Source organism: Schistocerca nitens, chromosome 3 (assembly GCF_023898315.1).
Source record: "Schistocerca nitens isolate TAMUIC-IGC-003100 chromosome 3, iqSchNite1.1, whole genome shotgun sequence".
Lineage (NCBI taxonomy): Eukaryota > Metazoa > Arthropoda > Insecta > Orthoptera > Acrididae > Schistocerca > Schistocerca nitens.
Window position 1 is genome coordinate 678,225,315 of NC_064616.1, and position 72,089 is coordinate 678,297,403.

The following is a 72,089-nucleotide window of genomic DNA, read 5'->3' on the forward strand; positions in this document are numbered from 1 at the left end:
ACCTGCACGGCGCCAAACACGCATACGACCATCATTGGCACCAAGGCAGAAGCGACTCTCATCGCTGAAGACGACACGTCTCCATTCGTCCCTCCATTCACGCCTGTCGCGACACCACTGGAGGCGGGCTGCACGATGTTGGGGCGTGAGCGGAAGACGGCCTAACGGTGTGCGGGACCGTAGCCCAGCTTCATGGAGACGGTTGCGAATGGTCCTCGCCGATACCCCAGGAGCAACAGTGTCCCTAATTTGCTGGGAAGTGGCGGTGCGGTCCCCTACGGCACTGCGTAGGATCCTACGGTCTTGGCGTGCATCCGTGCGTCGCTGCGGTCCGGTCCCAGGTCGACGGGCACGTGCACCTTCCGCCGACCACTGGCGACAACATCGATGTACTGTGGAGACCTCACGCCCCACGTGTTGAGCAATTCGGCGGTACGTCCACCCGGCCTCCCGCATGCCCACTATACGCCCTCGCTCAAAGTCCGTCAACTGCACATACGGTTCACGTCCACGCTGTCGAGGCATGCTACCAGTGTTAAAGACTGCGATGGAGCTCCGTATGCCACGGCAAACTGGCTGACACTGACGGCGGCGGTGCACAAATGCTGCGCAGCTAGCGCCATTCGACGGCCAACACCGCGTTTCCTGGTGTGTCCGCTGTGCCGTGCGTGTGATCATTGCTTGTACAGCCCTCTCGCAGTGTCCGGAGCAAGTATGGTGGGTCTGACACACCGGTGTCAATGTGTTCTTTTTTCCATTTCCGGGAGTGTATTTGTGTTTTGCTTGCTTCTGTGATAGGTTTCACCCCATTGAATGCGCACAAGCTCACGAATAGACTATTAATAATTGTAATTACGCAATAAAACACTTAAAAGGTGTATTTTTGCATTATATAACCCGATGAAAATAACTGGAAATAGATTATATGCCTACTTGCTTATTACTCGCGCTTCTCGATGCTTTCCTCAAAAAATAAAAAGGGAGAGAGAGAGACAGAGAGAGAAAACAGGAATTTATTTCAAATATGAGCTCGGAGACGCCATGTTCGTCTCGTGGTGTAAAGCGAGGGTAGTTGATAGGTAATATCTCGTTGTACTAGCGATATGTATGGCAGGGTTCTTTCTTTTCCCTCTGCAAACAACGAGAACACCTATGGAGTGAGCAGATTAAACACTCAGCCTTCCTTGGTTATTCTGTTAATCGTTACCAATTGTCTGTAATTCAGTAAACATCCTTGATTACTGGTTTGTTATTACTACCTTTGTTATTGTCATTCGTCAGCTCACAACAGCTCTCCTATCACTCATTACTGCCGATGCACGTAACGAATGGATCAGGATGAATGAAATGTGGCATGTTTCGTCACGGAGAATATGCACATTTATGTCGGCATCTTGTGTTCAGGGTAATATGAAAACCTCAGTAACAGAAGACAAAAATGGGATGCCGGTGATGCAGGCAATAATACCCAACTATTTCTGTCCATTTAACACCATGATGACAGACAAATTGGCGTCTCAATGTATTTTGATTATACTTCGATAGACTTGTTGCGACCTCGTTCAAACACCTCGTGGGAGCAGGCTTTTTGAACATCGAGCAATAGCACACAAGGGTATTAGATGGAAGGACACAAAGAAACAATCAGACTCGTGGGTGTGGATCCAGTTCATCATTAGAAAACTAAACAAGAGGGAAACATAACGAAAGCAATGAACACGCTGGTTGGTATACATTATTTGTATACATCTGAAGATGAAAAAGCGCAGATCTGCACTTTAATTTCTGTCTTAATGGGCATAATGTTTAGTTTCTTCTCTTCTGAATTTTCAAATGAATTGCTTATTACGTGGCACAGAATACTTAGTTAACTGTGTTTCTTATAGCTTCCATTCCCACCAACATTTTTCTACATTCTCGTGCAATTCATGAAGTTCTACTTGTATGATCACAAGACAGCACATCAATTTCGAGGTGCAAAGTGTTTATTATCTTACTTTTCGTGACAGGTGGGAAAAGTTGATTTACAAAGACTTTTTATTGTACTGAAATAATATTTTGTCACAAAGTAACAGGGTAAGTATTTTATTTGTACATATTTTGTGGGAAACTGTAATCGTGATGGAAGTTTATACACCTGAATGTTGGACGCAACTGGTAGGAGAAAATGCTGCATGTTAACCAAACCCCGCGCCTCCTCTCCGTATCCTCCTATGACACGAGCACGGGATTCTTCTCACATACCGCTACAGAGCTGTTCCTAGCACAACTGAGAATTGGCAACATCGTCACAAAAATTTGGCAGCACTGTGACAGTGCAGTCACTTCCACGTATGATACTGAATTGACTCGCTAAATTCATTTGATATTCCCTTTCCATTTGAATGACTCGTGCTATATAACCCATAGACACTGATTACAAAATCAGGTAAAACGAACAGTGAGGTCGTCAGTAAAAGCAAATTACTGTTGTCAGTATGATGCCCGTTTAGATCAGGTATATTGTATACAGAAATGGAAGAGAGAGCACCACTAAATTTTACAATCCGTATGCATTGCATACATTCAGAAATTACTGTTACTTATGGAGCCCAATGGGTTAGTTGCGTATTTTCCTGTGAGAAACAGCACTGGCAAACAGTCTTCGCTACATTAGGTTACTTAAACTGGTGTCACTCTGAGCTAGAATTTATGGTCAGCGACTAAGTGTAAGGTCAATGGATTGGATGCGGGTTTTGCAACTATGAAATACTTTCGCACATTACAGAAGCGAATACTAAATTTGAACTAATATTCCGAAAATTTTGAACTTGGATAGCTTAGAATGAAAATCTTTCTGTTTATTGCAAAGGAAAACAATTGATATTCTAAAACATTATATGTCATACACAACTTGAAACAGGTCACGTCGTCCAAATCATATGGAAGAACTGACAGCGACGTATATCGGAAGGCAGTAAGATCCCTTGGCTTTTGGTTTGGATGTCTTCGACAGCCATTTCTAGCCGCAAGTAAATGAAGAAAGACAGCACATTTTTGTTATCAAGTGACGTCTTCATCAATTACTTTAGTTTTAATGTAATCTACGAGTAATTGCTGATGTTTGATATTAACATGAAATGAATTCCGTAGTCAGGAAATGAACCTGTTCTTCGGCAACTACTTCTATAATGACCAAAAGGCATTAAACGACGTTCAAGCACATGTGTTCCAGCGGCGGTATGAAGAAAGTGATAGCAACAATGACGGTAATAATCGAATTATCCGGTAACTTCACACTTCACAGTGATTTTTCTCGAACTAAGAAATTTGCTGAATTAATGAAAATTTCAAAATAGCCTCACATCGAAGCTATGATGCCTATAAAAGTCTTTATATCCTGCTGACATGAGAACACCATAATCTCCACGTCAGAATCTTGCTTCTACTTAACTATTTAATAGACTCGCATTTTTCCACCTTGACTAATTTTGTAAGCTAAGCATGTGATCCGTTACAGCACACTCCTGGGGCTGGGAAATGTGGCCACAGTGGTCTGGTGGAACGAACAATTACAGGTGCAATGCGTGGGTTCAGGCATTTACTCTTAGCGGCACAAACAGATTTACTTTACCTCTGATAACCTCAAGAGAAAGATATTATAATTCAGAATCCGCATTAAACGTCACGTTCCTTCATTACCAACTAGGCAGAGCCGGTTTACGTTGGGAAATGACATAGCAGAAGCAATGGTAAACGGGAATACTGTCGCCAGCGTAGACTTACTTACATTAGAAAGTTTTATTTTATTTGATGAACCGATAGCCATTTAAAGGAACAGGGCTATTATTTTACTTGTACTTGATTCAACTACTAACGTTGAATAATTTGGTACTGGACTGTGATTAGAATTCGTATGTCCTCCCTCGAGGACCTGAATCTCTCGGAACAGTATAGTACAATCATTTCGTTCCTTTTCCCAAGACTGCAATCTTCTCTAGGCCGTCTGGAAAGGCAAGTATGTGGGTCCGAATACTGATCCAGTACAAAAATATTCATAATTTCATTTCAAGTGCTATCACGTGCACACCGCCCTGGTAGTGAAAATTAACATGCATATTTAATGTCTATTCAGGTGTTGCCAACATTCGCAATAGGTGTCGTTATTTCTGGTTAAACACACACTCATCTTACTGTTGATGAGTAACCAATTGATACTTAAGCTATATTCGTGGATGATAAAGAAGGACGGTAGGTGTGCGGTTCGATTGTTGCTCAGGCACAAATATTTGTATCCTTATTTTAGATTCAAACGCCTAGCAGCTGATAAGAAAAACCGATACATAACATTTCATTTTACTTAGTTAACAATCCGATTACGTGTTGGCTTCGTATCTCCGTCACAGAACTTCACATCACGCGCTCCATCTTAAAATGCATGCACACTTTGTTACTTCTGAATGGAGGTATATCAGACATCTTTCGTGCTTAGTTAACAGGTACGAAAGGGTCTTGATAAGAGTCCCGGTTTATTACAAAAACTGTAGTCCTTTATTTTCAAGTTTAGATTTGGTTACTGATATTGACGAAAATTTAGTTAATTCATGACTCTTCACGGCGAGTCAGCAATATGATTAGATTAGATTAGATGTGATTCGATTAACATTTGTTCGATAGATCCTGACAATGACATTGCGTAATGCTGTGGAAAGTGTCATTTTAATGAAACATTTCTTTACATACCATGATGCAATTTCTTTACAACATTTATTTACTCTCTTTCTCATTCTTTTCTATATTTATCTCTCTCTCTCTCTCTCTCTCTCTCTCACACACACACACACACACACACAGACACACACACACTCACACTCACACACCAACATTGTTTTCTTATTTTATTTTATTTTATTTATTTATTTATTTATTTTTGTGCTCGACTATCGGCCGGGCACGAAAACGTCCATGAACGAGTTTCTTAGTTTTTAGTATACTTACGAAAGAAATATAAAAACAAATATGAGAGTTACTGATTTATGATGCTTAGTTCACAGTCAGTTCTGAGTATCATTAGTATCTACTCTCCAGTCCCTAAACCTAGTTACAGAAATGCGAATCAGACGCATTACGTATTCCAGGCCGTGAAAGCCGCGTCTTTCAGATGCCTGCTATGGTCACTTCCAAAGCCTCTGTGGGAAACACGTCGGTCGTCTTCTTCCTGCTGGTACTGTAATTGAGATTTGGCAACAAGGCACAGTATGTTTGGCAACACTGTGATCGACGAGTTACTTCTTGGTGTGTACGGAATTGAGCCTCAAAGTTCACTTGATTTTTCCTCTCATTTCCATTGAATAATCTGAGTTATTATCGCTTGAGGTGAAACAAAAGATTGTAAATTTACAGTTTTCATCCTAGGAAAGTCGTTCCACGTGGAAATCGCAACTAATCTTGTCATTTAAATAGCGATTTACTAGTTCTAACCCCTATTAGCCTTGTAATAGGAGTCACAAACCCATACCTCTGTGCTATCTTTGTGGTAACGTGCTGTCCTGTAGGAAAAGCGTCGGTTCTGGTTCGTGATTCCAGTCTCCCTGACTGAAACGTTTTTATCCCTTCTGTGAAAGAGCTACAAGCAGTCACATCAAACATCGATAAGAAAAACGCAAGAAAATACTTTCGGCTCATAGTGCAATAGTGAAAAACTTACAATTCCGCACAACAGGTAATGCCTCTTTCCATTGCTGACAAGCAAATTTTGGGTTTCTAGAAATACAAAACTTTATTTATGAAATGCTACGTTTGCATACCTCTTGAATATGACACAGCATACCAATTACACATAGACCCAATCGAAATCTAAGTGAGTAGTGTTTTACTAATTCGGTCCGATAGAGGTACTCTTTTGTACAGATACTCAGCTTTATTAAAACAGACTTTCGTCGTAAGGTTATCATAGTTAGTTTTATTTCATTTCTTATAATACAGTGCACAATTTTCGTAAGGTTTCTTTTAGTGTTGTTTAAACAGTAGTAGACATGAGAGAGAAATTAATCATCAACGATATATGCGAATTCTCTGATGTTATCTATAACAGTCTGACAACGCACATGCAGTTTATTGATTACATGCATGTAGAAAACTTGTTCTGAGTTAAAGCTGTTGGTTGGTTGGTTGGTTTTGGGGAAGGAGACCAGACAGCGTGGTCATCGGTCTCATCGGATTAGGGAAGGATGGGGAAGGAAGTCGGCCGTGCCCTTTCAGTGGAACCATCCCGGCATTTGCCTGGAGTGATTTAGGGAAATCACGGAAAACCTAAATCAGGATGGCCGGACGCGGGATTGAATCGTCGTCCTCCCGAATGCGAAGTTAAACCTGTCAAACAAGGTTTGAAGAAGAATAAATGTCGCTACCACATGACAGCTAATGTAGAAAATATTTTTCTGATGTATTTTGGAACGATGCGCTCTCCCCATGCATAATACAAAAGTTTCGAGATGCATCTGCTGCTTGGCCGTCTATTAAACCTGGAAAGAACAAAATGACGCAGTAGTTGGCCCTTTTTCCCACATGCGACTATTTCGGGTTGAGAAGTGAAGGGAATTATGTTCAATGTTCCATTAGGTTGATATCTTCAGTAGACAGCAGAATTGCGTTTTAAACAACGTAGCAGTGAATGTATTTAAACTCGCGACGTTTTGTCTACGGTGCACTACACTTACCGTTACACTACTAGCTGAATCATAGCTACATCAGCTCCAGAAGTCAACAACAATTCCTCCAGATCTTCCGCATTCCACAATGTTGTGAGATACTGCGTAAGGCCGGATGTAGACTTCTGAGAGACAGACAGTTACAGCTATTCTGTACCACTGCACGACGTTTTCAACAGACAGATAGCACGATAGCGTAGCTCAAGTGGAAAGGAACACTTCCTATTTAAATTTCTGCATACTACACTGTTGGCAGTTTTGTGTAGGTGGCAGTTACGTGATTTTATTTCGGTGATTACAAAATAGAGTCGAATGTATGCACTGGGTAGCCGAGGCAGCTAGTTCACGGCGATTCGGACAACCAAGTAAATGAATGTACTGAACATGCTGCAAACCACTACAGGGAGCCTGTGTGTCAAAATTATCGTCCAGTATTGCGCAGCGGCATTACAGTAGAAAAAGGAGCCGCAGAGAAAAGTATTTGGAGGTCTGTTGGATTGCTGATAGATACATATACTCATGGCCTGGGTTCGACTGCAGCTTCTGCCGATGATTTTTGATAGGGTAAGACAGATTCTATTCACATTAAACATGATATTCCTTCTCTACCAAGTAGACGTTCGGTTGAACCACAATAAAGTCAGGAGTGGCGACATGTAGAAACTCTATCCCCAGTAACCTTTCTTAAACTAGTTATTTATTTCTAGTGAGGAAACAAACGCTATTCGGGTCACAGGACACTTATTCCATCTTTTATTTGATTTTCTGTATGTAGATAAAATTTCTTCTGAACTGGGAATGCAACTCAGACCGCCCTTAACGCGGAATTTGATCCCTTCGTGACAATACAGCTCAACTACAATTTGTTGTTTGTTCAAAACTGCAGATTCCTCAACATCTCCACATATTGCGCGTGAATGGGTTCGAATCCTGGCCTGGCACTAAAGTTTTCATTATGTATATCAAGCACTAGCATGAGAACACCTATCTGCTGGTGGATAATAATTTTGATTTTTAATGTATTTTCATTCGCTGTCAACAATAACGATATCTGTCGTCTTTGACTTCCAGTGAGACACTGAACTATTTGCGAGATCACTGTAAGTTCAAGGATGTTATTCCGAACTAATGATGGAGAAAAATTCCTTAGCTGACGTCCCTTTGTGTGTAGTTAAGAACGATATGTGTTGGGGTTCGATTACCAGTCAGCACTGAACTCTTCGTCATATTATTTCTAGTTCAAACATGCTCACATGTCACTGCTGGTGTAGCAAACCGATATTTAACGTTCGTTTTCTCCAGAATATAACAACGATAGGCGCCGGGTTGGAGTACTGGGAAGGAAAAAATTAATGTTTCGTCTCGTCATTTCAGTTAAAACATCTTGCTACCGCCGAGAAAATCCGATATGTCACAGTTGATTGTGCTTCGATAACAATCCGATTAGGTTCTGGGTTCGAATCCCTGTCCAACAATAAGCTTTACCTCACTGCATTTCAAGTAAGTTACATGTGAAGACCAATATTTAACATTTCTGGTGGTTCGTTAACAGGGACTATAGATGCTGGGTAGGAATTCGCGTCCGTTAAAAATGTTTACGTTATGTAATTTAAAGTTGATATTTCCTAACTGACACTGTCTAAATTAGGGGTATATCACTCTCTGTATGCCTAGTTAGAAATGACTGTTAGTTTCCGACAGTCACGAAATCTTTGCTTAGTCTGCATGAGCTGGATTTGAATCCGTATGCAGAAAGAGACGCTTCGTCGTGTCATTTGAAGTTCATACGTATTCTCAACTAGCAGCTCGTGAATAACTTAAAATTTTAATGTAATATTGTTTTAAATAATAAGTACGGTATGTTACTTTGAAGAGGAAATCATGAATACTACGAACTTACTACGTGCATTACCTATTTGACGTAATAATGGGAGTGGTAACATTTCAGGTATGCCATTTATTGTGATAAATGTGTGCTTACAAGCCTTAAGGACAGTCTTATCTGTGATAAGGTGTTCCCTGATATTTGTAGTATCGTGGTATTACTGTACATCTTGAGTTATTGCGATACAGAGCAGTGTTTTGTAGTGATGATTTGTTGGAACCGCCCGCATCTCGTTGTCGTGCGGTAGCGTTCTCGCTTCCCACGCCCGGGTTCCCGGGTTCGATTCCCGGCGGGGTCAGGGATTTTCTCTGCCTCGTGATGGCTGGGTGTTGTGTGCTGTCCTTAGGTTAGTTAGGCTTAAGCAGTCCTATGTTCTAGGGGACTTATGACCACAGCAGTTGAGTCCCAAAGTGCTCAGAGCCATTTGAACCATTTTTTTTTGAATTTTTTGGAACCATTTTCAATAGTCAAACGACTGTACAGAGGAGCGATTAGAGGACCTGCTGGACAGCTGCGTTGTGAGGGTTGTATGCGAATGAGGCGAAATGCAATTCAGGTAGTTCGGATACTTTTGAGCACGACTGTACCTCCATACCTGAATATCGGTGGTTGCCTTGCCATGGTCTTCTACGATGGGCAACCGATGACCTGCTCTGGTTGTGGGAAGGGGGGACAACTCAGATCCGAATGTATCCAACGCCGAAACACTCAACTACCGCCGGTCCGCGGACCCGCTATCGCAGCCGACGCTGCTTCCTTTGACTTATGTAGCAGCCCTCACGACCGCTACCACTTCACCACGACAGCCGATATCCACAGTTGAGTCACCGCTCCATCCTCCAGGGCGATGACGACGCATCCGTTCTACAAGTTACCGATTCGCCTCCGATTGCGCCACCCCCGTCGACGGATGACGCGATACATGACGATAGCATGGCAGTAGACTCGCTTATTGTGCCAACGGCACCTTTGTGCCGGAACGTCTTGAGTCGTTGCCATCGTCTGACACAGAAGGACACACCAAGAAGCAACGCTCTCCGAAGCGACAGAAGAGGAGGCGTAGAGCAACTTCCCAAAGGGATGCTACACAGCCTCCAGAGGACGACGACTCAACCTTCAATGACGACGTTACCACAGAGGCAGCCGCCATTTGCTGCAGTGTGGCACCACCGAACGGAACTGAGGACAGATCACACATATCCACAGTGGCGGAGTCGGATGCCGATATGCAGGACAGATGCTGCCCACTACATTCTGGAGTGCAGGCACCCATGCCGTGTCCTGAGAAAGCTAGGGAAGCCCATCTTGCTCTGAGTTTCCTGGCGTGGGCGGATGACCACGACGACGACGGCACCATGCACGATACGCCAACGGGGCCCACGCAATTGGCGCCGGCTCTCTAGAAACAACTGCAGGTGAGGTTTGAGGGGATGCAGAGGTCCCGATACAACCGGAAGCTCCATAGACAATTCCAATCTCAATGGATAACTTAGCACCTGCGGTTCGACAACAAGCGTATTGTATCGCCACGATTAACCTCAATACGATAAGAACGGCAGTGAAGATACAGCTGATCCGTGAGATGCTTCGTTCTTCGGATGCTGACATTGCTCTGTTGCAAGAAGTGCATATAGCGGCCCTTCCCGTCCTCTACGGTTATGTGACGTATACGTCACCGGCAGACAGAAATGGAAACGGTACGGCGATACTAGTGCGCGAGGGAATTGCCATCGAAGAAGTGACTTACCTTCCGTCAGGCAGGGGGCTAGCGATCACAGCGCTGGGCACGCGCATAATTAACATTTAAGCTCCATCAGGAACTGACCAACAACTCGAGTGATCGCAGTTCTACTCGGAGGATATCGCCCCCCTCTTTATTAGTCGCTTCGATCAATATATCTTCGGCGGCGACTTTAACTGTATGCTCCACCCCAAAGACCAAGTCCCACATTTCTCGACTTGTCAAGAACTTCGGCCGATGGTTCGAGATCTGCTTCTCACCGACACTTGGGAGAAAATGCATGGTGACCGTCCTGGACCCACATACCTTACAAGTCGCTCAGCCAGTCGCCTAGACCGCATTTATGTCTCACGAGCTCTAGCGCCTGGAGTGTTTGACGCCGAACGTTGGCCGCTTGCCTTCTCCGATCATAGTGATTTCATATGCACGGTCACTCTACAGCAGCAGCGAATATGGCGGAGCCGTGGACCCTGGAAGCTGAATGTGGCACACCTTCAAAACCCGGAATTACGTCAGATTATCGCCAGCACATGGATGGATTGCAAACGTTGTCTTCCCCGATATCCTTCGGTTCTAGCACGGTGGATGGAACGTGCAAAACCAGCGTTTCCACGTGTGATAACACAATATGGAAAAAGACATCGCAGTGTGGCATCGTCACACATTGGACTTTTATTAGACAATGCTCCGCGAACTTGCCACCCAACCAACGTCACCAGACAGACAAATGGAAAGCCGCCGAATTAAAGGTAAAATATTGTCTCTTACGAGACAACGATTGGAGGGGTCGTCGTGCGACGTCAAGACCGAGTCGGAGGAGAAAACCTGTCTGTGCATCACATCGTGCTCGACAGCCGCCGACGCCGACAGCAGCTGATCACGGACCTCGTTTTGCCCGGTGGTATGATCGTAATGACTCAGGCGGCGGTTGCAGAAGCCTTTGCAGATCACTATCGCCGGTTTTACGAAGAGGTGACTACGGAGGAAGCGGACGATCACGACATACTGCAGCACGTGTCGCACACCCTCGACAACGCAGCGGCGGCGTCGCTTTTAGCTGGACTTACACGAGACGACATCGAGGACGCGCTTAACAAGGGAGCGCTCAACAAGTCGCCCGGGCCAGACGGACTGCCGCTCGAGTTCTGTCGGACTTTCCGCGATCTATTGATGCCCCGATGGATCACCATGTACCAAGAACTGATGACCCCGGTTCCCACGTGCCACCTGGATTCGTGGATGATTTCCTCATACCGATACACAAGCCTTCCAAAGGTCGGACGGTCGAGGACTACCGGCCAATTACAATGCTCAACTCTGACTATGAAATCTTCGCCCGACTACTCGCTGGTCGCATAAAAAAAGGTTCTGCCACTACTCCTATCCATGGAGCAAAAGACACAGGGTGGAGTGACCAGCATGCAAACGGCAACCAGCGAATGCAGGGATTTAATAGCCATCGCCACATCCTGTCGCCTTCGAGCTACCCTGATCTCCACTGATTTCGACCACGCGTTTTGCAGAGTTTACCACAAGTTCCTTCTGTCAGTTATGACCCGCATGGGCTTCTCGCCTGACTTTCTTGACGTCTTTCAGCGCCTTTTCCGCGGAGCTGCATCCCGTGTACTGGTGAATGGACGGATTGCGGGTCCTTTGCCGATCCGGCAGTCAGTTCGCCAAGGATGCCCACTCTCCATGATACTTTACGCGATCGCAAATGGCTCTGAGCACTATGGGACTTAACATCTATGGTCATCAGTCCCCCAGAACTTAGAACTACTTAAACCTAACTAACCTAAGGACAGCACACAACACCCAGTCATCACGAGGCAGAGAAAATCCCTGACCCCGCCGGGAATCGAACCTGGGAACCCGGGCGTGGGAAGCGAGAACGCTACCGCACGACCACGAGCTGCGGACACGCGATCGCACTAGAGCCACTTGTCGGAGGGTTGAAAAACAGGCTATCGGGCATGTCATTGAGGGATCACACCTTTCACTGCGGGATATATGCTGATGACCTTTTATTACTTGTCCGATCTGGTGAGGAGGTACGCTCGGTGATTCAATGGATCAATCGATACGGATTGGCAGCGGGCAGCCTCATGAATGTGGCCAAGTCGGCAGCAATGCCTATTGGGAGAGGTCTACAGGAGGGCGCTTTAGCCCCACTCCCACTAGTCAACAAGAGCCGGTTCTTGGGCATAACATTTACACAGGACGTGCGCCGCAAAGCTGCCATGAACTACAAACGATTACTAACAGGCAATACGCACAGAAGTTCGCCGGAACCTACTTCGACGGATGGTCCTCCTACAGCGTGTGGAATACATCAACCTTCACGTGGCGGCTAAGATGATCCATATGGCTCAGGTTCTACCAATATCGACAGCGATGGCACACAGACTGCAAGCACCTTTTGGATATTACCTTACAGCTGGACTCATATTCAAAGTCCGCTACGAAACACTCACAATCCCTCCGCTTAAAGGTGGACTGGGACTTATAAATATACGAGTGAGAGCTACAGTGTTATACTTGTGCACGATGATGAAATTGTGGACCTATCAAGATGCTTCCCTTACGGGACGTCTGTTAGAGGAATCGCTGCCGGCGTCTCTACTGCCACCTGTCACGATTGCACACATTACTCCCTCACTCTCGCACCTCTCGGCATTTATTCTTGACTATAGTTACGTGCACCCAGACCTTCCCAACACCCGCACTCCCAAGGCGAGAGACATTTACAGGTTGCTACTAAGGTCCATCCCTCGCAATGTGGTTGAGAGGAAAAGCCCGACCACCCTACGGCCTGCAGTGTGGAGAGCGGTCCAGAAGCTGGTCTTCCCCACGCGGGTACGAGCATCGTAGTACCAAGTTGTGAACGGGAAAGTTGTAAGACGACACAGGCTGCATGCTACTGGGATGACGGATTCCCCCCTTTGCCCACGTTCCCACCTCGTGGATACTGGCGAACACCGTTTCACGCGTGGATCGGCGTTAGAGATATGGCTGCTGGTGCAGAAGATCCTTGCCTGCTATCTACGTATAGCACATCGCACAACTGAGCCACGGCTCCTCCGTTGCCCGGAGGATACTTGTTTCCCGCGTGCGAAGACTCACGCTCTCACATGGTTTAAAGGAATGTCCATATACTACCTCCATTCACCCGCAAGTCGCCGTAGTGACGTTTAAGAACTTATGGAGCGGCAGCCGAACCGCCTCGCGAGGTGTCTCCCGGCCACCAATGCCATACGATCATTATTATTATTATTACCCCGATATCAACAGCTATTTGCGAACTATTTGCGCAGTGTCTTCGATAACCCACTCACAGTTGGGGAGTACTACGCAGAGGATGACCGTCGTTGTGGAGCTCCACACGCTGTGAAATGTTTATCAACTTGGAATATGGAATCTGTATGCAGATGGGCCATGCACATGGATTGGCGTGCAAGACTTGCTTACATTTTTCTTTCTCTATTATCTATCATCATACCATTAGTTTCAAATTCCACCTCATAGTTTCGAAGATACTCTTGTTCTGTTATTGCTATGGGTGTAAAACATAATATTGCTTGTCGTAACTGACAGAGAACGTTTTCCTAAATAAATAAAAAAAAATCGGATAGGCAGACGCCATATAAGCGGGAGATCCCGGGTTCGAGTCCCGGTCGTGTTAAAAAAAAAAGGATACATCGTTTCATCCCCATCGACACCCAAGGCGCCGATGTGGCGTCAACTCGAAAGACCTGCGCCAGGCGAACGGTCTACCCGACGGGGGCCCTAGCCGCACGGAATTTCCATTTTCCACATTCATCTCATTGTCAGCTAAAATAGAGGACAGATCGATTGGCAGACGAATCTCTGCCCTCTTGTTTGAATATAAAATACGTTTATTTAAAATGAGGTGTGCTGTAATCGATACATCCAAGCATCACACATCGAAGGGTCCTTCCGCCGGAGCAGGAAACCATATGTCATCGGACTCTGCCCTGATCCTTGGGAATCATGTCCACCCTTACACGCAGTTTGTTTTCCATCAGCATGATTGCATCTACCAACAGGACAATACAAAATCCCACACAGCTTGCAATGTAAGTTGAAATGGTTCAAATGGCTCTGAGCATTATGGGGATTAACATCTGAGGTCATCAGTCCCCTAGAACTTAGAACTACTTAAACCTAACTAACCTAAGGACATCACAGACATCCATGCCCGCGGGAGGATTCGAACCTGCGACCGTAGCGGTCGCACGGTTCCAGACTGAAGCGCCTAGAACCGCTCGGTCACACCGGCCGGCTGCAATGTAAGTGTGAGGTTACAAGAGCACCAGATGAGTTAATCATACATTCCTGCCCACCAGACTCTATGAATTTATACCCAATAGAGAATCGGTGGGACCATCTCGAACTGGCTGTTGGCCCCACGGGTTCTCAGCCGAGAAATCTAGCGCAGCTGAACACGGCACTGGAGTCGGCATGGCTCCATACCCCTGTCGGTACCTTCCAGAACCTAATTGACTGTCTTTCTGCACGTCTTGCAGCGGTCCGCGTTGGAAAGTTTGGTCATTAAGACTTCTGACGGATGATTGTATTAATGTGACTGAATAATGTAATTGTTCTGAAGAATGAGGTTATACAAGTGGTAGGAAATCCCCACAGCCCATTATGTGCATTAAAGTCACTACAGAGAAGGAATGGATGAGGAAGATGAAGGAATGGATGAGGAAGATGTTCAATACGATATCAGAGAGCCCCAATAATTACTCGTACATCACGGTTAGGGGGCAGGTATAAGGAGCATAAAGGGCATCATGTGTGGCGCATACACTATTGTAGCAACTGCTTGCAAGCCGTTATCAAGGAGGAGCAGCGGAGAGTCGTGTTCGCCATTGAAGAATGTGGCCACAACACCGTGACCCTCAGCCTACTGAGGTCATACTTTCTGATGGAAGCTGCAGCCCCATAACACCAAGATACAAGAGTCTTTAAAGTGGATTTCCTAAAGATATAGGAAAATGGGTCTGCCGTGTATCAAGAGTCTTAATTCCACCACATGAACTCTAACCGTTTGAGGTTGCATTGGAGTATGGGAGCCATTCTATCGGTTTGGTTTTTCGACGTGTGTCTTTTTTTCTTGCTGCCTTGATTGCAGAGGAACAGCAGTAGAGTACAGTGATGAGGGACTTGTAGGTTTCCTCCGACACACTTCATAATTCTACACATAAATTGATGAGTCGACTTTGGGTCATCAGTCATTACTAGTGCTGGATGATCTGATGGTTTAGCACTTTACATTTTGTTTCTGTTTAGTCGTCTGTCGTTTCTCTCTTAACCGTGAAGCTGGCGGTGATGGCGGTTTTAGCATGCTGCTTGTTATATTGTGTGATACATTTGGTTGAATTTTGGCTGCCATTTTGGCAGCTTTTTGCAACTGGTTTGCTTTTTATTGGAGCGAAAGTAATGGGTGCTTTATAACTACTCTTGAAGGAGCATGTATTCGTGCTAACACTGCTCGTCGGCATGGATATGACGACCTTGACAACAGGTGTCTTAACCACTAAGGCCAGTGAACGTTAGCCGTTGCATCGCCTTGTACAGCTTTTTGCCTCAGCTTATGATAGCCTTGTGGTTACTTTAATTTCTTGCACCTGCCTTTCATCCACAAATATTCGCCAACTTCGGTACCATGCTGCATGGTAACGCCGAAGTCGATACATAATTTAGGAAAGGAACAGGCAACACGTAACACGTGCTTCATGGACTACTTTGCAATATTTACCACAGCTTGCCTGCCCGGAGTTGTGTGCTCATATCACTGACATTTATAACAGCACATGGGGTCCGACGTTAAGTCCGCACTTTCAACCGGAGGAAACCTGCTTTAGGATACTTCGGCAGCTGCGGCGACTCAAGGTTTATAATACATGACTCAGTCTTTCGAATTTCACCTCTGACACGATTCATCAATTGTTAAAAGTCATCTTGTTGTACACCATGTACAGCACATAAATTATTTATTGCCAGACCGATATTCTGACATAGAGCACATTTTTAGTGACACATGCTACGCACGTCCGTATCAAAGAACGTCTGCATCAATAATAAAATCTCTATGATGTCAAAATTGATGTGGATCTTTGTAGTAGGCTACACAAATCGTCGTGTGTACATGTTGCAACTGTCATATGCCAACCGGCTACACTTCCTGCTCACATTTGACTCTACTGTCACGTACGGTATACACAGATAATGGTAATGTTAGCGAAAAATTATCACTTTAGACAAAAAAATCGAAATAGTTGCGCCTGACGAAGACGTTGGCATGTATCTTTTTGTAAAGGAAGGACAGCAAATTGCACGTGGTAGATATGTGGCAACAGAATGGCTGGAAAAGGGCGAAAGTGATTTCGATACTGTAGACTGGAGGTATAATGCGAATCTTCGAAAGGTTTTACTGCCACACCTGTTCCGAATGACCGAATGGTTAGAAGGGATTATGGATAGCTCAAATGTCGCGTTAGTGTTTAATGAATTATTTTCAGGTGATCCGTAAGTGGACGGAATTATGATATGTGATATGAGTGTGATGGAAACAGGTAGCGGGCGTAGGAAAATTAAGGAGGGTTATTAGAAGAGAGAGAGCTGGAGAGAAAAGTCGTCGAATGTATACAGGTCATCACTGAAGTAAGTGCTGCTCTGATGGAACGTCGAAATACTAAGGGGGTAGAATCATTTTTGAGACAGATAGAAAACAATAATTAGGTGGAGTGTTCTGTGAGTAGTGTTAACATATAGATGAGAATGGAGTAATTATAGTCCGCAAGAAACGGCGGCCACTAAGGTATAAGGAAACTGCCTTGTGGTGGAGCACTCCAGCAAGTGCCATTTCCTATTTGCAACTGGAGAACTGATGGTGATAATTGGCAGCCTCTCTGCAGTGATGTTGTATCAAGAGTTTCCACCTAAGAAATCACAATATTGGCAAACGTAAATCCTCAAATTTTACTGGGATAACAATTTCAACTATCGTAAATTAAATTTCAGTAACTGTGCTAATAAGCAGTATATTTGTTTTCAGTGTCGAATATTTCGTTAGTTTGTATGAATGTTCCAAAATATCGGTTGCTACAGGGGTAATAACGGTAATTTGACTCGGGATGATACCAACCGACACTACTTCAACTTGGCAGATGTGTTCTGTCTTTGTACCAGATGCTTAGAAGAAGCATTAGAACAAATGATGTAGCTAGATGGAAGTCAGAACAGATACAGCAGCCGTGAAAGCTTTTAGTGGGATAACTCATATCAGGACATATTCAAAAAACTAGGTTTCTCATATCTAGAAAATATTATCTTTCCTCAAAATCTAAAATACTGATAAAAATAGTTTCCCGTGATGTAAGTACGATGTTTTACAAGAACTATTCATAAATCACCACAATTTCTAAGTGTGCCATATGAAAGGTTTTAAAATAATTGGGATCCAATCCGTCAGGCCATAAGAATTCACAAGTGAAGAGTCGGTAGTGGAGGCGATGTTCGAAAAGTCTGCTTACATTCCAGTTATCATTGATTATTCTGGCAACACATAATAAAGGCTTAATAATGCAACAATGGTAACTCAGCCCCAGATCAGTTCACGTAGTCTGGAGTTTGAACAAAATAGCCCAGTCACTAGTAGCTGCAAAAAATGGTTCAAATGGCTCTGACCACTGTGGGACTTAACTTCTAAGGTCATCAGTTCCCTAGAACTTAGAACTAATTAAATCTAACTAACCTAAGGGCATAACACACATCCATGCCCGAGGCAGGATTCGAACCTGCGACCGTAGCGGTCGCGCGGTTCCAGACTGTAGCGCCTAGAACCACTCGGCCACTTCGGCAGGCTAGTAGCTGCATTGCAGTACCAATAGAGCTATTCTCACCATGACGTCGTTCCAGCACATTGGCAGGTAAAATGACTCCAAAAAAGTCACGATTTGTGCAGTATTCAGAAGTGTTCATATCGACACTATAAATAAATATAAATGTCGTGTGACTAGGGTTTCCTGGCGGGTAGACCGTTCGGCGGGTGCCAGTCTTTCGATTTGACGCCACTTCGGCGACTTGTGCGTCGATTGGGATGAAATGATGATGATTAGGACAACACAACACCCAGTTCCTGAGCGGAGACAATCCCCAGCCCAGCCGGGAATCGAACCCGGGCCTTTAGGATTGACATTCTGTCGCGCTGACCACTCAGCTACCGGGGGCGGACATCGACACTATGAGGGCATAATTTGAAATTAAAGACAAACCAAAGAATATAATGAAGAAACGAGAAACTGAGTCAATGAAGCCAAACAACCATTAAATGGTTGAAACCAACACAAAAACTAAACACAGACGACAAGAAATCAGCCTCAAAGAAATAGTTTGCCTCAATATTTGATGATTCCTATGAAGGAGAATTACAATGTCAAGTTGAATTTATGACAATGATTTAGGCGAAAAGAAAGAAGTTAAATTTTACTGTGAAGAGTCTGGAATAGATGCAGAATTCTGGTTTCGATGTACATTTTGTGTAATGTGGGCTAGAGCTGATGGATATGGCACGTATTCGTTACTGAGGATATACCACGACAAACGAAGTACCATTTCATTACTGTCTGAAGCATTTCATTGTCACATGTTTTCTTCCCCGGACGAGACTCGTGTCCGACACAGAAGTTTTCGCGTTCCTCCAACTCGTCATCTCAGCAGACTCAGAGTAACGAAAGCGCTTCTTTGCTCACATGTCTTGCACCCGCATACATTTCGTGCCAACTCGGAAGATTTCACATTGCTCTTGTTTCTTATCTCAGCGGACCAAGATGGTAGTGACACAGAGTACGCAATACATTGTGTCGGTGTCCATGTTTACTTCCCCGTAGGCAATTTGTGCTCAGCTCGGGAAGAGTCGGCAGTGCTCGCAAGCTTCCAATTCCTTTCCCCCTGATACGTTTCACGCGCTGCGCTGTTTCTCTCTCTGAGGTTTCCGCCGTACGGCACATCGCCGGCGTTTCGATTGCCCACGGCGTTAACTGGGGGTTTTCACACACTACGGGCGGAACACTGCAGCTGGCGTCCGGCGATCGTTTGTCGCCGTTCTTCGCCACTGCAGAGGCCGGCCGCCGTAAGGCAAAACTTCCAGTCTGCCTGCAGTGGACGACGCGAGGCGCTGGAGGAGGGCTTCAAACAATGCGGCGGCGGCGAAAGTCGGAATGCGGGCACTAACTTGAGCACTTTATTGTATACTAACTGCACTGCCTGGGATGTTTAATATCCGCCGCACAAAGTTAATGGCCCTGTGGCCGCTTTAAATCGTAGGGCACATTTAAATCACTGGGTATCAACGGAATGTGAGGAATGAATACGTCTTCGTGTACGGCATGCAACGTGATGATGGTGGCCTCTGTTACCGTACGTTCGGCAATAGGTTCTTCATGGCCAGCCTTGTTCCGTTGCGTATGTAACAACAGCAACTAATCAATAAATAAGAGTTTGCAATCACGTTTCTGTCGGGTTCTCGATCTTTCGCTCGTCCCGCAATCTAGTAACTGATGGTTCTATCTCCAGAGAGAGCGAGAGAGAGAGAGAGAGAGAGAGAGAGAGAGAGAGAGAGAGAGATAGAGGTGCAAATATAGAATGCCATTTTGTTTTTCGTTCATAAATTTCTCAGTTTTTCACATTGAGCAAATATAACATCTGTAGCAAATACTTTGCGATGTATTTTAACACTTCCTACATTTTCGAATACATACTAAGCTAGGAACATTTATAATTAGGTTTAACACCAAATTTCACATTTTTGATTCTTCAGATTTTGGGGTACAAATATGGAATAGTCCATTCTCTTCAAGTTTGTTGAAGTTAAAACAAATAATGCAAAATCTAGTAATTCATTGTCAAAGAAGACACTATATTACATAATAACATTATAGAAAAACACACGAAATGTATCATTTTCAGTTATTAAATTCCGTACTCTAAATAATTTCTCTTGCAGAAGTCACACACATATCGTCCTTTATTGTAACCTGCACATTCAGTGTGAACCCATATTTCGCACCTTAGACGCATTACTCATTTTCCCCTTGCCTTTTCCTGCGAAAATTTTCCTGAGAAAATGATACAAAAATGGTTCAAATGGCTCTGAGCACTATGGAACTTCACATCTGAGGTCATTAGTCCCCTCGAACTTAGAACTACTTAAACCTAACTAACCTAAGAACATCACACACTTCCATGCCCGAGGCTGGATTCGAACCTGCGACCGTAGCAGTCGCGCGGTTCCAGACTGAAGCACGTGAACCGCTCTGCCACCGCGGTCGGCGCAAATGACACATTCGGCATCATTAGTGAGTACACTGTTGTCCGAACGCTACTGAGGGTGGTCGAATTATCTCTCATACTAAAAGCAACATCCTCAGAATCAGATGATTCTTGGTTCCTAAGCTTTGGTGGCCTCTGCTTCTTTGTCTCCGGTTTATTTGTTGCTGTCGTTGATACTTCAAGAGATTTCTTGTATTGAGACGAAGTCAGGAGTAATCTCAGATATGGTGGAAGATAAACCTGCCTCGACTTCAACATTAATCTTTTCATTTTTAGAAGCCACAGTTCCTGCAGATGATATGTTGAATGGATCTGTGGGCAAATCCTCAATTCTTCCCCTTCATTGCTGACAATGAAATCAGCATCCGTGAAAACATGAGAATTAACGGATGTATTCCTGTCACCCTAAACCCATTTATTGTTATCTTCCCCCTCTGGCACTTGGGTAGGCCTTCCCAAACAGTTCGACGATGTCCATGTTTGTGACTGGACGTACATCTTCCCTCAACCATACGTGTACCTGCTCAGGGCTATAGGCTTTCAAAGGATTCTTGAAAGTTATATTCAGCGGTTGCATCTTGTCGGGACGCATGAAGAGGAAGACGGAAGATGCTAACATCGTTTTCGTATGCGAGTTTTATAACATCCAGATTTGTAGAGTGACTACAACGCCCATCCAGAATGAGAAGCACCGATGATTCTGTTGTTGGCTTCACCTTTCTCGGGTAATGTTGAAACCAAGCAGTGAAAAGCTGGCTTTGAATTCATCGTGAAGGGTGGCATGCAAGAATGGACCCAGGTGGAGCACCTCTCATTAGCTGGCCGCTACGGTTCTTAGGGAATATCATCATGGGCGGGACAAAATTTCCTGTAGCACTAATGCTAGTAAAATCTGATTTTAATAGCCTAAGCAGAGTGGCCCTAGGAAGTTGGAAAGTTTTTGCGAACTTCAGGATGCACATCTTCTTTTCTCTATCATTTTTAATTGCTGTTTGCATAGCAGACTCATCCCACTGTCTTCGATCTCGTGGAGTCATTTCTGAACCAATACCTATAAATAAAACAGGTTGTGAAAATACAGTATAAGTATGGAGTACTAGGGCACAAATATGGAATACTAGTATTCCATATTTGTGACACAGCCATCTTGAAATCAGGAAACGCAAATAAAACCGAAAATTAAATTTAAATAGGCAACAATTACGTCATTTTATAGCTTAATATATAGTATGTTAATAATTTATGTATTATGACAAGAATGAAACTGAAAACTACCCAGCCGGGCGCTGTGGCCGAGCGGTTCTGGGCGCTTCAGTCCTGCTGCTACGGTCGCAGGTTCGAATCCTGCCTCGGGCATGGACGTGTGTGATGTCCTTAGGTTAGTTAGGTTTAAGTAGTTCTAAGTCTAGGGGACTGATGACCTCAGATGTTAAGACCCATAGTGCTTAGAGCCATTTGAGCCATTTGAAAACCACCAGACTGCAACGATTATTCCTCCTAGTGAATTCGTTAAAACAGATTTACTCACTCCCAATGGCTGCCAGCTGCAATATGAATGCATCCCAAAGCAATCTACAGTTGCTGAAAGAAGTTTTCAAGCAGTACATATATTTTTCAAGTCAGTTTATGAAAAGTACTTCGTTACAGAGAAGGCCTGTTCTGCGGGTATGGGACAAGACTATTAACATACTCACTGATGAGTCAGAACATGACCAATTCCCACCGCGACATTGGATGCCGCCTGCTGGCGTTGCGGGAACGTGACGTGGTAACAAAAGTATGTAAACAGAGCAGACACGGACGGGGATCACCCTAGCGAAGTCATGGGCTGAAAATCGGTAAATCCATTGAGATAAGAGACTTTGACTAAGGGTACATTATTATTCCGCAGAGCCTGTGAACGAGTACCTCGAAACCGGCGAAACTGGTCGAATGTGCACGTACTACTGTCGTGAGCATCTGCAGAAAGAGTTATAAGGATAGTGAAACGACCACTAGGCTCTAAATGGTTGGCGTCCACGACTCTTCACAGAACGTGGGGTTCAGAGACTTGCCTGCCGTGTAATATAGGACATCTCTGCCGAAGGTGCACAATGCTGGTCCACGCACAACGGTTTTGGAGCACACCATTCGTCGTACATTCTTCAACATGGACAGTTTGTTGGCAGGTTTATGGAGGTATGTGGCATTAGATGTCTTCGCACATGTCATACAATTCACGTAAATAACGGGCCGCTGATTTTCGTTCGCGGTGATGGCGCCCGATAGCGACCCAGATAGGTTCCATAGGATTTACATCAGTCAAATTTGATCGTCGAGACATCAACGTGAGTTCACTATAATGCTCTTCAAACCACTATAGTACGATTCTGTCTCCGAGACATGGACAATTATACTGCTGAAAGATGACATCGCCGTCGGGGAAGACATCAAACATGAAGGTGTGCAGGTGGTTCGCAGCTGTCCATTGCTACCACAGGTCCCATGCAAGCATAATACTGCTCCCACCACCCTGCGTGCATTGCGCGCTTCACGTGTCGAGCCGCCGATTAGCTAGACGGCGGCGTTTGTGAATGCTACCAGCGACCTAGTGTAGCAAAAATGTGATTCACACTAACAAGGTGACCCTCCATTCTGTAAATCACGGATTTTGATGCGCTTCAAATAGGTTGTAGAGGCCCTTACCCTGAATAACCTGGCTATCCGGTTTTTTAGCGACGGGCCTTGGTTTTTGATAAAATCGATTTTGAAGTTCTTGCGTGCTTTGTATACCCGTAACATTACACACATTCCCAGTAAGTCAGCGTAGCGCAGCGATAGAGGTTCACCTAGCGCGCTAGAAGTACCGTGTTCAAATATTGCTCCCATTTGTTTTTTTATGTATGCAAGAACCGTCCGGAAAATTTGGTCCTAACGTTCAAAAACGAGTAGACGAATTAACTGTGAAATACAGGAATGTAGTCGTGTCCTGCACGAAATCCGGGAAGTTCACGAAACTGGTGTACGAAGAATTTTTGCGTTCTGTAATTCTTCCGTACGTGGGACAGAAAATGTTTTTGTACATTATAGATTCGTGGGGAGGACAAACCGATTCAACTTTATACGATCATACACTCCTGGAAATGGAAAAAAGAACACATTGACACCGGTGTGTCAGACCCACCATACTTGCTCCGGACACTGCGAGAGGGCTGTACAAGCAATGATCACACGCACGGCACAGCGGACACACCAGGACCCGCGGTGTTGGCCGTCGAATGGCGCTAGCTGCGCAGCATTTGTGCACCGCCGCCGTCAGTGTCAGCCAGTTTGCCGTGGCATACGGAGCTCCATCGCAGTCTTTAACACTGGTAGCATGCCGCGACAGCGTGGACGTGAACCGTATGTGCAGTTGACGGACTTTGAGCGAGGACGTATAGTGGGCATGCGGGAGGCCGGGTGGACGTACCGCCGAATTGCTCAACACGTGGGGCGTGAGGTCTCCACAGTACATCGATGTTGTCGCCAGTGGTCGGCGGAAGGTGCACGTGCCCGTCGACCTGGGACCGGACCGCAGCGACGCACGGATGCACGCCAAGACCGTAGGATCCTACGCAGTGCCGTAGGGGACCGCACCGCCACTTCCCAGCAAATTAGGGACACTGTTGCTCCTGGGGTATCGGCGAGGACCATTCGCAACCGTCTCCATGAAGCTGGGCTACGGTCCCGCACACCGTTAGGCCGTCTTCCGCTCACGCCCCAACATCGTGCAGCCCACCTCCAGTGGTGTCGCGACAGGCGTGAATGGAGGGACGAATGGAGACGTGCCGTCTTCAGCGATGAGAGTCGCTTCTGCCTTGGTGCCAATGATGGTCGTATGCGTGTTTGGCGCCGTGCAGGTGAACGCCACAATCAGGACTGCATACGACCGAGGCACACAGGGCCAACACCCGGCATCATGGTGTGGGGAGCGATCTCCTACACTGGCCGTACACCACTGGTGATCGTCGAGGGGACACTGAATAGTGCACGGTACATCCAAACCGTCATCGAACCCATCGTTCTACCATTCCTAGACCGGCAAGGGAACTTGCTGTTCCAACAGGACAATGCACGTCCGCATGTATCCCGTGCCACGCAACGTGCTCTAGAAGGTGTAAGTCAACTATCCTGGCCAGCAAGATCTCCGGATCTGTCCCCCATTGAGCATGTTTGGGACTGGATGAAGCGTCGTCTCACGCGGTCTGCACGTCCAGCACGAACGCTGGTCCAACTGAGGCGCCAGGTGGAAATGGCATGGCAAGCCGTTCCACAGGACTACATCCAGCATCTCTACGATCGTCTCCATGGGAGAATAGCAGCCTGCATTGCTGCGAAAGGTGGAAATACACTGTACTAGTGCCGACATTGTGCATGCTCTGTTGCCTGTGTCTATGTGCCTGTGGTTCTGTCAGTGTGATCATGTTATGTATCTGACCCCAGGAATGTGTCAATAAAGTTTCCCCTTCCTGGGACAATGAATTCACGGTGTTCTTATTTCAATTTCCAGGAGTGTATTTTCACTGATGAAAGGAAAGCGAGCACCTGCACCTTAAAAGTGGTCCCACCAAAGTGCACTCCTTCGTGCCAGCCCTGCGATGTTTATTTTTACCGACAGCTGAAAATCTTCACGAAAATTATTCAGAATGCTCCCGACTTGATGAAAGACAATAGAGAGATCGCTTCTAGGGAAGATTCGATAAAATTACATTGCTAATCCTACATCAATTCAGCGCATCTAATTTTGAAACCATGATTAGATACGCATGGTTCGCATCGAAATTAGCGGATGAAAGAGAAATTTTTTGAATGCAAGAGAATTGTGTTTCCCGGTATCGCTCATGAAGAAACCGTGCTCCTGCAAGACTATTGCTTTCATAAAATGCGCGTGGTGCTGCGAAAATTTGTGCTTCGGTTGTTTATATGATAAGTTCTAAAATCGTTCAAATGGCTCTGAGCACTATGGGACTTAACTTCTGAGATCATCAGTCCCCTAGGACTTAGAACTACTTAAACCTAACTAACCGAAGGACCTAAGGACATTACACACATCCTTGCCCGAGGCAGGATTCGAACCTGCGACCGTAGCGATCGTGTGGCTCCAGACTGTAGTGACTAGAACCGCTCGGCCACCCCGGCCGGCATATGATAAGTATCACATAAAATATTGTTCTAGCACATCAAGCAATGTGGACGATGAAAAATAAAATTTTGTAATATTGTATGACAGAAAAAAAATAACTGAATATATCTTTATAATTTCGCGCACCTTACACTGTTTGATATTCTTTGAAATAAAATTGAAAAAGTCGGTCGATTAAGAAAAAAAAAACCACACGGTATAACTGGAACACGGTACCTCCAGCGCGGTAGCCGTGAACCTTTTTCGCTGCGCTACGCTGTCTTGCTCTTAATATATGCGATGTTCGAATATACAAAGTAATCAATCGATTTTATCAAAAATCAAGGCCCGTCGCTAAAAAACCGTATAGCCAGGTACCCAGGGTAAGGGCCTCTACAACATATTTGAAGCGAATCAAAATCCGTGATTTACAGGAGGGTAACCCTTGTAAGAGCCGACACGTTTCCATTGATCAACGAACGAACCCCGATAGTCCCTTGCCCAATGCAATCGTAATTAACGATGTCGTTGGGTCAACATATGAACATGTAAGAGTGGTCTGCTGCGGAGCTCCATGGTCTACTTTACATACCTTACTCGTGAGCGGAGATTGATATCACTTTTTCCAGGATTAAAATTTCTTTGGAACCTTCAGGCACACTTCGTTCGCTGTAATGTATTGTCTAATGCGAGGTGGCTGTTCAATGTAACGTTCGTAAATCAAGTGCGCGTTCTTGAATAATGGTGAAATTCTACAAAGATCGTGATAACAATTGACAAGGTAACGCGTTCGTTACGAAGCTGTTACTCTATCACACGTAAAAAAATTAAGTATTTTTAGCAAATACTTGTTTCAAAATCATGTGATAAACGTTGCGCCGCGAAAAATAACCCGATATGAACAACAAAAGTTGTCTTTTTTCATATGAAAAGTAATAAATTTATTAAAAAACCAACTTGTGTATCAGATTTGGTGTATCTTCACTTACGTAAGAAACGTTTCTTCAGCATCTAAATCGGACGAACCCATATATAGCAGCTGCTGAGTCTGAAATTTTGACGGAACGAGTGGAACATCAACAGTAGACACGCAACACGGTAGTTCGCCGTACGGCAGAAACCATAGCGTGTGAATTCAAACGCTGTGCGCGAGCGATAGGCAATTTGACTCGTATGGGAACTGTATGACGCTGACATCAATTATTTCGATTTTAATTCACGATATTAATAATATTAATGATAATATTTTTGACTATGAATTTCCAGTCCAAATTACAAAGAACAATGATTAAAATTTGATACAGATGAGATCGAGCAAGAGTGACAATTAAAGGTAGAGTAGCAAGGAACAAGAAAGGAGCTCAGATGGAAAAGGGATACGAATGAGAATACTAGAGAATACTATATTTGATCTAACATGCTCAACTAAGGTGCATATCCTACTGATAAAGCTATGTTATTTTCCCAGTCGGAGTTGCAACATATTTATATGTGTAATTTTGAGGAGGGGATAGGAATTTACCAAATTTTTTTCTGTCAGGGACCACACACATTTTTGGACATAGGACAAACACACGATACGACAAGGTTAATTACATCATGTTACAGGGTTCCAGACGGCGACGCAAAGATATCCTACTCGCCCTTTTTAGATTCATTTTGGCGTCGGGACACTTTAATGACTCGTCGAAAGAAGCCATTTTAATACCATTCTTAAAACTTGGGAAGCACCGTACTTGCGAGAATAGTTATCGCAGTGTTCCCTCGCTAGATGAGTGGGAAGACCTTGGGGAGCATAGCAGTAATACGTTCAAAGACTATGGCGTGCTCGGTACACAACTGATTTGATTTTCGTTACTTCTAATCTCCTGTTCAGTACTATTACTGCCGCCATTGGACATCTCTCTTCCGTTATGACTTGTGCTCTTGCAGGCTTGTTAGGAATTCTCCTTTGTACTGACTACGGTTCTTGCACACGGATTACATTGAATTTCTGTTCTTCCGTCAGCTTCCGTAATTCAAGTGGCACTGTCACACTCCTCGTTGGAATCAGCTGTGCTGTTCGTAAGGACTGAATGATGGGTGATGAGTATGAAACTAATAATGCAGCCATGATTTTGTGTGCTCAAACACCACACATCCACATGTGACTACAAACTGCTTGTATCGTTGTTGGCTGGCTGGTTGGTTGGTTGGTTTGGAGAGAAAAGGACTAAACTACAGTGTCATCAGTCCCCTTTTCCTCATTCAAACAGGTATCGGATTAAAACGATTCCCCAAAAGCGTATGGGAAAGTAAACAAAGGCGTAAACTAACTGGGAACCACACTGAAAGAGGAAACGGAAGAAGCTAGCCAAAAGAGGAAAACGCGTACTAAAAGGGAAAAAAAGCGGTAAAAGGTATTATAATAATATAACAGATGGCCTGGGCAGGCTGATCGCAAGAATGAAAAAGTATGAGCCAACCACTCTGCAACACACTACAATCTCCAGTCTAAACAGACAAGGCTAGAGAAACAAAGGCAGGAAAAAGGCGAACACCAAGGCGAACAAACAGCAAAGAAAGAGCGTGGGAGAGTTAAAACGGAGGAAGTGTGAAGGCTTGGGAGAGAAGGCCAGACGCCCACCCTTAGGTTGAGTGATAAACCCCCTCCCTCCTCACGAATAAAACGTAAAACTAGATCAGCCCTTGAGACATTGTCTCCTAACACTGTATGAAGTGTGGTGGGAAGGTTAAACGTCCGCCTCAGGGCGGCTAAAATTGGGCAGTCCAACGAGACGTGGACCGTAGTCAAGTGGGGAATACAGTGACGCTGAGATGGGCCCTCATGACGAAGTAGGTGATCATGAGTCAGACAAGTATGGCCGATGTGGAGCCAGCAAAGACCAATGGACTCCCTGTGAATTGCTCGCATGGATGACCTCCACACATTCGTTGTCTCCTTGAGAACACGTCGTGAATTTGGTGTAGTATGGGTGCACCATTCAGCATCCCAGATCCCTAAAACTTTACGGCTTAAGACCGATTGGAGATCAGTCATCAGTGTGCCGATCTCTGTGGCCGATTGGCCGATAGCCTGTTTGGATAGCTTGCCAGAAAGTTCATTGATCGGGATCCCGACATGTCCTGGCATCCAGATGAAGCCACTGAACGTCCACAGTTTTCTAGGGCATATATAGACTCCTGGATACTCGTTAGCAGAGGATGGCGGGGAGAGCAGTGATCGAGAACTTGTAGGCTGCTTAAGGAGTCGCTACAGATGAGGAACCCGTCACCTGCGCAGGAGCGGCTATGCTCAAGAGCGCGAGAGATGGCTACGAGCTCTGCAGTGGAACCACTGCAGCCATCCGGCAAGGAGCACTGCTCAGTACGTCTAGCTTGAGCATAAGTGAAGCCCACGCAACCATCAAGCATCGAGCCATCAGTGTAGACTATTTCTGAGTGTTGGAACTCGCCAAGAAGAGAGAAATATTGGCGGTGGAGGGCTTCAGGACAAACTGAGTCTTTTGGGCCTTGTGAAAGGTCTACACGAAGGTGTGGCTGAGGTGTGGACCATGTTGGCGTAAGCCAGTGGACCCAGAGGAAAGGTGGTAGAGGGAAAGACTCGAGTTCAGTGAGAAGGGACTGGACACAGACTGCAATTGCAATCCCTGATCTGGGCCACTGTTGCAGGAGATGGGTCGCCATGTTAGGGGAAAGGAAACTAATTTGGATGTTGAGGTGAGGTGCAGACATGTACAGTATGAGAGGAAAACAGTTGTTGTCGCCTGATTTGCAATGCAGGAACCCCAGCTTCCATGAGGAGACTGTTCACAGGGATCATTCGGAAAGTTGCCAGCTCAATTCGAACTCCGCAGTGGTGTATAGGGTCCAGCATCCACAATGCTGAGGGCGGAGCTGAACCATACACCAGGCTCCCATAGTCAAGACGGAACTGTACCAGCGCTTTGTAGAGTTGTAGGGCGATCTGTACCCCCGTTGGTGTGGCTGGAGCAGCGAAGAATTTTAAGATGCCGCCAGCACTTTTGCTTAAGCTGACGAGGATGAGGAAGCCACGTTAAGTGGTCGTTGAAAACAGCTCCTAACAGCGATAAGTCTCCACTACATGAAGTAGTTGGTCATGGAGGCAAAGTGCTGGATGTAGGTGGACATTACAACGACGACAGAAGTGTATGGCGCAAGACTTGGGGGCTGAAAACTGAAAGCCGTGAGTGAGGGCAAGTGACTGCACCTTTCGTATGGCTCCTTGGAGTCAACGATCAGCCACACCAGCGATAGATGAGCAAAAGGAAATAGAAAAGTCGTCAGCATATAAAAAGGGTGATACTGAGGACTCGACTGCCACTGCGACGCCATTAATGGCCACTAGAAAGTTTGGTACGCTCAGTACAGAGCCCTGTTGGGCCTCAATCTCTTGGATGTGGGGGCCACAGTGAAAGACACTGACTTGAACTATGAAGATATGGAGCGACAAAAAATTCTGTATCAAAATCCGGAGTAGGCCCCGGAGACCCCACTCGTGCAAAGTAGCGAGGATATTTTGTCGCCAAATGGCCTTTTGTCAGGTCAAAAAAGAAGGCAGTAAGGTGTTGACGGCGGGAAGGAGCCGTTTGGATGGCACAATTCAGGTATAACAAGATGTCAGTGGTGAGCGACCGTGGCGAAAACTACCCTGGGATGGAGCCAGAAGTCCCCGAGATTCAAGGAGCCAGCACAATCGCCAGCTCACCATCTGTTGAAGCAGCTTGCACAGAACGTTGGTCAGGCCGATAGGACGATAGCTATCCACATCTAGCAGGTCCTTACCACGTTTTAGCACTGAAACGACGACACTTTCTCGGCTTTGCGACGGGAATTCGCCATCGCGCCAGATGCGGATGAAGATGGCAAGGAGGTTCTAACATTCTGCGTGGTGTCTGTTTGTTCTAAGTCGTGTCGCCCTACCACTTTCGCGCAACGACGCTCTGAGCGTGTTTTTTAGGGAATTGACTAGTTTGGAAATTTTATTCTACTCACAAAACATTGTTTATAAATTGCACTATCGATAAAAGGAAATGTTTGAATACAGGATGATAAAAACCAACTGCGTTCAACTAAAATGTGAATGAATATTCCCTGAATGGGTTAACAAGTCCTACCATGGATCGAAGGATGACCTATGCCATATCACATCTATAATCTAGGTTTAAATTAAGTTTCACAAAAGAGAAAACTATCAAAATGGTCTACAGTGACCCTCAATTATCTTTAATTACTTATCTAACTCGTCATAAATTACAGTGGCTGATGTGGCTTCTCAACAATTATATAACAGAAAATTCATCGCGTTTCAGATTTTAGCTTACGTAGCAAATGTGAATACCATGAGCTTTAATTGACGATCGACACTAGTATTACGCAAAACGGGGGTGTAACAGATAGGACTTCTGCAGTTCTGAGTGAAGCTTTATGCGCTGTTATGCGGCATCGCGTGCGTTCATTACCTTTTCGTTTGTTAGGCAGTGTCAGGGGGCGTCAGGCGACGCAGCTCCATCCAGCTCGCCGTCTCGGAAGCGACTCCTTTCTAACTTCTCCTTACTACAATTTACCGAAGTTGGTTTAAAAAAAAATCTGGCTGTGTTTTCATCTAATAAATCAGGGTCTCAATGTTAACCTTAAGCTCGGCCTACAAAAATTCTTTCTATCCAATGAGAAACGTTATACTTTTCGTGGTGGGGCAATGTTTTTAAAGTTTGCAACGTAACAGAGACGCGAAAAAGTCTCACGCTAAAACTTGCAGCCGGTGTGGCCCTTTTAGTGTTATCGTAAGATCTATACTGTTCTTCTGGAGGGCTCTATCTTTTAACATGGGCTGGGGGGTAGTCCTGGCGGTTACTTTTCGTGGTGGGGCAATGTTTTTAACTTTTGCAACGTAACAGAGACGCGAAAAAGTCTCACGTTAAAACTTGCGGCTGGTGTGGCCCTTTTTGTGTTATCGTAAGATCTATACTGTTCTTTTGGAGGGCTCTAGCTTTTAACATGGGCTGGGGGGTGATCCTGTCGGTTAGCTGGCGACGTGGGTGTCCGTCCCTTATCGTAGGGCCTTCTAGCTTAACACGGTTCTGCTCTCGGCTTCTGTTGTCGTTTCTCCCCTCGGAACTGCGTCTGTCTCACGGTGGGAAGGTATGACATGCATTTAGGCATTCTTGTGTTAGTCTGTGGTATTCCATTTGCTCACTCGTTACTCGTATTACTTTGGTTAATTTAATGTCACGATTTATTCGGAGCTATGTGACATACTACTGGATTTGATTATCATGTCAGGGTTTTCATGGAAGGTGTTGGATTTGCCTGACACCTTACAAGGTGGCGTTGGTTATCCGCCGACAGATGATTCATTATTTGGGGGCGGATGTGGTCTAGTCCTGGGGATGTGCCAGTACAACTGAAAAGGGCACTGAGAAATTCCCACTCACTGAATGGAGCAGTATATGGCTCAGGGTATCGTGGGGCAAAATATGTTGTTGTTGTGATCTTCAGTCCTGATACTGGTTTGATGCAGCTCTCCATGCTACCCTATCCTGTGCAAGCTTCTTCGTCCACCAGTACTTACTGCAACCAACATCCTTCTGAATCTGCTTAGTGTATTCATCTCTTAATCTCCCTCTACGATTTTTACCCTCCACGCTGCCCTCCAATGCCAAATTTGTGATCCCTTGATGCTTCAGAACATGTCCTACCAACCGGTCCCTTCTTCTTGTCAAGTTGTGCCACAAACACCTCTTCTCCCCAATTCTATTCAATACCTCTTCATTAGTTATGTGATCTACCCATCTAATCTTCAGCATTCTTCTGTAGCACCACATTTCGAAAACTTCTATTCTCTTCTTGTCCAAACTATTTATCGTCCATGTTTCACTTGCATACATGGCTACACTCCATACAAAAACTTTCAGGAACGACTTCCTGACACTTAAATCTATACTCGATCTTAGCCGGCCGCGGTGGTCTCGCGGTTCTAGGCGCGCAGTCTGGAACCGTGCGACTGCTACGGTCGCAGGTTCGAATCCTGCCTCGGGCATGGATGTGTGTGATGTCCTTAGGTTAGTTAGGTTTAAGTAGTTCTACGTTCTAGGGGACTGATGACCACAACAGTTGAGTCCCATAGTGCTCAGAGCCATTTGAACCATATACTCGATGTTAACAAATTTCTCTTCTTCAGAAACGCTTTCCTTGCCGTTGCCAGTCTACATTTTATATTCTCTCTACTTCGACCATCATCAGTTATTTTGCTCCCCAAATAGCAAAATTCCTTTACTAATTTAAGTGCCTCATTTCCTAATCTAATTCCTTCAGCACCACCCGACTTACTTCGACTACATTCCATTATCCTCGTTTTGCGTTTGTTGGTGTTCATCTTATATCCTCCTTTCAAGGCACTGTCCATTCCGTTCAACTGCTCGTCCAAGTTCTTTGCTGTCTCTGACAGAATTACAATGTCATTGGCGAACCTGAAAGTTTTTATTTCTTTTCCATGGATTTTAATACCTACTCCAAATTTTTCTTTTGTTTCCTATACTGCTTGCTCAATATACAGATTGAATAACATCGGGGAGAGGCTACAACTCCCTTCCCAACTCCCTTCCCAACCACTGCCTCCCTTTCATGCCCCTCGACTCTTATAACTGCCATCTGGTTTCTGTACAAATTGTAAATAGCCTTTCGCTCCCTGCATTTTACCTCTGCCACCTTTAGAATTTGAAAGAGAGTATTCCAGTCAACATTGTCAAAAGCTTTCTCTAAGTCTACAAATGCTAGAAACGTAGGTTTGCCTTTCCTTAATCTTTCTTCTAAGATAAGTCGTAGAGTCAGTATTGCCTCACGTGTTCCAATATTTCTACGGAATCCAAACTGATCTTCCCCGAGATCGGCTTCTACCAGTTTTTCCATTCATCTGTAAAGAATTCGCGTTAGTATTTTGCAGCTGTGACTTATTAAACTGATAGTTCGGTAATTTTCACATCTGTCAACACCTGCTTTCTTTGTGATTGGAATTATTATATTCTTCTTGAAGTCTGAGGGAATTTCGCCTGTCTCATACATCTTGCTCACCAGATTGTAGAGTTTAGTCAGGACTGGCTCTCCAAAGACCGTCAGTAGTTCTAATGGAATGTTGTCCACTCCCGGGGCCTTGTTTCGACTCAGGTCTTTCAGTGCTCTGTCCAACTCTTCACGCAGTATCGTATCTCCCATTTCATATTCATCTACATCCTCTTCCATTTCCATAATATTGTCCTCAAGAACATCGCCCTCGTATAGACTCTCTATATACTCCTTCCACCTTTCTGTGCCGACCGGTGTGGTCGAGCGGTTCTAGGCGCTTCAGTCTGGTGCCGCGAGACCGCTACGGTCCCAGGTTCAAATCCTGCCTCGGGCATGGATGTGTGTGATGTCCTTAGGTTAGTTAGGTTTAAGTACTTCTAAGTCCTAGGGGACTGATGACCTCAGATGTTAAGTCCCATAGTGCTCAGAGCCATTAGAACCACTTTTCTGATTTCCCTTCTTAGCTTAGAACTAGGTTTCCATCTGAGCTCTTGACATTCATAAAAGTGGTTCTCTTTCCTCCAAAGGTCTCTTTACTTTTCCTGTAGGCAGTATCTATCTTACCCCTAGTGAGATAAGCCTCTACAGCCTTACATGTGTCCTCTAGCCATCCCTGCTTAGCCATTTTGCACTTCCATGTCGATCTCATTTTTGAGACGTTTATTCCTTTTTGCCAGCTTCATTTAGGAGAGGTTCGTCTTTCAGTGGTAGAGATGTATCATTCCCAACATTCCTATTTCCGTCGTTTGATGAGTTAATTGAACTGAGTATGGAGCCATTTGAAGGCAATGAGGTGCTCCAGGGACGCGTGCCGCTTATGATGCTGGAGGACCCGCCTATGGTCTCTAAGGGCATCTGCAATTTTCAGCGACCACTAAAGCATTGTCTTATGCTGGACGAACCATGAGAACAAGGGATTGCTGATTCACCTGCAGCAACAATGACGTTAGTAATGGTCTGGATCATCTCATTGTTGTTGCCATGCAACAGAGATCCAATGGTGGTAGTGGAGGTGAAAGCGTCCAAGTGAGCCATGGTAAGAGCCCATCTGGGCAAGCATCCAGGTGAGTAACGTTGGGGGAGGGAAAGGGAGAGCGGAAAGTGGTCACTACCACACAGGTTGTCATGAGCTCTCCAGTGGCTGGACAGTAGAAGGCCAGGACTGCAAATGTGGAGTCAATGGCCGCGTATGTGCCATGTGCCTCACTGAAATGAGTGGGGACACCTTTATTTCGGTGGCAAAGTCGAGTTGAGTTGGTAGATCCTCGACATTTTTGCTGTGGCTGGTAATCTCGGTTCCCCCCAGTAAAGAATTATGGGCATTAAAATCACCCATAAATAGAAGAGGTGGGGGGAATAGGGATTTAAGTAGGTCCAATACATGATGTGGCACTTCACCATCTGGAGGAAGGGAGATGTTGCAGATGGTAATGTCCTGTGTTCTCTTCACCCTGACAGCCACAGCTTCTAAAGGTGTTTGAAGGGGCACAGGTTTGCTACGTACAGAGGTAACGACATAGTTACAGACTCCACCTGACATCCTGTTACAAACGTTACAGTTTTTGAGTATTTGTAGTACTCCTGGTAGCCATGAAGTACGTGTGTCTGCACTGCAGGAAACCAGATTTCCTGCAAGGCAACGCAAAAAGCGGGTGTAACGCTTAAGAGTTGTTGTAACTCAGCCAGGTGGGAGAAAACACCGCCGCAATTCCACTGGAGGATGACGTGTTCTGTCGTCCGGGAAGGCATGAAGGGACAAATGAGGCAGTTTACGCCTCAGGGTCACTTGCCACCACCGGTTGAGTGCTGTATCAGTATCACTACATCTGAGGTGTCGGCGAGATCTAGGTCCTCAGGGGACACTAGAATCTCCACCTTGTCCTTAGATGCGGAACTATTGGTGTGGGGGCCACCAAAGTCTCCTATTTCTTAACAGACTTCTTCTTTGTCTGTTTGCCCTCTCGCCGCTCTTTAGGGGCTTTCTGGGAGGGCTTCTCTGAAGTAGCTTCAGAAAAGAGGAAGACAATGAAGCCCTTAGACCAGCAGCTAGACGCTCCTGCAGCCACTGGCTGGTGTCGACTTTACCATTGGGGGAGACCACAGAAGGTAGGGTTCCAAGAACTCCTTCCATGTGACGGGAGCCGGAGGAGGCTGTTGCGTCTTCAGCTAGGGGGAGGGGACCGATGTCTCTAGTTTGTGGCAGGGGGGGTTGGTGAGTGGGCGGGTGGGGGGGATGGTACTCCTTTCGGAGCAACAGAAGAAGATGTGCCTCCAACCACCAGGAGGGGCTATGTACACAGGGGGCCCTGAGGGCCCACTAGAGAAGGTTTACACGATGAGCATATTGTCGCAACGAGGGCGACCTCGTTGTAACGGCAGCGTAAGACGATAGCAATCGAACAGGGTTCAACCTTTCGTATTTCAGTTTAGCCTCTCGGTAAGACAGCCTGTCCAAGGTTATGTAATCCAGAATTTTCCTCTCCTTTTGGAGTACCGTGCAGGCCCGCGAGCAGGGTCAGTGTTGCTCTCCACGGTTGACACAGGTGGGAGAAGGGGCACATGGAGTATTCGGATGCAGTTGACGTCTGCAGTCTCTGCACGTGGCGCTGGAATTGCACAAGGAAGATATGCGCCCGAATTTCCAGCACTTAAAGCAACACGGGATGTATGGTTTTACGTCACAGCTGTATACCATCACCTTGACCTTTTATGGTAACGAATCATTCTCAAAGGCCAAGATGGAGGCACCAGTAGTATCCTCATAATCTTTAGGCCCCCTATAGACACGCCAGACGAAGTGAACGCCCCATAATTTTAAATTGGAGCGTAGCTCGTCGTCGGACTATGGCAGGAGGTCGCGATGAAAAATTATCCCTGGACCATGTTGAGGCTTTTATGGGGAGTGACCGAAATGGGAATATCACACAGCTTGACTGGGCTGGGGATGCCATCTGAATCAGAACTGACCCACTGTGCGTTTTGGAGAGTGCTGCCACTTCTCCAGACTTATCCTCCACACGTTCAACAAAAAATAGCGCTTGGTAGCCACTTTACCAGATCCGACAAGCTCACCACGAAATGATCATCGAATTCAATAACAACACCTTCAATCAAACACTCATTCTCCTAGAAGATAAATGTTTAGCAATAAACAATGAGACCTTAGTACAACTTGGGATGCAAGCACCACGTAAAGATGTTATCAATTTGCTAAGCTGCGAAATTACAAGGAAAAAAAAGCTACATCATCAACGAACTACTTCAATACTTTGCACACAACAGACCACTTCTCAATGAAAATTAAGAGGAAATTTACAACTTCATCATGGACCGGATTAACAACAACAGTGGCGGAATTATTTACTAGGATCCACCAGGCAGCACTGGTAAAATGTTTCTAAAAAATTTACTGTCGACAGAAATACGTTATAGAAAGCACGTAGCACTTGCACTGACATCATCCGGCATTGCAGCTACACTTGTGGAAGGAGGACGAACTGCCCATTTCGGCCTATAACTACCGTTGAATATAGCCGAAGAACAATTCGCGGTATGTAAGATCTCAAGAGCATCTGGACCGGGTGAACTTCTAAAGCAAGATGAAATTATCTTCGAGGACGAACGCGTAATGGTATACAAAAAATCACTCCAAGGTATGGACAGAACACTACAAGATTTGTGAGGAAACTCTGAAGTGATGGGAGCAGCTCTATTCATACTGGCAGGAGATTTTCGACAGACACTGCCAGCTATCCCCGAGTCAACACCAGCAGACGAGATCAACGTATGCTTCAAAAATCACATCTCTGGCCACACATACAAATACTTCTGCTAACAAAAAATACGAGAGCTGAACTATCGTAAGACGAAACAACAGCACAGTTTGCTCAACAACTTTCACAAATATGTGAAGGCACATATCATACTGACCAGACAACCAGGCTCATTAACTCAACAGTGATTTCTGCAACATAGCCACTGCTGAAAACGAACTCATCGACTAAATTACTCAAACATTGTTCACAACTATACCAATCCAGACTGGCTATTTGAAAGGGCAAATCTGGCAACTAAAATATTATTGTCGACGATATCAACTTTATATTCAAAAGAAAATTGCCGGTGAATATTTAAAATACAAATCGATCGACACGATGTTAAACGGGAAGAGTGTGTGAACTTACCTACAGAATTTCTAAACACTTTGCAAGTACCAGGAATGCCATTACTCTGCCTTCGACTTAAAGTTGGACCTCCAATCATATTACTAAGAAATCTCAACTCACCAAAACTATGTAATGGAACAAGGATGATCGTGAAACAGCTATCGAATAACATGATCGAAGCCGAACTTACGACTGGAAAGTACGAAAGGACGCTTACTATTTATCTCCAGAATACCACTGATCGCTACTGAACTGCCATCCAGTTTAAAAAAAAACGGTAATTTGCAATAAAATTAGCCTACACTTTTACAATTAACAAAGCGCAAGGACAAACTTTAAAATATTGCGACATCAGTCTCAAAAACTCTTGCCTCTCTTGCTCAACTATACGGAGCTTTCTCTCGAGTAGGAAATTCGAAAATTTTTTACATATATACCCCAGAAAACAAAGTGAAAAACGTTGTTTATAAACAAGTATTGTAAACAGTTAGAATATGTTTTCAATATTTTTTTCGCCTCTTATACTTCAAGAAGTACTGTAAATAGTTAGAATATTTTGTCATTAAATTTTTAACTCTTATACTTTAATTTTAAATTTCGAGTCAGGAGCTTTTTCTCTGAATGCTTTCAAGAAGACAGCAGTGTCCTGCAAAGTGGTATTTTAAGTGGCTGTCTTTGGCATTGTAATTAACAGTAATAACGTCTGATGTAGAAAGACTTGTCCAGATTACATTGCCTGTGTACGACTACTCCGTCTTTTGTTCCTCCCCTTCTCTTGAAACAACAACTGGCAGAAGTAAAGTTGTGAGGTTGGACGTGAGTCTGTGCTTGGGTAGTAGCTAAGATGGCAGTTCCGTTTCAGCCGAGCTAGCGAATGGACGCTGGTAACTGCTGCGGTCTTCTTTTGGTCGCTTGCAGATTAATTCGGTAACGGTGCTGCAGGGCTGGTTGGTCAATGACAGTGTGAGGAGGGTCTTTCACTCTCTCTGTAAGTAGGCTGTTTATGTTTTCTTATTGGCAACGTTACGTAGCGCTCTGTATGAAAATCACTGGCTGTGCTGTGTGCAGTCAGTGGCTAGTTTTCATTGTTGTCGGCCATTGTAGTGTTGGGCAGTTGGCTGTGAACAGCGCGTAGCGTTGCGCAGTTGGAGGTGAGCCGCCAGCAGTGGTGGATGCGGGGAGAGAGATGGCGGAGTTTTGAAATTTGTAAGACTGGATGTCATGAACTGCTGTATACATTATGACTTTTGAACACTATTGAGGTAAAGACATTGTTTGTTCTCTATCAAAATATTTCATTTGCTAACTATGCCTATCAGTAGTTAGTGCCTTCCGTAGTATGAATCTTTTATTTAGCTGGCAGTAATGGCGCTCGCTGTATTGCAGTAGTTCGAGTAACCAAGATTTTTGTGAGGTAAGTGATTTGTGAAACGTATAGGTTAATGTTAGTCAGGGGCATTCTTTTGTAGGGAGTTTTGAAAGTCAGATTGTGTTGCGCTAAAAATATTGTGTGTCAGTTTAAGCACAGTCCTGTATAATTTTTCAAAGGGGACGTTTCATATGTCGACCCTTAGCCGAGGATACCTCACTGGAATCTTCTGATTTTTTTCCTTGTAGTTTGTGTAATTAGTGTAGCTTTTGTTTATTGCTAGCGCGTTATTGTAGAGAGAATCTCCTTTGAAGTTGCAGTCTTTTACTGTTGTACAGTAAAACAGTTGTGGCATGCATATAGATTTGCACCAAGTATTTCGCAGCTGCGTTTGCGATTAACTAGATATTATTTTCAATGCTATGTTAATGTGTTTTGTTATTTTGCTCTTCAAATTGTGCTTTTCTGTGTTGTCGTGTGAAATATTGTGACAATAATGGCGTGTGAAAAACGTAATACTAGGCTTCAAAGTAACCTGAGAAATGACAGTGAAGACGAAAGCAGTGTGTTAGCGCCACCGTGTAATGAATTAACTAATGTTCAAACTAGTGATTTGGTAATTGTGCATACGGAAATGGAGCGGGCGGCAAACATTGGCGTAGGCAGTGAAACAATTAGTGAACTGGGAAGCATTATCGATCGATCGGTCGGCAATAGCTCCCCTCAGGAATCCGAAATTACAGGACACAATCTCGCAAATACTGTAGATTCTGGTTTTGGGTCCTCACCGTTTTCTCAAATAAGTCAAGACACATTTTCAGCTTGTCAAAATGTGAATGTTGCCGGTGCATATTCACTGCCGAAAAGCACTGAGGAACATGTTTCAGACACCAATACATTATTATTGCAATTAATGCAACAAATGGAACAAAATCAGAGACAAACACAGCAAAAGCTTCAAAAGTTAGACACAATGGAACAAAATCTTCAAAAGTTAGACACCTTGGAACAAAATCAGAGACAAACACAGCAAAAGCTTCAAAAGTTAGACACCACACTTGAACAAACACGTGAAGATTTAACTACTGAGTTACATAAAATCGAATCGAAATGTCAAAAAGTCTGTAATGACGTAAAAACACAAATTTGTGAGCATTTCCAACCTATTTTTTCGCGTCATGAAAATGCATTACAGAATCACGAAGCAGCCATAAAAGTACTGTAAACTATTGTTCATGAAAATCATGAGACCTTGCAAGCTAAAACTGACTCAGTTGCATCTACCGATTCGGTTACGCAACTTGCAAAAACTCAGGAAAACTTAAAGGACACAGTAGATACTCTGAAAATTGGTTCAGAAAGACACATGGAGGAAATTAGTTCATTATCAGAGAAAGTAGTTGAACTTTCGGATCACCTAAATAATTTCTCTACGAAGGTAGATGATAATCTGAATGACACAAAACGTGTAGTCTATAATGACACAGAAGAGTGCGAACAATTTAGGAAATTCAAACAAAATCAGAATCAAATTACTACGCAACACCAAAGAGAAATCCGGGAAGTACAAGATCAGCTGACACAGGTAATACAAGAATTACGTATTTCAGAGGACACTCGCGCCCCAATACGGGAAGAGGGACATAGAAATACGGAACAGCCACAAAATAATAACACAGCGCATTTCGGAAATTATGAAAGAAATTGGCAAGGTGCACCGAATTTTGAAATGGAACCGCCGAAACGTCGTAACAATGACCGATATACGACTCGCCGACATGATGATTTTGACTATAAGCTGTTGATTACTACACGTAAATTCAAAACGTTTAAGAATTCTGCCAACGACATTCATCCACAAGCGTGGCTCCATCAATTCTCTCATTGTTTTCCTCCCAACTGGTCATTGGAGCTCAGGTTAGAATTTATGTGTGGCTACTAGGAGAATGAACCAGCTGTAAGAATGCGATCGGTCATTCACGATTGTCACAGTGAAGGAGATTTTTATCATGCCTTCCTCTCAGCATATTGGTCTCAAGCTACACAAGACCGAGTAAAACATAGCATCATAATGATGGAACATTTCGAACAATCTGAAGTTTCCAGTCTTGTGAAATATTTTGAAGACATGTTGCACAAGAATCAGTACCTGTCAAACCCATACAGCCACTCAGAACTCGTCCACATTTGCTTAATCAAACTGCCTGAACATTTACGACATATTATTTTAGCAGGACGTTGCAAAGACGACATTGAAGCTTTTCGGGGACTGTTACAGGAACTGGAAATTGACACTGACAATCGCGGAACGCGAAAACAGGAGCACAACAATTACAGGTCACATCTGTCACAATTCCGCGATGACAGAAATAATACACGACAAGGCTATTCTTACAACGTAAATCGTGACCAAAACAGTCACCACCCGTATGACAACCACTGGCAGAGTAATAGTTACAGAGGAAGATCGCATTTCCATTGTAATGAATATGACAGAAACAATCATAGAAACAGACAATATGGCAACCAGAACTATTATTATCAAGGGAGACAGAATAACTTCAGACGCAACAGTTCAGCGTGCAGTTACGATTCAGGGAGAAATTCTCCACCACTTAACCGACAAGAAAGAAACTACAGGAACTACCGACATGACGACAGACGATATAATCGTAACGACAGAACTGAATTGCATCAGAACTGGCGGGATTCCTACAGGGCAGGGCCCTCTCGACAAGATGAATTTGTAGAAGTTAGGTCTCCTAATCCCAATAACGATGCGCGCCAACAAAGAGACAGACAATGACTCGCACCGCAGGCAGCCACGTGCGCTGGCTGGCTCAGAGAAAAATAACATAGATGTTTACCTGGAGAAAAATTCCAGTATTCTTTACCGACGTATACCACATGATAATTGCGTTGAAGTTGAAACTCTGCGTACTAGAAAGGGTAAATGATTGCACCACATTTCACATGTAAAACCGTTTCTTGAGAGATAATCTGTTTTTCAACTTAGTCTTTGCTATAAAATTTTTCATTTTACATTCTTGTATGCTTTCTCAGACTTAGAATCTGTTAACATGCAACAATGTTTGAAGTTAAATATCCAGTCAAGAACCAAGAGAACTTATTTAAACAGAAATTACGAATGCATTGTTATAGTGAACAAACGTCACAGTGTTATTGTGTGTGTACATTCTTGCTTCTTAGTTGCACGATTACGTAACGACTACAAGGCTTACATACTTAGAACATATACTGGTACTGCTAATGAGATTTTAATGCAACATTTTGGTTTACTTGAAAATACATTCTTGATTTAAAGTACTTTCTGTGAGATACCAGATGACACAGTGGTTAGTTTATGTGACAGCTACACGATTTTATCACGACGCTACTAATGAGTGACAATTTACAATCTTGCTTTTTCAGTGTTTCTGTTTTATATCTGCACAGTTTTTCTGTATTATTCTGGAAAGTAAAACATGTTTTAGTAGTAACTTTTGTGGTATAGCTACAGCGAGACAGCCTTTTCCATAGCACAACAATACGTTACAGCACAGTACTTTCTTCATCACGGCAATAAGCGTAATAACTAAGATATCTATACGCAAAGCATTACACTTTTGTTTATCATGAGGTAAGCACATTGACTTCTGCAGAACTTAGCTTTCGGAGGACAATAACTACGACACTTCTACAGAGATTATCTTACAGCAAGACGCACATTTAGCGCTACAGGACACGTATTTGAGTGATTAATTTTGCACTTAAATCATTTTTTTAAAGATTTTTGAATTACAAAGAAAGTTTTCCCTGATACATTTCATTCCATTGCTGTAATCTGTAACACCTGAGGGTATAATTACATTAATCCTCAGGTGGGTACACGCTTACTTTGTGTACCATGTGTTTGGCAAGCACAAGGAGCCCTAGCTAATGTGGTATTTGCTTATACAACTTTACACATCGGTACCATATTTCTCTAACACAAAATCACACAGCTATCTGATTATTTAACAGAGAAACAAACATATTTTTACTATGTCAGTGACACATGTTTACACAATTACACCATTGGATAACTTCACACTTATGAAAGTGTATTTTGTCTGTACTTTGTGAACTGTTAATACTTTTTCTGAACCATTGTGATAATACGAGAGCTTAGAATGATGTATTTGGTATGGGATCATGATTTTTAAAGTACGTTTGAGGTAGATGACACTATTGAAATGAGCAGAGAATTTTCTTTAGGTTTTGAAATTATTGCAGAAAGCTGCGACGTTTTCAAGATTTGACTGAGGTATTATGATGTTATTATTACGACGACGATGTGTATCATGCTGCTGAGGTATGTTTATGATCAATAAGATGATGCTACCGTATATGAGGAATTTGATTATGCTACGTATTTCTTATGATGAAATATTGAAGAAGTGTCGACGAATATGTATATGTGTAATAAAGTAAGGAGTAATGAACAGTGGTTAGCGTCTCTGATATGTCAAAAAGGATGTTGGAAACCAAGAAACGTACTCTAAGAATTATGAAATGTGTGTACATGTGTGAATGTATTACAATGCTGTCGAAAATTTTTTGAACACTGTTATATTAATGGGATTTTGTTTCTACACTTTTCTACTGTAATTTCTCGACTTGTGAAATTTTATTTGTATATGGGACTGTCATTGTAGTGCAAACTGGTGTCGTAAATATTTCGGTAAGAAAGTTAAGTGACCACCTGCACGCAATGCGTCGTTGGCACCCAGCTGCGCGACAATCGCCTGGAAAAAAAGCCCTTTGTGTGGGGCCATTATCCTCGCTATTGACATTTCTTTGTAGAAAGCATCGCAAATACGACACGCTCAAACTTGAAAACATATGATAACACTGTGGAGCTCTTAATTTATGATATTTACTGAAATGTCTAATGAAATGACGAGAAATATTTTATGTCTATACACCTGATTATGACTACTGTCTTTCTAGTTGAGAGATTTTTTACTACCTTATGAAATGCCATATGGCTAAGGTATGATGTTTCATGCCTTCCTTTGTACATGTTTGCTCATTTTCTTTAATATCTAGTTTCTAGCTGCACTGCAGCATTGGTTATTATAAAATTTAATAGATGTACTAATATCTCTATTTTTTGTCTACAGACCCAGTAAAGAATACGTTTCTCATATATTTTGTTAGAAAAGAGAGCACAAATAGACATTTCCCTTCACAGGAATTGCATAAATAATTTTTTAATGACTTGGTAACTTTCTTGCAGAGTAAGTTTTTGTGATGCATCACTCTAGTGTTAAGATGTGACATAGGTATTAGACATGGCCATCTTTACTGTAATATTTTTTCTGCTTGAGCTTTTTCATGATTAGATATAAGTTATTGCATTTGCTGCTGCTGCTTGCCAGGCATACTGCTATTAAATTTCACTTTGTATTACTCTGTTAATCTAGTTTTACTACTGATTTATTTTTCTTGTTGCTGCACATTGGCTCATATTAGTTGTAATGTTGCATTGCTTGGTAATTTAGATTTACTGCAGCTTGCTTTGACAATTTCCATTTTTTTTCATTGCTGTTTGTATTAATTGTTTTATGCTGCTGCATTGCCTCGTCCCTTAGTTTAGCATCTGAGCTCAGTTAGCTTAAGATGGTTGGTTGTTGGTTGTTTTGGGGAAGGAGACCAGACAGCGAGGTCATCGGTCTCATCGGATTAGGGAAGGACGGGGAAGGAAGTTGGCCGTGCCCTTTTGAAAGGAACCATCCCGGCATTTGCCTGGAGCGATTTAGGAAAATCACAGAAATCCTAAATCAGGATGGCCGAACGCGGGATTGAACCGTCGTCCTCCCGAATGCGAGTCCAGTGTTTAACCACTGCGCCACCTCGCTTGGTTTAGCTTAAGAGGGGGTAGGCTATATAAGAGAATGAGTTGCGATGAATTGGAAGAAATGCATTGAGAAGTTATACGAAAAAAATACAGAAAGCAGGTATAGATAGCACTTTTTGGGAATAATGATGAACGAAAGGAAATGGAAGAAATGCATTGAGAAGTTATACGAAAAAAATACAGAAAGCAGGTATAGATAGGACTTTTTGGGAATAATGATGAACGAAAGGAGATCTCCAAGAAAAAAAAAGGTTTTGTTTGCAAAATACTGTAGTACCAAATGTTACAGCCGGCCGAAGTGGCCGTGCGGTTAAAGGCGCTGCAGTCTGGAACCGCAAGACCGCTACGGTCGCAGGTTCGAATCCTGCCTCGGGCATGGATGTTTGTGATGTCCTTAGGTTAGTTAGGTTTAACTAGTTCTAAGTTCTAGGGGACTAATGACCTCAGCAGTTGAGTCCCATAGTGCTCAGAGCCATTTTAGCCAAATGTTACACTGAAAACAAACCCTGTCCTTTCCCCCTGTGTTATTCTGCTATGTGTTTGTGTTTCTCCTGTCTATGTGTTTAGCTAATAAGATTTATGTTGTAGAATTTTTCAAATACTATGTTATTTTCTTTGTAAAGATGTTTAGATATTATTTATTCTGTTCTGTTTCAATGCTCATGTGTGAAATTAACGTGTGAAATTAATGTTTCGAAAACTATTCTCATTATTTTATATATTCACATATTTCATAATTCCTGTAACACTGATGTATATGTATATTTCTATTCTTTTGTAAAGCCTGTATTACTACAAATGTTACCTGTATTATTATGTTTTTAATGATGTATTTTGTACCTTTGTTATTGTATTCTCATGTTATAATATTGTAATTGACACCAGTTCATCAAATTAAGTAACTTGTAAGTTACATTTCACTGCACACGTTTCTGTTGGTCATAGTATATGCAGAATATGTGAGAAGTAGGGACTGTTAGTGTTTGCATGTGTGTTAATAATTCAGCAAGGGACTGGATAACAGCATTGCTGGTTCTAAGGACAATTCCAAAAACTTTGTGAGTGCACAAGTGGTGGTTTATGGACTTGCTATATTGTCCGCAAGACTCTTCGATGGTGATTGTGCACCTGCACACTTGCAACAGATGGCTGCTGGCCGTCTCTACAAGGACTACAGTGGGTCTGCATCTTTGATGGCCCACCAGTACCATTATTTCTACAAGGACTACAGTGGGTCTGCACGTTTGATGGCCCACCAATACCATTATCTCTACAAGGACTATAGTGGGTCTGCATCTTTGATGGCCCACCAATACCGTAATCTCTACCAGGACTACAGTGGGTCTGCTCTGTGATGACCTACCTACCAATATTCTTCAAAACTTCGAATGGCTCTGCTGTGGGTTTGCTCTGTTGTGACCCATTACTTGTCTGCATGTCAAGACTCAGCACTGTCTTTCCGTTGGAAGGACAACACTACTTCTTCAAGACTGCATGGAAATCCACTACTTCCGTGTGCATTTTCTTTTACTGCTCAGACTTCCAGAAAAACACTGCAATTTTACTGTGATGAATGATTAGGACTGTCTTCATGGACTGTGAGAAAATTTTAGTTTTTGACCAACATTGTATCAATAAGTGTGTGTATTTGATTTCTTTGTTATTGCAATTATGAGAAATTTTATCCAATCACTATTTGCCACTGCCCAAAACAATTTTTAAAGTTTTTTGTGGGGAGCATGGGGGCTATGAAAGTAGGCTGTTTATGTTTTCTTATTGGCAACGTTACGTAGCGCTCTGTATGAAAATCACTGGCTGTGTTGTGTGCAGTCTGTGGCTAGTTTGCATTGTTGTCTGCCATTGTAGTGTTGGGCAGTTGGCTGTGAACAGCGCGTAGCGTCGCGCAGTTGGAGGTGAGCCGCCACAGTGGTGGACGTGGGTAGAGAGATGGCGGAGTTTTGAAATTTGTAAGACTGGATGTCATGAACTGCTGTATACATTATGACTTTTGAACACTATTGAGGTAAATACATTGTTTGTTCTCTATCAAAATATTTCATTTGCTAACTATGCCTATCAGTAGTTAGTGCCTTCCGTAGTATGAATCTTTTATTTAGCTGGCAGTAATGGCGCTCGCTGTATTGCAGTAGTTCGAGTAACCAAGATTTTTGGTGAGGTATGTGATTTGTGAAAGGTATAGGTTAATGTTAGTCAGGGGCATTCTTTTGTAGGGATTTTTGAAAGTCAGATTGTGTTGCGCTAAAAATATTGTGTGTCAGTTTAAGCACAGTCATGTATAAATTGTTCAAAGGGGACGTTTCATCTCATTTTACCCTAAGACATCGAGAATACTCTATGACTCCCATATGCAGATAGATAGATCGTAAGTTAAGCACTATGCTCGAGGTGTTGGAAATATGTGGAGCGCTGTCTGGTATACTTTGATGATTTATGTGTTCGAGAATTAACAATGAATGGGCATACTGCACAATCTATCCACGTTCGCAATGATATTCGCAAAGTGGATAAGGGGCGGTTTAGCTATGATACTGAAAGTGAGAAACATGCTGTCACATCATCGGTCGGTGTTGAAATTACTGTAAAATTGTTTCCACCATCAACTGTGATGCTTATTATTAGAGTACATCGATGGTGTCTTTCCCATCCCGTCCGTGCACTGGCACGCTGTTGGTTACCACATAATGATTGACAGATATCGCTTGTTTGAGTTGGGGAAGAGTTTTGGTGGATGGACAGCACCTTCTGGGGTGGATAGCACCGAAACACTGATCGATTACATGACTGCAGTATGATGAATCAGTCGGAAGGGAACGTAGAGTCATCAGCTGTTCCGCGACTATGGCAGACGAGTTTAAATGTAGTTTGGAAACCTACGCCAACGCCGTAAAACTCTTCCAGTTTGCTTGTGTTGTAACTCTCTTTTATTTCAAATCATCCAGTGTTTGTGGCATGTTATGGCAGCCACAGTAACAATATGATTTACATTTTGCGAAGGCTTATTTTCTGCGAGAGGCCGTGGATCAGAGCGTCTTAATGTCAGTTTGGGACTTGACATAGACATCGAAGTTGTGGCAGAAAAACAAAATGTATTACAGTGTACAAAGCGTTTTAGAAAACAATGTTTCAAATAACGATACAGGGTCACAGAGAGCGTCTCTTTCGACTTACAGTATAGTCTGTTGGATACGGTCATCCTCCTATAGTAAGGGCGATGAAACCTTAAACTGCCCTCTGCAATGGATCAAAAGCTGTTTATTTAAGAGGATCGTCCTGCATCGGCGACAGCAGCACTTTGACAGGTAAATTCGATTACGGATGCGGTGTCCCATTAGGAATGCTATTCTGGGAAGCATGACAACAACACTCTCTCTGTGCCGGACCCATATCGCAGCTATGCGTCATCGCACTAGCAACGGCGCCTAGGTGAGTTCTATATCGGTTCAAATGGCTCTGAGCACTATGGGACTTAACATCTATGGTCATCAGTCCCCTAGAACTTAGAACTACTTAAACCTAACTGACCTAAGGACATCACACACATCCATGCCTGAGGCAGGATTCGAACCTGTGACCGTACCAGTCGCGCGGTTCCGGACTGAGCGCCTAGAACTTCTATATCGGATTAAGGTTCAAATGGCTCTGAGCACTATGGGACTTAAGCCGGCCGAAGTGGCCGTGCGGTTAAAGGCGCTGCAGTCTGGAACCGCAAGACCGCTACGGTCGCAGGTTCGAATCCTGCCTCGGGCATGGATGTTTGTGTTGTCCTTAGGTTAGTTAGGTTTAACTAGTTCTAAGTTCTAGGGGACTAATGACCACGGCAGTTGAGTCCCATAGTGCTCAGAGCCATTTGAACTATGGGACTTAACTGCTGAGGTCATCAGTTCCCTAGAACTTAGAACAACTTAAACCTAACTAACCTAAGGACATCACACACATTCATGCCCGAGGCAGGATTCGAACCTGCGACCGCAGCGGTCGCACGGTTCCAGACTGTAGCACCCAGAACCGCTCGGCCACCCCGGCCGGCTCGGATTACCTTAGTGGACCTTTTATAGTTCGTAATTTTTCTCTGTTGCATGGTACAGAATAACGATGATAGCATGTTAGGGAGTGAGATGTGAATGGACGCTGATCTGCTTTGGATTGTAGTATCTGTATCTAGTTTGGAGACGCACCATAATGCCCGCATTTCCACCGAATGGTCAGAACACGCTCCTGTTACACTAACTCAGGTCGTTCTGTTTCTACACGGGTTGCAGAAGGTGGTGGATATGTCTTTCTCCGATTTCTGCTCAGTTCTGACTTAAATTGGAATGATCACATGCGCAAAGCTGTAGAAATGGGAGCAGTTCCAAGATGCGTAGGGGTGACTAAAACCAGGTTGGAATTTTACTGTAACAGACAGGTTCGAGAAAGGTGACTCGTTTCGACATATCACCATCTCGGTATTTGTCCGTATAGGAAAACCATCTCATTCAGAGTTACTGTTGTACCTCGATTTATGAAGCCAGTATAGCTAGTAACATGGATACCTGTGTGCACCTGTAGAACCATATCTGCTTGTGACAGTAACATACGGTTGGGATCGAGTTTTTTTTTAACATCTGTCCGATTGCGTGTTTCTTTCTAGGACACAGTGGTAGCACTCACAAGAAAAAATTGTGAGACATGTCCACTCATGGTTTATTTTCTCTCAGTCTTATTTCGTATCGCCAGCAATCAATTATTGATGAAGAATTATACTTAGTAGTAGGAGGTGCAGGATATGTTTGCATTTGAGCATCAGGCTTATAAAGTATAAAGTATGTGTTGGTGTTCCAGTCCGCAGCTCGTGGTCGTGCGGTAGCGTTCTCGCTTTCCACGCCTGGGTTCCCGGGTTCGATTCCCGGCGGGGTCAGGGATTTTCTCTGCCTCGTGATAACTGGGTGTTGTGTGATGTCCTTAGGTTAATTAGGTTTAAGTAGTTCTAAGTTCTAGGGGACTGATGACCATAGATGTTAAGTCCCATAGTGCTCAGAGCCATTTGAACCATTTTTTGTGTTCCAACATGTGCAAGGGAATTAACTATGTCCAGTCGTAAGGAAGGTATGGATTTGACGTGGAGTACTGTGATAGCACGGGAAGAGTATGTCAAGTCATAAGAATGGGATGGGTGCCGATTTTCTATTTCCAGAACGACAGCTGTCAGCAGGGTGTACTTCTGATACTTCGCTCATTGTCGAATGTTGTTCAACTGAGACTGCGACCGTAACATTTAGTTGTAAGTACAGGGATAAAATATATATGTGACCGATTTCTTAGGATAATTGATTCTACCTGTCCGTGCTCGGCCTGCAGCGCCGGTGACCTGTGCGGGGGTGATTAACGTTTCCCGTTAATGGTAGGAGCTGTCAGAATGGAGATGCCAGTTGGAGTGTAGGAATGTAGATGAATTAGCGCGTTGTCCCCTAGACTACTGAATAGCGAACTAATACTTAATATGTGTTGGATAGCTGTCGTGACTGCATGGAAATTTGAGGAGATTGAATATGGAGGTGCATTTGTGATGGATCCTTATTCCCTCCCATGTAAATTGTTTGATTGACTGCTTTTGCACATTTCGCGCCTTTATTTAGTTGAGAGAAGATCGATTGCGGCGTGTGCATCTAGCATGTGGAAGACACATTTGCCGGTTCTCTAGACATGAGAAACACCTTAGTTGACCTTGTAAATTATAGGGATGATTTGAAATCTACTACATCACTGAGATTGGTATTCTCGACTGGAAATATCAGTTTTCTTTATATTTCCCCGAGTTTGCGAGTAAATGTCTTCACAGATGTGACTGGTTTCTAGTTAGTCAGTGGTTTACAGCACACCCCACCTAGCTAAAGTTTCAGGTTTCTAGAGAAATAATTTCCAGTCTATATCTTTGAGATTATATCGCGTGAGAGGTACTGCTATGCAAGCGGTATTGATATGTGCTTGATATCGAGAAGTACTGCGAAAATGGTATGATATTCTAGAAAACCACGCGAAATTTGATATGTTCTTGCAATCCCAGAGTCTGGAGATGGGTGTAGAAAAGCGAGCAACCAAGCAGGCAGGTCCGGACCAGAAACAATATTGTATTTGTGTCAATGGAGGAAACGAGGCCGAATTTGTAGAACAGTTGTGACAGTGACTTCGATCCACTGAAGGCACTCTGCTCACGCATTGGGGGTGGATGCCCACCCAACCTTGGAGTAAATATCTACTGGTGCGAGTATACGTACTGTGCTATCTTCGTGGTGTATGTATAAATGAGGTAAAAGGGCTGGTTTTGTATGGTGCAGGATACGAATTGTATGTTTACTACATCAAGGCGGTAGCAGGTGATATATTGCTGAGTTGGAGATTGGTTTCGCGCTCTAATATTCAAGCTCCTGTCCTCAGTGGGAGTGCAGTGTAACTGAGTAGGTGTCTTTCCGTATTTGACGATATGTAGGGTACGCGGTGATATATTGATGGGTCGCAGGTTGGTTTCACGTTCTAATATTCAAGCTCCTGTCCTCAGTGAGAGAGATGTGTAATTGAGTAAGAGTTTTTCCCTATTTGACGATATGTAGGGGGCACTTTGCAGGGTTTAATTATCAGTGCAATATGGCTATATGTGTAAAATAGTTTTTACCCCTCAAAGTCTGGTCTGCAGAAAGAAAAAGAAAAAGTGGATGGTGCTTTGATACCAGTGGCATCAGTAATTCGGCGGGTAAATAAGATAAGAGCCAATCATAATGCTCGATTGATTCACAAGACATTCTTTTGTGCGGGATATAGGAGTCTCTACATAGTGGTGGGAACATTTGTGTATTTGTTGAAAGCAGGAACGATAAGGCGTGATGGATGGGGTACCACGTTAGGACCGCTAGGAAGAGTGCTATAGATGTTATTCTGTGCTATTTTCGTAAACAGGTTCTGTTAGGGGAAGAATTTCCGTGAATACAGACTGAGATATCATGAAAACTCCTACAAAAGTGCATATTAAGTATTTCTGGGACACTATGCAATTTACTAGAATTCGATTTGGTTATTACTTTAGATAGCCATGTGGCTTCAGTACAACATTGAGAACATTGCTAGATGCGCTTGCGATAGTATGTAGCTTCGTGTGGCGATGCATCAACCACATGTCATGCATGGTCAATTAGAATCACTAGGGAGAAACCAGTTTGTGCTATTCTGGAACGGAATTCTGCAACGTCGCTCGGCAGTAAGCTCTTCACTGGCCGCAGGTAGAGAGAGGGTAGTAGTGAACACATGCTCGCATGGCCCACCTAGGAGCATCTGTGCTCTGTAAATAGGTCTTCGCTCCTGTCCGGTCGCGTCATCAACGGCGCCTAAGTGATCATGTATTTCGAGAGGAATTTCTCAGGTGTCAAGTATGAAAGGGATGCCTCTGCCTCATGCGTGTGGGACCCGAAGGGGTATCTGTGTGTGGTTTGACGGACGAATCACTTCGTGGGGGCTGCTGTTAGCCTCCTGTGCAGTCCAGTGGACAGGGGGTGTGGGACGGTGCTTGCGAGTGTTGATTGCGTATCTGTTGCTTTATTTTGCGAGTGGGACTGTAGGCTGTGCTATGCGCTATTTGGACTGTTTAAGAGCTGATTCTGTGTCTGCACATCTGTGTACTGCATTACTTGGCTCTGAGCACTATGGGACAGCATTTATGGACATCAGTCCCCTAGAACTTAGAACTGCTCAAACCTAACTAACCTAAGGACATCACACAACACCCAGTCATCACGAGGCAGAGAAAATCCCTGATCCCGCTGGGAATCTAACCCGGGAACCCGGGCGCAGAAAGCCAGAACGCTACCGCACGACCACGAGCTGCGGACTGCATTACTTAGCAGCAGTTTGCAGGTCTGTACTGAAATTATTTCTGTAATTTAGGAGGAGTCTGCTTGTCTGCAGAGCATTATTTAGAAGTAGTTTACAGATCTGTGGGCTGTGTGGCGTGACCCCAAGCATGTGTTCTGTATCAGTGTGATAAATATACTCCATCCCTAAATAAATATTTCCAAAATAAGTAAAATACACTCCTTCCTTACTCTATCCAGCAGCCCAGTGTAGGCTGAGTCATTTTCGCGCCATTTTCCCCCACCAGATCTTCATCTTGAATTACGTCAAAGGGGGATGACAGCACTCTCTGGTGGCAGTATTGTGTACTAGGCCAGTTGGAGTCTAGATCTCATGGTGGAGACACTGCCTGCAAAATAAAAACTTATGTCTAACACAGGCATAGTCGTTTTCCCGCCATTTTCCCCACCATCTTGGATTACATCATGGAATGGACAACAGTGTTCTCTGGTGGTGGTACTCTGTACTAGGTCCAAACCTCATGGTGAACACACTGTTTGCATTCATCTTCAATAATGGTACTTGCATCATCAGGTGACATCATGGCTACCATCTTGGCTGACATCACAGAATGGACAACAACACCCTCTAGTGGTGGTACTGTTTACTTGGTCTGTTGGAGTCCACAAACAATCCAGAGCTAATAGAGAGCATCATGACTGATACAGGGATTAGTGATCACAAGGTCGTTGTAGCTACGCTCAATACCGTTTCTTCCAAATCCACCAGAACAAACGCAAAATAATTTTATTTAAAAAAGCGAATAAAGTGTCACTAGAAGCCTTCCTATGAGACAATCTCCATTCCTTCCGAACTGACTATGCAAATGTAGACAAGATGTGGCTCAAATTCAAAGATATAGTAGCAATAGCAATTGAGAGATTCATACCTCATAAATTGGTAAGAGATGGAACTGATCCCCCATGGTACACAAAACAGGTCAGAGCGCTGTTGCAGAGGCAACAGAAAAAGCATGCGAAGTTCAGAAGAACGCGAAATCCCGAAGATTGGCTAAAATTTACAGATGCGCAAAATTTGGCACGGACTTCAATGCGAGATGCCTTTAATAGGTTCCACAACGAAACATTGTCTCGAAATTTGGTAGAAATTTCGAAGAAATCTGGTCGTATGTAAAGTACACAAGCGGCAAGACGCAATCAATACCTTGGCTGCGCAGTGCCGATGGTACTGTTACCGACGGCTATGCCGCTCAAGTGGAGTTATTGAACGCAGTTTCCGAAATTCCTTCACCAGCGAAGACGAATGGAATATTCCAGAATTTGAAACACGAAAAGCTGCTAGCATGAGTTTCTTAGAAGTAGATATCTTAGGGGTTGCGAAGCAACTTAAATCACTTGATACAGGCAAGTCTTCAGATCCAGATTGTATACCGATTAGGTTCCTTTCAGATTACGCTGATACAATAGCTCCCTACTTAGCAATCATATACAACCTCTCGCTCACCGATAGCTCTGTACCTACAGATTGGAAAATTGCGCAGGTCGCACCAGTGTTTAAGAAGGGTAGTAGGAGTAATCCATCGAACTACAGACCTATATCATTGACGTCAGTTTGCAGTAGGGTTTTGAAGCATATACTGTATTCAAACATTAGGAATCACCTCGAAGGGAACGATCTATTGATATGTAATCAGCATGGTTTCAGAAAACATCGTTCTTGTGCAACGCAGCTAGCTCTTTATTCGCACGAAGTAATGGCTGCTATCGACAGGGGATCTCAAGTTGATTCCGTATTTCTAAATTTCCGGAAAGCTTTTGACACTGTTCCTAACAAGCGAATTCTAATCAAACTGCGGGCCTATGGGGTATCGTCTCAGTTGTGCGACTGGATTCGTGATTTTCTTTCAGGAAGGTCGCAGTTCGTAGTAATAGAGGGCAAATCATTAAGTAAAACTAAAGTGATATCAGGTGTTCCCTAGGGAAGCGTCCTGGGACCTCTGCTGTTCCTGATCTATATAAATGACCTGGGTGACAATCTGAGCAGTTCTCTTAGGTTGTTCACAGATGATGCTGTAATTTACCGTCTAGTAAGCGATTTAGAAAAGATTGATGTATGGTATGGCAGGTGGCAGTTGACGCTAAATAACGAAAAGTGTGAGGTGATTCACATGAGTTCCAAAAGAAATCCGTTGGAATTCGATTACTCGATAAACAGTACAATTCTCAAGGCTGTCAATTCAACTAAGTACCTGGGTGTTAAAATTATGAACAACTGCAGTTGGAAGGACCACATAGATAATATTGTGGGGAAGTCGAGCCAAAGATTGCGTTTCTCTTCCCAATGCGAAAATATTTTGTTGAGCCCAACCTACATAGGTAGGAATGAGAAATCAGAGCTCGAACAAAAGGGTTTAGGTATTCGTTTTTCCTGCCCGCTGTTCGGGAGTGGAATGGTAGAGAGATAGTATGATTGTGGTTCGATGAACCCTCTCCCAAGCACTTAAATGTGAATTGCAGAGTAGTCATGTAGGTGTAGATGTAGACCTCGTGGTGATCACACTGGATCGTGGTGCTGCCTCTAACTGTTTAAATAAAGACTGGTGCATGATTTTGACAGTTGACAATTAGCAACCATGTTTGCAGAGCCTTTTAGATGGATTATTATTTTGACAATTTACGGGTTGGATATAAAGGTACTGCATTATTTACGAGTGGTTTGCAGGTGTGTAGGCTGTGCAATGGGTTATTTTGACAGTTTTCAATTAGCAAGTGTGTGTGCAGAGCATTATACATGAGTTATTTAGGAGTAGTTTCCAGGTCTGTATGCTGTGTGGCATGTCAGAGCGTGTGTTCTGTGTCACTGTGATAAATATACTCCATCCCTAAATAAATTGCCGGCCGCGGTGGTCTCGCGGTTCTAGGCGCGCAGTCCGGAATCGTGCGACTGCTACGGTCGCAGGTTCGAATCCTGCCTCGGGCATGGATGTGTGTGATGTCCTTAGGTTAGTTAGGTTTAAGTAGTTCTAAGTTCTAGGGGACTAATGACCACAGCAGTTGAGTCCCATAGTGCTCAGAGCCAATAAATTGTCCCACAATAAATAAAGTACACTCCCTCCTTTCTCCATCAACCCAGTGCAGGGTGAGTCCATTTCACTTCAGTCCCTAGGATGAGGTGGCAGTCGGGTGACTTAGTGGAGGTGAGCTTTGTTTCCTGCAGTTTTCTTAGGTTGGTAGAGAAATCCCAAATGATCTTTCTTTACCACCAAAATTCAAACTTGGTGCCAGTTCCTAGGACGAGGTGGTTGTTGGGTGACTTAGGTTAGCGGAGGTAGCCCAAGTGACCTATCTCACCGCGATTTTTCTTAGTTTAGTAGAGATAACTGTGGTGTGATGCATTATCCTGTTGGAATTTGAACTTCCCACCATTTTTCTGGGGGAGGAGAGGGGGTTAGGTTAGTGGAGGCTGCCCGCCAAAATCCGCCATCTTGAATGACGTCATGGGCACCATCTTGGATGATGTCATGCGCTGCTACCAAGTCTTCACGTCGCCATCTTGGACGACGTCATCGCCGCCACCTTTAATACATCTGGCAACAATGGAGAGTGGGGTAGAACCGCCCTTGCCCCAATACTTATGCCTTCAATCAGACAATTGTCAGAGATGTGTTTGGAGGCAACCCAGTCAGGCTGAACGCCTTAGACACACTGTCCAGCGAGTGCAGCAAGGTGCAGGTGCAATGATGTTGTGGGGCGGAATTATGTGTGGCTGACATACGCCGCTGGTGGTCATGGAAGTCGTCGCAATGGCTGTACAACACGTGAATGCCATCCTCCGACCTACCGTACAACCATATTGGCAGCATATTGGCGAGGAATTTGTCCTCATGGACGACAATTCGCGTCCCCATCATGCACATCTTGTGAATGACTTCCTTCAGGATAACGATATCACTGGACTAGAGTTGCCAGCATGTTCTCCAGACATGAACCATAATGAACATACCTGGGATGGATTGAAAAGGACTGTTTATGGAACGACGTGACCCACTAATCACTCTGAGGGATCTGTGCCGAATCGCCACTGAGGATAAACAGTGCCTTGATGAACTTGTGGATAGTATGCCATGACGAATACAGGTATGCATGAGTGCGAGAGTACGTGTTACTGGGTATTAGAGGTACAGTTATGTACAGCAATCTGGACAACCACCTCTGAAGGTCTCGCTGTAGGGTGGTACAACAAGCAATGTGTGGTTTTCATGAGCAATAAAAAGGACGGAAATGATGTTTATGTTGATCTCTATTCCAATTTTCTGTACGGGTTCTGGAACTCTCGGAACCGAGGTGATGCAAAAGTTTTTTTGATGTGTGTATTATAGCCGGTAGTGATTTCAAAATGCCCTTGATATGTTGGCGGAACTACAAGTTCAAAGTCGTTGGTAGGCATAAAATATCATAAAAAATTGTACTTAATGTTTCCTGTGAAAATTATTGTAAGCAATGAGTTCAGGAGGCCACACGAAGTGTCAATGCTTGCGATACCCTATTAAAACTCTTAGCAACTGAATACCATAACATCCAAATTCACCAAAACTAAAAACAAAATATATCTATTAAAAAGGCAGATAAAAATTTGTTGGACGCATTCCTAACAGAGTTTCCATTTGTTCAAAACTTACTATGTAAGCGTCGACCAGACGCAGCTTCAATTAAAAGAAACAATGTTGATGGCAGGGAAGAGTATCATACCAAGTAAATTAGTACAAGACTGAATTGATCCTACATGGTATAAAAAACAGGTCAGGCCACTTTTGCAGAAGAAATTAAAAACCCTAACCAGACCTAAAGTAACACAAAACCTCCAAAACTGGTATTTTTTTTAGAAGACCGACACTTAACACGGCCTTTCATTCATTTATTGGCTTTCAGACTGTGCCCATACAGTCACGTCAACACTGTAAATGTTGTATTACATATTACACGTTGTTTCGACAATTCAGTGTAGACATTACTTTAAGTCGTACCAAGGTACGAAGTTATATAGTGACTGCCTCAGACTTTAGATGTCGGCGACCGTTCCTCTTGCCAGTCTGTTGACAACATCTTTCTGAGCATGGATATCACATCTGTGAGCGGGAGTTTACCATATTTAGCAGCTCCATGCAGAGATGCCTGCTTTGATAGGGAATCTACTTGTCCATTTTCAGCTATCCATACCATCACAATAATGCAACACTTCCTCTGCACCCCAAACACAACGAATGCAATTCCTGCTACTATGGGGTTGGTACAACTATTATGATAGCATATAGTTAGTTTCAGGGCTGACATACTATCAGAGATGATGACTATTGTGTCTCATATGGTTGTCTGTGCAAATAATAGAGCTTCCAAAGTGGCAATCAGATCTGCTGTCATAATACTGGAGTGTGGATCCCACTTGTATAGGTATTTTCCTTTGCTTTGAGGTATCCAATAAGCACTAACAGAGCCTCCACTAGATTTGGACTGATTTGTGTACAAAATGCATGCATCATGATAGTGAAACAAAAATTCCGTTGGCACTGAGTTAGTTGGAACCTGATTTTGAAACGTTAAACTGGTCCCGGCATCAGTCTACAGAGCCAATGTTTCGTACTGCCTGTTGCAGTGCGGTAGAAGAGGACTTTTCCACACCCGATCAATGTAAGTCAATAAATTCGTGTCCTCCCACTCAGATAGTATACTAATTTAGTTCCTTTCGGAGCCTGCTGATGAAGTAACTATATTTAACAGTCATACACAACACCTCGCTCGACGAAAGTTCCATACCTAAAGACTGAAAAGTTGTACAGATCAAACCAATACACAAGAAAGCAAATAGCAATAATCATCTGATTTATAGACTCATATCACTGACATGAACTATGTCGGGAGAAAAATTTATCAATTGACCGATAACGAGAACGAGTTCATAAAATCTCGTTCATGTGAAACAACTGGCTCAATATGTTTCTTATCCACTGCACAATATAGAGGATGGTGGGAACGCAGCAGCATATGATTAACAGTTATAAATTAGTTACCTCTGGTTGCAAAACTGGTTCTATAACATTTTTTTACATAATAGATGTATAGTTTGTTGCCCACAAGTTAGGTGTCACGTTGTGAGGTACTGTGGGAGTGGGGCTTGCCCACTTGCCATTGGGTTGACAGCCTGTGTGATGTGGAAAATAGTACATAACATTAATTAGATATACACAATGAGATCAAAAGTATCTGGACACTCCCTAAAACACACGTTTTTCATATTAGGTTGATTGTGCTGCCACCTACTGCCAGGTAATCCATATAAGCGACCTCAGTAGTCACTAGACATCGTGAGAGAGTAGAATGGGCGCTCCGTGGAACTCACGGACTTCGAACGTGGTCAGGTGACTGGTTGTCACTTGTGTCACACGTCTGTACGCGAGCTTTCCACACTCCTAATCATCCCTAGGTCCACTGTTTCCCATGGGATAGTGAAGTGGTAACGTGTAGGGACACGTACAGCACAAAAGCATACAGGGTGACCTCGTCTGTTGACTGAAAAATATCTCCGACAGTTGAAGAGGATCGTAATGTGTAATAGGCAGACATCTATCCAGACCATCACACAGGAATTCCAGACTGCATCAGGAGCCACTGCAAGTACTTTGACAGTTAGGCAGGAGGTGAGAAAACTCATGGTCAAGCGGCTGCTCGTAAGCCACACACCACGCCGGTAAATGCCAAACGACGCCCCGCTTGGTGTAAGGAGCGTAAGCATTGGACGATTGAACAGTGGAAAAACGTTGTGTGTAGTGACGAATCACGGTACACAATGTGGCGATCCGATGGCAGGGTGTGGGTATGGCGAATGCCCAGTTCACGTCGTCTGCCAGCATGTATTGTGCCAACAGTAAAATTCGCAGGCGGTGGTGTTATGAAGTGGTCGTGTTTCTCATGGAGGGGGCTTGCACCCCTTGTTGTTTTGCGTGGCACCGTCACAGCACAGGCTTACATTGATGTTTTAAGGCTGCGCGGAGTGGCAGCGTGGTTTGAGGTGCCATACACGGACTGCGCGGCCCCTCCCGCCGGAGGTTCGAGTCCTCGCTCGGGCACGGGTGGGTGTGTTGTTCTTACCATAAGTTAGTTTAAGTAGTGTATAAGTCTAGGGACCGATGACCTCAGCAGTTTGGTCGCTTAGAAATTCACACACATTTGAACATTTTTTGATGTTTTAAGCACCTTCTACTTCCCACTGTTGAAGAGCAATTCGGGGACGGCGATTGCATCTTTGAACACGATCGAGCACCTGTTCATAATGCACGGCCTGTGGCGGAGTGGTTATACGACAGTACATCCCTGTAATGATTTGGCATGCACGGAGTCCTCACTTGAATCTTATGGAACACCTTTGGGATGTTTGGAACGCCGACTTCGTGCCAGGACTCACCGACCGACATCGGTACCTCTCCTCAGTACAGTACTCCGTGAAGAATGGGCTGCCATTCCCCAAGAAATCTTCCAGCACCTGATTGAACGTATGGCTGCGAGAGTGGATGCTGTCATCAAGGCTAAGGGTGGGTCAACACCATATTGAATTCCAACATTACCGAAGGAGGGCACCACGAATTTGTAAGTCATTTTCAGCCAGGTGTCCGGATACTTTTGATGACATAGTGTATACTTAAAGTGCATCTGAGGATGGGATCAGCTTCTCCGAAATCGTTCTTGTAAAAAATATATCTAGAATCGCTAACTGGCTCTTTATTCACATGAAGTAACGAGTGCTATAAGCAAGGGATGTCTAGCTGATTCAATACTTCTAGAATTCCAGAATACTTTTCACGTATTTTCCCACAAGCGGCTTCTAATCTACATCTACATCTACATTTACGTGATTACTCTGGTATTCACAATAAAGTGCCTGGCAGAGGGTTCAATGAACCACCTTCATGCCGTCTCTCTAGCGTTCCACTCTCGAACGGCACGCGGGAAAAACGAGCACTTAAATTTTTCCGTGCGAGCCCTGATTTCTCTTATTTTATCGTGATAATCATTTCTCTCTATGTAGGTGGGTGCCAACAGAATGTTTTCGCAATCGGAGGAGAAAACTGGTGATTGAAATTTCATGAGAAGATCCCATCGCAACGAAAAACGCCTTTGTTTTAATGATTGCCACTCCAATTCACGTATCATATTTGTGACACTGTCTCCCCTATTTCGAGATAATACAAAACGAGCTGCCCTTCTTTGTACTCTTTCGATGTCATCCGTTAGTCCCACCTGATGCGGACCCCACACCGCACAGCAGTACTCCAGAATAGGGCGGACAAGCGTAGTGTAAGCAGTCTCTTTGGTAGACCTGTTGCACCTTCTAAGTGTTCTGCCAATGAATCGCAGTCTTTGGTTTGCTCTACCCACAATATTAGCTATGTGGTCGTTCCAATTTAGGTTATTTGTAATTGTAATCTCTAAGTATTTAGTTGAATTGACAGCCCTCAGATTTGTGTGACTTATCGATTAATCGAAATTTAGGTGATTTCTTTTAGTACTCATGTGGATAACATCGCACTTTTCTTTATTCAGGGTCAATTGCCACTTTTCGCACCATACAGATATCTTATCTAAATCATTTTTCAAGTCGTTTTGATCATCTGATGACTTTACAAGACGGTAAATGACAGCATCACGTGCAAACAATCTAAGACGGCTACTCAGATTGTCTCCTATGTCGTTAATATAGATCAGGAAAAAATAGAGGGCCTATAACACTTCCCTGGGGAACGCCGGATATTACTTCTGTTTTACTCGATGACTTTCCGTCTATTACTACGAACTGTGACCTTTCTGACAGGAAATCACGGACCCTGTCGCACAACTGGGGCGATACTCCGTAGGCACGCAGTTTGGTTAGAAGACGCTTGTGAGGAACGGTGTCGAAAGCCTTCTGGAAATCTAAAAATATGAAATCAATTTGACATCCTCTGTCGATAGCACTTATTACTTCATGAGTATAAAGAGCTAGTTGTGTTTCACAAGAACGATATTTTCTGATTCCGTTCTGACTATAAGTCAATAAATCGTTTTCTTTGAGGTACTTCATATTGTTCGAATACAGTATATGTTCTAAAACCCTACTGCAATTCGACGTTAGTGATATAGGCCTGTAATTCAGCGGATTACTCCTACTTCCCTTTTTGGGTATCGGTGTGACTTGAGCAATTTTCCAGTCTTTAGGTACGTATGTTTCTGTGAGCGAGTGGTTGTATATAATTGCTAAATATGGAGCTATTTTATCAGCATACCCTGAGAGGAACCTGACTGGTATACAATCTGGACCGGAGGCCTTGCCTTTATTAAGTGATTTAAGCTGTTTTTTTACACCGAGGATATCTACTTCTATGTTTCTCATATTGGCAGTTGTTCTTGATTGGAATTCAAGAATATTTACTTCGTCTTCTTTGGTGAAGGAGTTTCGGAAAACCGTGTTTAATAACTCTGCTGTAGTGGCACTGTCCTCAGTGACTTCACCGTTGTTATCGCGCAGTGAAGGTATTGATTGCGTCTTGCCACTGGTGTGCTTTATGTATGACCAGAATCTCTTTGTGTTTTCTGCCAAATTTCGAGACAGAATTTCGTTGTGGAAATTATTAAAAGCATCTCGCGTTGAAGTACGCGCCATATTTTGAACTTCTGTAAAACTTTGCCAATTTTGGGGATTTTGCGTTCTTTTAAATTTGGCATGCTCTTTTCGTTGCTTCTGCAACAACGATCTGACCCGTTTTGTGTACTATGGGGGATCAGTGCCATCACTTATTAATTTATGTGGTATATATCTCTCAATTGCTGTTGATACTATCTCTTTGAAAACATTCCACAACTTTTCTACTCTTACATGATCAGATCGGAAGGAGTGAAGACCGTCTCTTAAAAAGGCGTTAAGAGCATTTTTATCAGCTTTTTTAAATAGATATACTTTGCGTTTCTTTTTGACGGTTGCAGGTGTTACGGTATTCAGGCTAGCAGCAACTGTCTTGTGGTCGCTAATCCCTGTATTCGTCACAACACTCACTATTTGTCCACGATTATTTGTTGCTAAAAGGTCAAATATGCTTTCGCAACCATTTACGCTTCGAGTGGGCTCATGAATTAATTGTTGAAAATAATTTTCTGAGGAAGCATTCAGTACAAATTCGGATGATGTTTTATGCCTGCCGCCGGCTTTAAACGTATAATTTTTCCAGCATATCCAAGGTAGACTGAAGTCACCACCGACTATAATTGTATGAGCGGGGTACTTATTTGAAATGAGACTCAAGTTTTCTTTGATCTGTTCAGCAACTATGTCTTCTGAGTCGGGGGGACGGTAAAACGATCCAGTTAATAGTTTAGTCCGATTGTCAGGTATAACCTCTACCCATACAATTTTACATGAACTGTCTACTTCAATTTCGCTACAAGGCAAACTACCTCTGACAGCAATAAATACTCCACCACCAACTGTATTTAATCTATCCTTTCTGAACACTGTTAGATCGTTTGAAAAATTTTTGGCTGAACTTATTTCCGGCTTTAGCCAGCTTTCTGTACCTACAACTATTTGAGCTTCAGTGCTTTCTATTAGGGCTTGGAGCTCTGGTTCTTTCCCAACACAGCTACGACAATTTACAGCTACAATACCAATCGTTTCTGCAACAACCATACTGTGTTTTACCTGCCCACTTTCTGACGGATGACCCTTCTGTGGTTCCCTGAGACCCTCTAACGTAAAAAACCACCCCGTCCCTTCCACACAGCCCCCGCTACCCGCGTAGCCGCCTCCTGTGTGTAGTGGACTCCTGACCTATTAAGCGGAACACGGAAACCCACCACCCGATGGCGCAAGTCAAGGAATCTGCAGCCTACACGGCCACAGAACCGCCTGAGCCTCTGATTCAGACCTCCACTCGGCTCTGCACCAAAGGACCACAGTCGGTTCTATCGACGATGCTGCAGATGGTGAGCTCCGCCTTAATCTCGGAAGCAAGACTGGCAGTCTTTACCATTTCCGCTAGCCGCCCGAAACCAGACAGAGTCTGCTCCGATCCAAAGCGACACACGTCATTGGTACCGACATGAGGCACCACTTGCAGTTGGCTGCACCCTGTACTCTTCATGGCATCCGGAAGCACCCTTTCCACATCCGGAATGACTCCCCCCCCCCCGAATCGAATGCACACAGAGTGCACACTGGCTTCCTTCCCCTCCTTGGCGGCCATATTCCTAAGGGGCCTCATTACGCGCCTAACGTTGGAGCTCCCAACTACCAGCAAACCCACCCTCTGGGAATGCCCAGATCTTGCGGGCCGAAAAGCTTCCTCTGGAACTGGGTGGACGATTGCATCCGGATCAGAGCCATCGTCAGCCACAGATAACGCCCGAAACCTGTTCGTCAAACTAACTGGGGAGGCCCTACGATCGGCCCCACGGGAAGTTTTTCGCTGCCTGCCAGACTCTGGAATGATGTTCCACTCGACCAAGGGGGAGGGGTCAACCTCAGTGCAGGCAGTACCCGGAGAGGACACAGCAGTGGACCGATCGGAGGACACGTGGGACGTGCTCGGCGTCCCTCACATCCCCGCGTCCGATCCCCCACAGTGACGCCCCTTGGCAGCAGCCTCAAGCTGTGTGACGGAAGCCAACGCAGCCTGAAGCTCTGAGCGAAGGGTTGCCAGCTCAGCTCGCATCTGTACACAACAATCACAGTTCCTATCCATTACTGCACTCCTCCTGTTTGAAGCCCGTAAAAATATGTAACAAGCGAACGGAGTACTCGCCTTAGCAGTAGCAGGAACTAGCGATGCGCTCTCGCTGACGGTCTAACTGACACTGAGCTGTTCTAACCAAGCAAACAAAAGCCTGCACGATACGAGAGTCGATGCAACGGTCGATAGCAACGGTGGTACTTTACACTACACTGTTGTGCCTAGTAAGAACTCGAACACGCAAGAAATTACAAAAATAAACTAGTAACTACACACATAACTGAAAATAAGTCGCTTCTGTTTGAATCACCTAGTGTGTCCATGGAGTATCGTCTCAGTTGTCCGACTGGATTTTAATTTCCTGTCAGAAAGGTCACAGTTCATAGTAACTGACGGGAAGTAATTTAGTGAAACAGAAGTGATACCCAGGGTCCCTCGAGGAAGTGTTACAGGCTCCCCGCTGTCCTTAATTTGTATCTGAGGGTCGTTAAGCAGTCAGTAAAGGCGGCTGCTTACGTTCCTACAGCAGCACAGAAGAGTACAGCGTTCGTTTGTTTTTACGGGCTCCAAACAGGAATCACTTACTGTGGAATCGGATATTTCATTTAAATATATCGCTCAAAACAGCGATACCAGACAACCCCTCTCACCCCCCCCCCCATACACACAAAAACCATAAAAATCAGTAATGCAGATTTAATTTACCTTTATAGATCAAACGAAGACAGTGATACCACAAAACCTGCGACACAACCATAAAAAGCATTATATCAAAGTAAACTTGACTCATATAAGTCATACGAAGCCTACGATACCAAGAACCCACAAGTAGTAGAACCATTGTTTAAGACTGATTGATTATCAACATTCTGTCGTGAATCTGAAATTTTTATTGTTTAATTGTCGTCCAACTCCTTTCTGACCTACAACTCAATTTTCAAGGACTGTATGGCTACAATGTGCGTCACATGCGCTTCAGCTTTTCACCCAACAGTAACAGAGCGACACAGTTCTTAGATTTAACGAGATAAACTATATTTCAGCCGTGATAATAAGAAAATGCTAGATTGGATATACTATTGTTCCCATGTGCATAACAGTAAATTCAGTACTCCAGCATATCACTGTAGCATAAAATACATATGCAGCATTTGAGTCATGTGATACTATCAGAAACACATTAAATATTTTCAGAATATAACGGTGGCAGTTTTTCACCAATGCGGCAGACGGGGATTACGTGGTCAAATGCAAGTAATATGCTACAAGGTTTTATTTCTCACATTTCTGTAGCATTTTCTCATTAATTTCGCCTGAAGTATAATTTATCTCATTAAATCTAAAACAGTGTTGTTCTGTGGCTATTTGGTAAAAAACTGGAGCAGAGGTAACACTCATTGTAACTAGACAATCCTTGAAAATGGAGTCGTAGCTCCAAATCACATTGGACAGCAACTAAAAACTAAAAATTTGTAACTGATGACGTAATATTATTAATAAATAATCCATAACCTAGAATTTACAGTCACGGACAGCTCACGACTTAACACCCACTAATAACGTACCACAACAAGTGTCAAAACGTAACGAGACGAAAGTAACTACGACATACACCATATACCTTCGATTGAAAACTACTAAATATGAAATTCAGTGTCCAACAGAAACCTCAAAACCATTAAAAAAACTACTCCAACATACATTTAGATACTCACATGTCAAAGGAAATTACGAACTTAAAGAAACACGCTACACTTGCTACAATAATAACCAAATATACATAAAAGTGTACTTACCACCCCAAATTAGTTGACAAATAAAAATAGGCTCACACACACACACACACACACACACACACACACACACACACACACACACACGCCACCCACAGCAGCAACCAACGAACAAAAAAACACCCAAAGAAAAACTTCACGACCGTTAACAAAACAGTGAACCAACAACTGCAGAACCACAAACAAATCAGTAGCCAATATATAAAAACATGAAAATAACTCACTCTTAAAGCAACAAAAACAGACTCCCAGATTCTGGAGTAACACACAACACAAAGTCCAATGTTGTACTAACACTATTCAGAAACATAGACATCCCACCCTAGAGTGCGCCACTACGCAAATACAACCTATTTCAAACATATCTTACCTCAGTAACATCACACAACAGAACAGTTATGTCATGAGTCAAAGCAGATGGGTGGAATACAACACTTCCGTTGAAACGAACTGTTCAGTGTCCGTTGGATAGTCATTAAATGAAGCTGCTTTCATTCCTGACACAGCATGGGCCAATACAGCGTTCTTTTAATTAATCATTTTTATAAGATCCGAACAGGTGGCATTCATTTTTGTTTACATATGTGGCTACTTGTATAACTCTGAAATTTCCTGTGTTTTGTGTATTTACTAGGCACAGTCTAGCGTTTTAATAACTGTATAGTGTAGAGTTCGGCCATCCTTGGTGTGGATAGCGACTGTGATTGCTGTATTCGAATACAGACTCGGTTGGTGACCTATAGCTCACAGATGCAGGCATTGCTGGCTTCGGTCACATAGCATGAGGCTGTTGTCAATGGGTGCCACTGTGGGGGTCGAGCTGTGAGGTACGGGGGTCCGTGTGATGTCCAGCAAGTTTCACATGTGCTCCGATCAGTCCACTAATGTAAATGGCCGAATTACTGCCTGAAAAGAGGTTGACCCCTCAACCGTTGTTGACTGGGTAGTTGTCATGCAGTGTAGGCGGTGAAAGGCTTTCTGGGAGGCTGATCAACAGGCCTCCATTGTTCATGTGACAAACACATTTAAGATACTGTCTGTATCTCATAAAGATACCGAGACACATGCAGTCACTTGTCCCGTTTCAGAGACATCCAGTTGGTAAATATACACTCCTGGAAATGGAAAAAAGAACACATTGACACCGGTGTGTCAGACACACCATACTTGCTCCGGACACTGCGAGAGGGCTGTACAAGCAATGATCACACGCACGGCACAGCGGACACACCAGGAACCGCGGTGTTGGCCGTCGAATGGCGCTAGCTGCGCAGCATTTGTGCACCGCCGCCGTCAGTGTGAGCCAGTTTGCCGTGGCATACGGAGCTCCATCGCAGTCTTTAACACTGGTAGCATGCCGCGACAGCGTGGACGTGAACCGTATGTGCAGTTGACGGACTTTGAGCGAGGGCGTATAGTGGGCATGCGGGAGGCCGGGTGGACGTACCGCCGAATTGCTCAACACGTGGGGCGTGAGGTCTCCACAGTACATCGATGTTGTCGCCAGTGGTCGGCGGAAGGTGCACGTGCCCGTCGACCTGGGACCGGACCGCAGCGACGCACGGATGCACGCCAAGACCGTAGGATCCTACGCAGTGCCGTAGGGGACCGCACCGCCACTTCCCAGCAAATTAGGGACACTGTTGCTCCTGGGGTATCGGCGAGGACCATTCGCAACCGTCTCCATGAAGCTGGGCTACGGTCCCGCACACCGTTAGGCCGTCTTCCGCTCACGCCCCAACATCGTGCAGCCCGCCTCTAGTGGTGTCGCGACAGGCGTGAATGGAGGGACGAATGGAGACGTGTCGTCTTCAGCGATGAGAGTCGCTTCTGCCTTGGTGCCAATGATGGTCGTATGCGTGTTTGGCGCCGTGCAGGTGAGCGCTACAATCAGGACTGCATACGACCGAGGCACACAGGGCCAACACCCGGCATCATGGTGTGGGGAGCGATCTCCTACACTGGCCGTACACCACTGGTGATCGTCGAGGGGACACTGAATAGTGCACGGTACATCCAAACCGTCATCGAACCCATCGTTCTACCATTCCTAGACCGGCAAGGGAACTTGCTGTTCCAACAGGACAATGCACGTCCGCATGTATCCCGTGCCACCCAACGTGCTCTAGAAGGTGTAAGTCAACTACCCTGGCCAGCAAGATCTCCGGATCTGTCCCCCATTGAGCATGTTTGGGACTGGATGAAGCGTCGTCTCACGCGGTCTGCACGTCCAGCACGAACGCTGGTCCAACTGAGGCACCAGGTGGAAATGGCATGGCAAGCCGTTCCACAGGACTACATCCAGCATCTCTACGATCGTCTCCATGGGAGAATAGCAGCCTGCATTGCTGCGAAAGGTGGATATACACTGTACTAGTGCCGACATTGTGCATGCTCTGTTGCCTGTGTCTATGTGCCTGTGGTTCTGTCAGTGTGATCATGTGATGTATCTGACCCCAGGAATGTGTCAATAAAGTTTCCCCGTCCTGGGACAATGAATTCACGGTGTTCTTATTTCAATTTCCAGGAGTGTATATTGAGGTTACCTTCCCATCTTTCACAAAATCATCCAGTCTGTCAAGTTTCATTAAATTCCACAAAAAATAATCAGAAAATCAGCGAAATTTATTTGCTACAGCTCAAACACAGCATCAGTTGGATGTAGCCAGCCATCACCAACACTAATACAAATGTCTACATCTTTATTGGGAATATTTAGTTTATTTTGAATTTTCTCATTCACAGGAAAAACTCTCAGTCTTGTTCATTTATAAAGATTAAAATTTATAAATTCATTTCAGAAATAACTGCTACAGCAACACCAGTGAAACCAATCATTTATCATTTTCATCAGTAATATTTATATCTAATCCTGAATTTTACCATGAACTGGAATAAATAAAGGTTTAGTTGATTCATAAATTATTGGTGTACCAAATTTGATGTTAGGCTTCATAGGGAAAATAACCATAATCTTTTACAAGCATTTCGTGAGGTAAATTACAAATACATTAATTAATACAAAGGGCATATTTTCAGATCTAATAATCTGTTTATTTAATCCTAACACACTTATGATACTATCTTCTATGACCATATGTAATTTATTATCACTTTCAATAATAACTATATTTAATTTCCATCTGCTTTAATGTCTATATGAGGTTTTAGTACATGAACAATATTTTTTTAAACTCTACTGACGAACGGGAATTGCAATTGTTTCTCGATCACAATGCAGCTCATTTTTTTTTGAAGTAACATTTTGAGACAGATATGTTGTATAAAAATCAACCACTGCAACGTTTTTATAACTGTCTCAGGTACAGTCAATCGTATAGTTAATCTTTTATTGAGAAATGGTGAATTACCACATAACAGAAGTAGTCATTTCATGTGTTACTAATAAATTATTACCAGTTAAATGGAAACAGTTTGGAAGCTGAAAGTAAGGATTCAAGACAAAAAAAATGAAAAATAAACAAGGTAAACTTGCGAGGTGCCGGGACTAGCAGTGTATTTAACCCTAAATTCTTCTAGAATCTACATATGTGAGTGATGCTCTAAGCCCCCCCCCCCCTATTCTAACTCCGACTTTTGCTGCTGCACATGGATTAAAAAGATACGCGAACTGACTGTAATCAACCCTGCAAGTGGAGTAGAAAAGAGTTTGGCACCTGCAATAATTTAATTTCATAAATAAGTTAAATAAAGGAAGGTTTCATTAACGTAGTGAGAAATGATAGGGTTGCTCTACCGATTAACAGAATGAAAGTTCTGTCCAAAGTAACAATATGATTTATTAAGACTAAACACAAAATAATAAACAAAAAAATATGAAACATTTACAATACATCAAATTGGCTCAAATTGGATACTCAAACAAACGCTGTGAAGGTGAAGTTGTCCCTAAACTAGATTGTGACTTTTATGACGAAGTGGTATGTGGAGCCAATTCCTTGCCACTCAAATCCTAAGAGAGACACACCGCTAACCCAACATTAATTGCTGCTACATTAGTGAGAACTCAGACAATGAACACCCAAGATAGAACAAAGTTAGAAAAGACGAACAGGCGCGCTCTGCTGAGCTCTGATTATCTCCTAGCAAAAATGCCAGCTTTGCCGGCGCTGCGGACGTACATTACCAAGCTGTCTTCTTAGCTGCAAGGACACGATCTGGCGTACTGTAAGCGATGGCTGGTTGCTTCGACGTCCCGTCGTGGTGGTGATAATGTCGCGAGTATAGCCCGAAACAAATTATCCTGGCCTGGTTGTTCCAGACTAAAGACTTCCTAGCAATACAAATGCGCCTCTGAGGGAGACGAAGAAGGCTCGCCACACAATCACTGACGGTACAGTGATTGATTTTAACAAGCGAAGTCACCCAGTAACTCCGATACAGTCAACATTAGCCAAAACTGTTCAAGACAGACAACATAGGCCTCTTGTACACAGAATGCTCAATTGGCAACTGTACTCGGAAAGTTACGTTGAAGTCGAAACTTCAGCAACTTCGTCAAACAGTTACAATTAAATAAAAGTATATTAGACAACCAACGGAAGGCAGGCTGACCCGCGCAGCGAGAGCTCAGTCTTGTAACCTACTTCGACCGAAAGGCGAGAGCCAACAACCCACAAGAGCACCCGTACAAACCGAACACAGAACATTCCCGCCCCCACGACAGTGGCCGTGGTTAAACGTTCCAATCAGCAACTCGAAAACCGGCGGAAAATTCCACTCTATTGCCGGAGCACTACCATTCCACCAATGGCGATTCTTGGCGCCAATTTCTGCGCCGATTTTTGCTACGTCACGGAGCTATGCCCTGAGCAAGCCAATCACAGTTACTATACGGCAGAAAACGCGGGAATTTGCGCGCCAAGGCTGCTTGGGAACACAAGTCATTCCCACGCCTCGCTGGTAGCCCGCCAGAAAGTGTTATCACTAAGTTTCTTCGAAGTAACGGAACCTCTAGCCCAGCCGCTACTTCAGGCCCCTCCGGGCGTGTCTTTTGACAATGTCGGCGTCTGGAAAGCATTCACTAGACTCCCTCACACCCGTCGGCTTACCGTTTCAAGATCTGCAGAGCCCGCCTGTCACTGGACCACCTGGGTGACGAGAGACGCTGCGTGGGAAGTCCGCATGTGAAGGAATAGCAACTTTTCACCGCATGCAATTAGAGACGAAAATCGTAAGATAGAAATATGAGAGAGGGCTCATGCCACCTCTCAAACTTTTATTCATTTCAATTATATGCATGATAATTGGTCCAAGCAAATGTGGGGAAGCAACACTAATGATCCATTATTATATTGTAGCTCCAGGAAGGTTAAATTGGAATAAAATCAATC